The sequence below is a fragment of the Anser anser genome, assembly GCF_964211835.1.
Source record: "Anser anser genome assembly, chromosome: 27".
Lineage (NCBI taxonomy): Eukaryota > Metazoa > Chordata > Aves > Anseriformes > Anatidae > Anser > Anser anser.
In genome coordinates this window covers 5,807,592-5,860,395 of record NC_139748.1, presented here as the reverse complement: position 1 = coordinate 5,860,395, position 52,804 = coordinate 5,807,592, and the positions used below count along the sequence as shown (strand labels likewise).

The 52,804-nt window shown below is 64.9% G+C and overlaps 2 protein-coding genes and 1 long non-coding RNA gene across 6 annotated transcripts; 2 read left to right on the top strand and 1 right to left on the bottom strand.

The window, feature by feature from the left end:
• The first annotated feature begins 1,202 nt into the window (after positions 1–1,202).
• On the top strand, positions 1,203–34,856 carry KIF21B (kinesin family member 21B). 4 transcript variants are annotated; one of them, XM_083812544.1, is made up of 35 exons: positions 1,203–1,373; positions 12,082–12,304; positions 12,598–12,780; positions 13,486–13,635; positions 13,835–13,969; positions 14,322–14,489; positions 14,964–15,079; positions 15,595–15,790; positions 16,361–16,550; positions 16,634–16,697; positions 17,090–17,296; positions 17,554–17,632; positions 18,004–18,124; positions 18,417–18,608; positions 19,151–19,350; positions 19,535–19,642; positions 20,064–20,132; positions 20,506–20,735; positions 21,013–21,160; positions 21,233–21,427; positions 21,941–22,042; positions 22,141–22,306; positions 22,497–22,557; positions 22,821–22,878; positions 23,297–23,502; positions 23,881–23,955; positions 24,122–24,235; positions 24,832–24,870; positions 26,554–26,690; positions 26,947–27,127; positions 27,428–27,592; positions 28,019–28,136; positions 28,922–29,092; positions 29,568–29,767; positions 30,925–34,856. In XM_083812544.1, the coding sequence occupies exons 1-35, from the start codon at positions 1,336–1,338 to the stop codon at positions 30,977–30,979; spliced, it is 4,860 nt and encodes a 1,619-aa protein (XP_083668670.1). In that variant the 5' UTR covers positions 1,203–1,335; the 3' UTR covers positions 30,980–34,856. The 4 variants fall into 4 exon arrangements, with proteins under 4 accessions (XP_083668670.1, XP_083668672.1, XP_083668669.1 ...); XM_083812543.1 differs by lacking the exon at positions 1,203–1,373 and adding an exon at positions 2,020–2,643; XM_083812546.1 differs by lacking the exon at positions 24,832–24,870 and having other exon boundaries at positions 1,204–1,373.
• A 4,861-nt stretch (positions 34,857–39,717) lies between these two features.
• Positions 39,718–44,326, top strand: ELF3 (E74 like ETS transcription factor 3). The gene is made up of 9 exons (XM_083812903.1): positions 39,718–39,849; positions 40,463–40,631; positions 41,209–41,430; positions 41,647–41,733; positions 41,827–41,946; positions 42,126–42,215; positions 42,758–42,874; positions 43,030–43,225; positions 43,349–44,326. The coding sequence occupies exons 2-9, from the start codon at positions 40,469–40,471 to the stop codon at positions 43,467–43,469; spliced, it is 1,116 nt and encodes a 371-aa protein (XP_083669029.1). The 5' UTR covers positions 39,718–39,849; positions 40,463–40,468; the 3' UTR covers positions 43,470–44,326.
• A 3,542-nt stretch (positions 44,327–47,868) lies between these two features.
• LOC310887210 lies at positions 47,869–51,639 on the bottom strand. The gene is made up of 2 exons (XR_014575693.1): positions 51,515–51,639; positions 47,869–47,991 (listed from the first exon to the last, which is right to left on the bottom strand). It is a non-coding gene; the product is annotated as an uncharacterized lncRNA (long non-coding RNA).
• Positions 51,640–52,804: the final 1,165 nt, after the last annotated feature.

The window sequence follows — 52,804 nt, the reverse complement described above, 5'->3', positions numbered from 1 at the left end:
GGGGTGGGCTCTGTGGGGCAGTGCGTGGAGTCACCAGCCCTCCAGCCCCGGGGGGCTCTGGTGGGGGCACCCAGCTCCCTGCTGCCCTGCTCAGCGGGGTGACACCAAGGCTGGGGTGGCACCTGGCCCCGCACGGCCCCGGCACCCGCTTGGTACGGCCTGGTGCAGCCCTGTATGGCCCAGTACGCCCAGTGCAGCCCTGTATGGCCCAGTACAACCAGTGCAGCCCTGTATGGCCCAGTACAGCCCTGTATGGCCCAGTACAACCAGTGCAGCCCTGTATGGCGCAGTGTAGCCCTGCACAGCCTGGTACACCCAGTGCAGTCCTGTATGGCCCAGTACACCTTGTGAAGCCCCGCACGGTCCGGTGCAGCCCTATATGGCTTTGTACACCCAGCGCAGCCCTGCACAACCTGGTGCAGCCCTATATGGCCTGGTACAACCGGTGCAGTCCTGTATGGCCCGGTGCAGCCCTGCACAGCCCGGTGCACCCAATGCAGACCTATATGGCCCGGTTACACCCATTACACCCACTGCAGCCCTGTATGGCCCAGTTACACCCGGTGCAGCCCCATACGTCCCGGTTACACCCAGTACTCCCAGTGCACCCACTGCAGCCCTGTATGGCCCAGTTACACCCGGTGCACCCACTGCAGCCCTGTATGGCCCAGTTACACCCGGTGAAGCCCCATACGTCCCAGTTACACCCAGTACTCCCAGTGCACCCACTGCAGCTCTGTATGGTCCGGTTACACCCGGTGAAGCCCCATACATCCCAGTTACACCCAGTACTCCCAGTGCACCCACTGCAGCCCAGTATGGCCCGGTTACACCCAGTACACGCAGGACCGGGGCCGCCGGCCCGGCAGAGGGCAGCAGGGACGGACGGGGGGGGGGGGGGCGGGGGGGGGGCGCTGGGGTGGGTGCGCGTGGAAGCGGTGGGGGGGGGGGGGGGCTGCGCGTGTCCGACCGTGCGCGTGTGCGCGCCTGGCCGGGGGCGTGCCCCCGAAGCCCCGCCCCTCGTGACCACGCCCCAGACACGCCCCTCGAGGCCCCGCCCCCTCCGAACCACGCCCTCCCCGCAGCCCCCGCCCCTCCCGGCCCCGCTCGCTGCGGAGCCCCCCCCCCCCCCCTCCCCCCCCCCCACCGGCGGCACCGACCCCGGCGGCAGCGCCCGGACCGCCCCCGGCACCTGGGGCCGCCCGGCCCCGCCGCCCCCTTCCTCCTCCTCCTCCTCCTCCTCCTCCTCCTCCTCCTCCTCTTCTTCCTCCTCCTCCCCCCGCAGCCGCGGATGCTCTCGGGCAGCGGCGGCCGCGGTGCCCGGGCGGGGGGGGCATGGCGGCCCCGGACAGCTGCGTTAAGGTGGCCGTGAGGTGAGCGCCGGCCGGGGGGGGGCGGGGGTCCCGGGACGGGATGGGATGGGGGGGGGGGTACGGGGAAGGTGCATCCCCGGGGGGGGGCTCGGTGCAACCCCGGGGGGGGCTCGGTGCAACGCCCAGGGCGGCTCCGTGCACCCCCATGGGGGGCTCGGTGCATCCCGGGGGGGGACTCGGTGCACCCCCAAGGGGAGCTCGGTGCACCCCCAAGGGGGGCTCGGTACCCACCTCGGGCTTCCCCCCCTCAGTCTATTCCCCCTCTCCAGGGCAGCACGGGGGTCCCCCGAGCGGTGCGGTGCCGTGCCAGCCCCTCCCAGCCCCCCCACTCATCATTTTTGGGGCTGCCCCCCCCCCATCAGCTCCATCACTGCTCAGCTGCCCGGCCCCGCAGTGCGGGGGGACCCCCAGACCACCCCCCCCCCCCCCCGGCTCCTGGCAGGTTTGGGGTCGGGTTGTTTGACCCCCGGTGCTGTGTGTGGGGGGGGGACACACGGGGGGGTCCCTGCGATGTGCTGGGGGGGGGGCGATGCAGCATCTCCGTGTCCTTTGTGCTGTCTCCGGGCTGGGAACAATGCCCCTCACGGGTCCTGCACCTCCATAAAGGAGCTGCCAGCGGCACCTAATTCATGCCTGGCTGGGGGGGGGGCTCGGGGGGGGCCCGGGGCTGGGTTGCAGCCGGTGGAGCAGATCCCCAACCTCTCCTGCGGATCCGCAGGGGGACGGATGGAGCTCGGAGCCGAGCGGGGGGCTCTTTGTTAGCGCCGTACCCGGCTGGGTGTATTCCGAGCGCAGCCGCTGGGGTCCTGAGACCCGCGGCGTTTTCTTCGCTTCTCTCTCTCTCCCTGCCAGGAAAGGAGGAAGGAGCCCCCACGTCCACCCCCCCACCCCCGGCAGAAGGGGGTTAAGACCCCGCTGGAAGCCCACGGGTGAGGCAGGCAGGGCTGGTGCCCCCTTGTCCCAACCGGAGCTGCCACCCGGCGTGGGGCAGGGACCGGGCGCTCGGCTTCCTCCCGCTCGCCCCGTGGCTGCCCCGGGTCAGCCCGCGGCTTCCGCACTGTCACGGGTCAGGCCCTGGGTGCGCTGAGCTCCCCTGCAGGCTGCCGGAGCGGGGCGAGGGAAGGATCAGGCCCTCCCCGTCTGGCTGCTCCTGCCTCGGATCCCACCGCGGGGCTGCGGGAAGGGCGAGGGGGTAACCCAGCGGGTGCCGCGGCCCCATGCCCGTAACGGCTCGAGGTGGATGGGGTGCGGGTGGCAGTCTGCAGGGGAGGTGCGTTAGTGCTCGAAGGAAGATGCAGAGGCAGTGCCCTGGGCAGAGCACAAAAGATGCTGAGCGCAGCGTCAGTGGTGGAGGGGGAAATGGTGGGTGTGTGGCTGCGCGTGCCGCCGCCTGCGTGCGGGTGCACCAAGGCACCTGGTGGTGCTGCCCGCTTGGCGAGCTGTTGGTGGGGGTTTTCTGCCTTGTTCCACCCGCCAGGCTGAGAATTGGGGTCTGGCAGGCTGGGGGAGCAGCGGGGAGGTGACAGCAGCCCTCCTGTGTGGGTGCTCCCGCGGTGCCCGCGCAGGGCAGGTCAGGGGTGGCCGTGCCAGGGCACTGACCCGGGAGCCGAGCGATGCCGGCGGCTGCGGGTGGAGATTTCCTGCTGGCCGCACTCTTCCCGTCCTCCATCCTGCGTTTCTCTTGGGATGGAGCCTTGGAACAAAGGCCCGACTCAGGGCCGGTCCCTTTTCCCCAGGAGATGAGCGGGTGCTGTCAGGGATGGCGGCTGCGGAGCTGGTTGTGGGCAGGGCTGTTCCCAACCGAACCCTTCAGCCCCTGCCTGTGCTGCTGTCGGGTGCGCGGGGAGGGGATCAGGAGCAGGAGGTGATCAAAATACGCATCCTTCCCTCCACGGCGTCGTGGTGGGGCTGGGGCATCCATGGCGAGGATCGGGGTGGGGAGGGAAGGCGCCCATCCCTCTCCCCCCCCCCCAGCTCGGGGAAGGGTGCCGGTGTCCCCCCAGGTGCCACCGGTGGGCAGCGGGTGGCGGGGGCGATGCCGTGGGTCTGTGAACGGGCAGGACAAAGGAGGGTGGGAGCGAGGAGGCTGCGAGACAAAGCAGGCAGGTCGCAGCGCTGGGGGGGGGGGGAGATGCGTGGCTCCTGGGCACAGGAGGGCCGAGCCTCTCTCCCTGCTGCGTTTGTGCCCAAGCACAAACACGGGTCCTCTCCCACCCTGCGGGGTTTCTTTGTGTGACACCTTGCGGGGGAGCAGCCGGGCTGCGGGGTCCTCCCGGACCCCCACCCTCTGTGCAAAGCAGGTCCCAGCTCCCCCCCCCGGCTGTCTCGGGACAGGGCAGCTCTGGCAAGGATCGCAGAGGAGGTCGAACGCCTTTGGGGTGCGGCAGGATGGGAACAAAAGCCCCAGTTTTGTCCCTTTGTGATACCGTGCCAGCTATGCCCTTATTTTGGGTCTCTGCGTCCCTGCTGTTGGTGGGAGCGAGGGGGGACGTGGGGGGGCTTGGGAGGAAGGTGCTGGGAGCTGCTGGGCGGTGGGCACGGTCCCACAGATGTCGAGAGGTGCCGCAGCCACCAGGACCCATCTCTGGGGCCTCGCGGAGCCCCCAAGATTGGGAGGACCAAGAAGGGGGGGCCCTGGTTCTTCTGCTTGCCCTGCCCTGGCAGGAGGAGGCAGGGGAAATGCTGCAGTGTGTCACCATCGGCCTTAATGTATAAAAGAAATTTTCTCCCTTCCCCTCTGAGAGCCTCGGCGGCCCTGTTGGCACTGGGGCCGCGTGGAGCTGGGTGCCGAGGGGGGGGGGTTATTTAGGGCACGGGGGTGGTTTTTTTTGGGCTTCCTGTGCGCCACGAGCGAAATGGCTGATGCCTGCTGCAGCGCCGCCGCCAGCAGCGAGAAACGCAGGCCTGGGGGTGCTGCCGGCCCCGTGGCCAGCGTCTACCTGGGGCAGGGACCCACCCCGTGCTCCTGGGGGGCTGGCTGGCTCCTGCCCCACAGCCAGGGTCTGCCTTCCCCGGTGCCGAGCCCGCCGGGTCGCTTCGTGGGCCCGTCGGAGCTCGCCGGCTCTGGCGGACGGCGCCGGGGAAGGAAGCGAGGGGCTGAGCCGGGTGCCGTGCGCCGCAGCACCGCGTTCAGCTGCCGCCAGCCACCGCGGTGCTGAGCAGGGCGACCTCAAAACCTCGGGTGCTCGCTCAGCAACCCCGGGGAGGCAACAACCCCCCCGTTCCTTCTGCAGGTGACCTTCAGCGTGGTTGCTGCACAGCAGCTCGCTGCAGCTCCCCGCAGAGCATCTGGCCGGGCTCGGGGCCCCCCCTCTGTGTGGCACCGGGGCTGGTGGTGGGCTCCGGCAGCCGTGGCGAGCCGGGGGTGCTGCGGGGGGAGCAGGGCTCAGGGGCTGCTGGTGGGTGCTGGCGCCCGGCCCCGCTGCACGTGTGGTTTTGCTGTGTCAGGGAGGGCCGGTGGTGCGCGGCAACCCGGAGGCTGTGTGACTCCTTGGCTGGGGGGGGGAGGTCTGAGAAGCCGGGCTGGCTGCAGAAATGCTCCCCAAGAGCCCTTTCCAAGCACCCAGACATGGCGTTGGTCGGGGGGAAAGCAGCACCCCCCCCCCCCCGTGCCGGAGCTGCCTGCGGCACCCCAGCGCGCCCGGCCGGCTGCCGAGACTCAGGAAGCAGAGCTTGTGAAATTGGGGAAGGAAGTTGAGTCGGATTTCAAGTTTATTTAAACTCCGCAACCTCCAGTCCTCCGCTGCTCTCATAAATGCTCCCGCCGAGATGCTCCGTGCCCCTGCGCCGGCAGCCCGGGTGCTGGCTGGGTGCTGCCCTGGGAACTGCTCCCACCCCGTGCCCGGGAGGCAGGGCGGGATGCTCGGCATCACGCAGCCGTCGCGGCGTGCCCGGGGGGGGGGGCTCGGCTCGGTGCGACCACGGGGGGCAAAGCATCCTGCCGCCGTGCCTGGGGCTCCGCCGCTCGCTGGGGTGGTTTCCGCTCGCACGAAGCCTGCGGGACCGGGGACGGGCGCCGAGGAGGCGGTGTGGTTGCGTCCCTTTTGAACCAGAAGGGCAGGGGCTGTGGGGGCTGGCTCCTCCCGGGGCTGGTTTTGGGTCCAGGTGGGGAGGTGGCATCGGCCTGAGCTGTGTCACGGCAGTGGCACCTGAGGGCGGTGGCACCGCGATGGGTGGCACAGCCTGGTCCCCAGTGCTCGCTGCCCTCGTGGTGCTGCCGTGGCTCCGAGCCCTTTGGTACGGTCCCGGGGTTTTTTTTGGTTGAAGGTGTCCCTTAAGTGGTCCGTAAGGTCCCTTCCATCCCACGCCGCTCTGGGACGCCATGGGGCTGGCTGGTGTTAGGCTGGTTCTGCTCGTGGGGCTTTATGGCGGGGGGGGAGGGCAGTTTGGGCAGGGGGCGGGTGAGACAAACCCACCCCGCTGCCTGGGGATGTGCCTGGCTCCCAGGGTGACGGCGGGACAGCCCTTCCCGGTGTCATGGCACTGCCCAGCACCGGGACATCCCTTTTCCCCATCCCTTTTGGGGTGTTTCTCCCATCTGCAGGGACTGGGAGCCTCCTTAGCGAGTGGGGTCCAAGCTCCGAGACCTGTGTTGGGGCCGGGGGGGGCAGCATTTTGGGAAGCTGCTGCAGCCGCAGGGACCCTGAGCCATCTTCCCCCATCGTTTGCCTCCGTGCAGGGCATCCCCGTCCCGCTGCCGTGCGCGTTTCCATCCCCGCCCCGAGCGGGGTTCAGGTGGGGGGGGGGGGCCCATGCTTGGGGGGCAGCGCCGGGGCCAGGTGTGTGGGCGAGAGGGGGGTTTTTCCGTGCCTGGCCTCAATCAGGCGTGCGCCCGCTGGGTTTTACAGCGGAAATGTTCGAGAGGGGCTGGAAACGGCGGCGGCGCGAGGGGAGCGGGGCTGCGCACGGCGGCTCAGCGCGGGGACGTCGCAGCCCGCGGCTCCCAGGGGCTTTTGGTGCCTGCGCCCTATGGGATTTAAATGCTTGATGCCACGAGGCGCCAGGAACCGGGGGCTCTCGGTGCCTTTCCTGCACCTGGAGCGAAACTGGGGGGGGGGACAGGAGGTGAGGCTCTGACTGAGAGCGGTTTGCGGGAGGTGAAGCTCCAAACAAAGCTGTCAGGAACACGGCCCCGGCCCCGGGGAGGGAAGGCGATACCCCCACCGAGCCCGTGCTAATCGAGGGGCCTGCCCCGGCCCCCCCCGGTGTTGTGCTGTTCCTGCTGCGGGGGCTTGCCCTGGTGGTCCCAGGAGGATTTTTTTCCTGCTGGAGGCTGTCAAAACAGTCCCCAGCTGCTGGGTTAAACAGCCGGCGGGCTCGGGGAGTGCTGGATCGCGTGGAGAGCTGAGCTTGGCCCCGTAACCTGTGTAACCACCCCCCTGGGGGGGTTCCTGCCTGGCTGCACTTCGTGCCCAGGGCTTGGTGGGTGCCGGGGGGGTTGCTTGTTGCTCCGTCCCCCTCCCCAAGCTCAGGGTTTGTTTTCATGGTGCCACCAGCACCCTGGGTACAGCCCGGAGACCGGTGCCGACGTGTCCTGGGGCAGCGCTGTGCCAGCCCAGCCCTCCTGGGGGGGGGCGAAAGGTTTCATCGGTGTCCTCCTGCCCCCACCAACGGGGCCTTGCTGCAGTCGGGACCCCACGCCCATGGGGTGATGGGCGGTGTTGTGCCCATCACCCCGTGCTCGGGGCTATTTAGGGTGGGCTCTGGGTCTGCAACCCCTTCCCCTCCTAGCGGAGCCCCTGGGTGACCGAGGCATGTGCCACCTGCATGGGCGCAGCCGGCTTTTTGCTTGTGCTGGAGGGGAATGGGGCAGAGAAAATCCCCCAGGGGCACGAGGGCGGCCGTCCTCCCTCTGAGCAAGGACGCTCCCAGCCCGAGTTAGCAGCAGGGCATCCCCGGGGCTGTGGGGCTGCAGCCTCTGCTCATCCATATTTCATGCTGGACCTTCCCAGGAGGGATACAGGGGCGTAAGGAGCCTGTTGCCATCCCCAGCGTGGGCCCGGCTTTGCTCCTGGTGGTTTCGGTGGCTTCGCAGCGCGCCCGTGCCGTTCCCGTGTGCTTGGAGCGGACGGGGCCGCGCGGTGCCCTGCGCCTTGGTCGCTTCACGTGCGCTCCTTGCGCTGCCCACCCTAGGGTTTTGGGGCCCTGCACCCCTTCGTGTGTGACTGCCCTGGGTCTGCCATCCACAAACATCCTCGTGGCATCTCCCAGCCCTTCCCCCAGGCAGGTCCAGCGTGGAGCCTTTGGGAACCCCGGCTGCTTTGGGGATGGAGGAGGAGGAGCCCAGAGGCATTGCAAACTCGGTGCTCCCGCTGCCCTCCAGGCGATGCGCTGGGAAAAACGCGATCCCCTGCTCCCCCTGAGCCCTGCCTGCAGCCTTGGGCTGGGGTCTCCTGGGTGCCGGGTCCCCGTGCAGGCTGCGCGTCCCCTGGCCCTTGGTGGGTCTCGGTGTGGAGCAGATGGCGCGGCTCGGGGCCGGTGTGCTCCTGCCAGAGCTAATGAGCAACACACGGCGGCTGCCAAGGCCTGATTTAAAGGTTTCCCTAAGCCTGGGAAAGCCTGGAGCAGGAGGATTAGGAGGCCCGGAGGGCTCTGGGGTTGAAAGCAGCGGGGTTTGCCCCATAGGGACCTGGCAGGGAGCATTGCTGTGCCCTCGGTGCTCAGCCGGCACGGAGGCAGGCTGAGCCCAGCGCTCGCCCGTGTTGTGCTGGCTCCCGCTAGGAAATGCCCTGCTATATCTCTTAATCTAAGTGTTTTCCGACCAGACCTGGCAGTCCCAGGGGAGCCTTATTCAATTTTCTCTGATTGCGGAGCTGCTTCCCTGCCGCGGTAATTAAATGCTCAACTTTGTCTTGATTTGGGTCCGGAGCAACCTGTGTGCCGCCAGCCGGCTCTGGGCACCTGAGAGCCCTCTGGGGCCCCGTGCTGGGCTGGGGACTCGTCCTCTGGGGATGGGGGCAGGTCCCCGGGGGGAGCCTCGGGCAGCCCGAGGCTTTCTGTGCTGACCTGGGGATGTGGGAAAACTGGGGGGGGGGGTTGCTCTGATCTACTTGGGGGGCTGCTGGTGGGCACGGGCAGGCCGGACCTTGTGCCAGCACCGTTAGGTGTGTGGTGCATGGGGGCTCCCTGACCCCTAGGGTGTCTTTGGGGAAGGGCACAGCAGGATATTAGGGACGCTCTCTGCTCTCCTCCTGGCTGCCCTATGCTGCTGGGGGGGGATCACGGGGCAGCAGCAAAGCATGGAGGGCACCTTTGGGGTTAACGTGAGCAAAGTTTTTTTTTGGGGGGGGGGGGAGCAGAGGGTCTCCCGTGCAAGTCTGGGCTGCGCAGTGGATGCTCCTGTGGGTCTGATGCTGGGGAGGCCGGAGAGAGCCTGGGAGCGGGGATGGGAGCGATGTGGGCGCCGTGGGGAGCGGGGATGGGAGCCTGGGGACCGCAGGCACCGTGGGGAGCGGGGCCAGGCGCTGCCCGGGCTCGCCCGGCGCTGTCTGTGCAGGTACATCGGAGGCTGCTCGGCTGGCCCCGGGGCTGCCAGCTCCACCCTGCGCCAGCCCTCGCCGCCAGGGCTGCCTGCCAGATCCGCCTCGGAGAGGTGGGAGCTCCCCGCTGCACCGGGGCAATGCCCGGCAGCCTGCGGTCGTGTGGCTCTAACAGGCAGCGAGAGGCAGGGGCAGACAGAGCGATGGCCCCTGGGTGCCCAGCAGGCGCTGGGGGGGGCTGCCTGCACCCCCCAGTCTGAAGCAGCTGCCCTGGGCTGGGAAGTGGTGGCGAGTGGACGTGTGCTTGGCCTCACTGGGGAGTGCCAAGGGCTGGGACAGCCCCAGTTGGAAGTGGGTGATGCTGCGGGAGGGCTCTGGGGGAGGTCGGATCCCTTCCCGTTGCACCGAAGCCCACCCCGCTGGCTGCAAGGCTGGAGGTGCTGGGGGGGGGGGCTCCCCGCAGGGTCAGCTCCTGCCCCGGGACCGCAGGGAGTCCCGAGAGCTGCCCATGGGAGCCGGCAGCCTCGTGCTGCCCGCCCAGCGCTTGGCTCCCAGCCTGGCACCGAACAACCCGAGCTTTGTGCGTGCCGCGGGGCGCTCTGCGGCGCTCCCTGCCCCTCGGGGTGCGGGACCTGCTCCCCGCTTCTCTGCTTCCTCCCCAGATGCTCGGTCGCCCTGGCAGCCGAGCCATGGAGACGGGCGCTTTCACAGCCTGCCAGCCCGGCAGGAAAGGGGAGGAGAGAGCTCAGAGAGGCTCCCCTCCGCGCCGCCGCTGAGCCTTTGTGTCCCCTTGTGTCCCCTGCGCGGATGCGGGCTTTCCCTGGCATCGCGCCGCTCGTGCTGCGGGGTGTGCGTGCCGATGCCAGAGCAGGCAGGCTCCTGCCGTGCCGCCTGTCATCCCCTCGGCGAGTGCTGCTGGTTTGGGAAGGAGCTGGTTCGGGAATCTCCCCCCCTTGCCTGTGCCTTCCTCTGTCTGCTCATCCGTCTGCAACCATCCCTGCGCCTCGTGCCTCGGTTTATCAGCGTGGGCATGAGGGAGATGGGGCTGGTGGCGTCCTGGTGGCCCCAGGGCAGTTTGTGTCCTCCCCACGCTGGTGGCTTTGCACCAAAGCAGCCAGGGACAGCCAAGGGGACAGCCAAAAAGCTGGCGGAGCCTGCACCGGGATCAGCCGGGCTCTGCTCTCTGTGCTTGTCCCAGCCTCTCGGGGCAGGGCATCCTGGCACTTTCGGCTCTGTGCTGGGCACGGTGCTGGGCACAAGCTGCCTGGGCTGGTGGGGCTGTGTCCCACTGCTGGGATTGCAGGCGAGGGAGCAGCTCCATCAGCCTGTAGGGTGGGCCCTGCTGGCACCCCCCCAGTTCTGCTGGGCGGGCGGGACGCGGTGAGCATCCTTTTCAATAGGGCAGGGCCAAGGAGAGGCAGAGCGCACCCGGGCGGTGACCTCGTGCACCCCACAGTTGCTGCTCTGTGTTGTAGAGGAAAGAAACTGAGGCAGGGCAAGGCAAAAAGCTGCCGGCTCCCCCGGCAGCACCTGGTGGGGCTGAGAGTAGGGCCGAGGGGAGAGCCTGTGCCGGCTCTGCAGGTCCCTAGGGCTTGGGAGGAGAAGGTCTCGTGCCTCTACACCCAGTGCCTGGTGTGGCGATGCCCCCCCGGGAGGGCTGGGCTGGGCTGAGACCCCCCAAGGGGTAGAGAGCCAGGGCTGCCCAACGCCTGGGAGCAGGGACGGTGGCACTGGCCTGGGAAAACCTTCGTGGTGAGTCTTGGTGGCCACATAAATCTCCCGACGCCGGGTGGCCGGGCTGCTGGTGACAGCCGCGTCCCCCGTCCGTGTCTGCTGGCGCTCGTTGTGCTCATCCCTGCCCTCTGCTCCGCTCTTGTAATGGGGGGGGAGGCTGATATTTGCTGTCTGCAGCAGCTCCCCGGGGTGTACCCAAGTGGTACGATTAAAAAAAGAACGAAGGATTTTGCTGAAAGCCCTGCTCTGATTTTTCTTGGAGAGGGAAAAGTTTCCAGAAGTGCCCTGGTTCCAGTTTGTTCCTCTGCCCGGCCCCGGGGGACGCTGTCGCCGTGCACGCCTGGGGATGGGGAGCGCTTCATCTGGGTGAAAAAAAAGAAAAAAAAAAAAGTAATTAAAACTGGGGTTCATTTTCCTGGAGGAGGGTGGGCCCCTGGGAAGGCGACGGCAGCGAGTCTCGGGCTGAGCACATCAGAAGCTGCTTTCTATTGTGGCTGCTGAGCTAAATATACCCACGGACACATCGCGCTGTTCCCACGCGCCTGCTGCGCAGCCTCGCAGCCCACCCGCCTCCCACACCACGGGGGTTTTGCCCCCACCCAGCTCTCCCTCGCCTGCCCCCAGCCCTCCCGGTGAGCCCCCCGTCCCGCAAAGCCTCCGCTGCGGGCGCTGCGGGCTCGGGAGGAATTAATAGCCTCGTTGATGAAGCACCAAGGGAGAGGAGCTCTGCAGTCATTAGCTCTAATGAGAGCCGCTTGCCAGGGCGCTTGGCTCCGCGTTCCCTTCTTTCTCCGCAAGTCCCCGGGGACCTGGCAGCTTCCCGCAGCCGCCGCTTCCCCCGAAACGCGGAGCTGCTGCACCGCCCTGGCGCCTGTCGTGCAGCAGATCCGCGTCGGTGCGGTGCCTGCGGCGCACCCGAAGGGTTTGGGGCGGTTGGATGCAGCGGGTGGGGACGCGGCGGGTCGGTCGTGCCCGCTGCCGGAGCTGCCCTGGTCCCGTCTGCAGCCCGGGGCAGGCACCGGGCTGGGCGGAGGGTTGGTTCCAGTCGGTGGTTTTGGCGCTGGCACCGTCTCGTTGGGTTTTGCGCTTTGCATTTCATTTTGCACTTTTCATTTTTTCGCTTTTCTAAGTGCAGTTTGATCTCGCTGCCTTTTGAGCGGGTGCGCTCACGTTGCAGCTGGCTGTCCCTCGGCATGCCCATGCCCTGGTGCTCCAGGCTGCTTCGAGGAATTGATCGGTGTCTACCTGCAGCCCGGGGCTTGCTGCCTGGCTGGGGACATGGTGAATAAACTGGTGTGGGAGTGGGAGACTGGGCTTTATTCAGCTGTCGGTGCAAGGGAAGCTGTTGTGAGCTGTGCGCTCCGTACCGCGAGCGGTGGCACTGCTGTCACCTGCCTGGAGCAGCCACGGCTCCAGCGTGGGGCACGGTGGTGTCCCCAGGAGCAGGCAGCGAGGTGAGCCCCGAGGCTGTCCTCAGCCTCTTCCTCCTCCTGCAGGATCCGTCCCCAGCTGTCCAAAGAGAAGATCGAGGGATGTCACATCTGCACCTCCGTGACGCCCGGCGAGCCCCAGGTTCTGCTGGGGAAAGACAAAGCCTTCACCTACGACTTCGTCTTCGACCTGGACACGTGGCAGGAGCAGATCTACACGACGTGCGTGGGCAAGCTCATCGAAGGCTGCTTCGAGGGCTACAATGCCACCGTGCTGGCGTACGGCCAGGTACCTGCTTTGCCCTCTTCTTGGGCTCCGTCGTGGGCTTTGGGCTCTCTTGAGCCACTGGCGCCCGCAGAGGTTAGGGGAAGGCAAAGGTGTTAAAGGTCCTGGGCGCAGAGGGGACAGAGATGGCCCTGGGCTGGGTGGGAGCTGGGGCAGGGGCTGGGCTGGGGTGGGAGAAGGGGGAGACACAGCTGGGGCATGTGTGGGGTTCTGGGGCATTTGGGGAGCCCGGGGTGGTGTGGGCGCAGGGGGCATCGAGGACCCAAGCAGCCCCCCCCATCGCGGCCCCTTCGCAGACGGGCGCCGGGAAGACGTACACCATGGGGACGGGCTTCGACATGAACATCTCCGAGGACGAGCAGGGCATCATCCCGCGGGCCATCGGCCACCTCTTCAGCGGCATCGAGGAGCGCAAGCGGGCGGCACAGAGCCAAGGCGTGGCGGCACCCGAGTTCAAAGTCAGCGCCCAGTTCCTGGAGGTGGGTGACAGCAAGGCTGGGGCGGCGCCCTGGGGGGGACCCTTTGCCTTGTCCTGGGCTCTTGGAGCTGTGACGGCACGCAGGAGGCTCAAAGCACCCAGGTGCTGTTGGCCTCACGATGGCCACAAACTGGGGTGGCGTTTCCTTGGGAGCTCCCCCCAGGGATGGGAGCTCGTGCCTTGGTCCCCAGGAGATTTGGGGTGCTCTGGGCTCTCTCGCTCCTATTTGAGGTGTTTGACTGCTGTCAGCTCTGAGTCCTTGGGGCTGTCCCTGCTTGTCTGGCACTCCCCTGGCCTGCCGTGTCCCCTTCCACCCGGTGGAGTTGACCTCGGGACCCGTGGTGGGATTGGGGCTCTGCTGCTTGTGTGGCCGGGGCGCGCGTCCCCCTTCACCCCATCCCTTCTGGGCACGTGTACACCTAGATCCAAGCTTACCCATGCACCACCTCCTCTACGTGTTTGTGCATCCTTTGTGCATCCTCTCCTACACTTGTATGCACGCCAGCTCTCCTGGTCATCCTTCCCTGTGCGCACACGCTTGCATCTACGTGCCTGCACCCCCAGCTCTCCTGCGCAGCCCGTCCTAGCTCTGGGACTGCAGCAGCAGAAGGGCACAGGGCAGCACCTCCAGCCCCCCCCCGTGCCAGGCTCCAGCAGCCTCCTGCTCACCGTTACTCACCCCCCTGCCCGCTTTCACCCCGTTCAGCTCTACAACGAGGAGATCCTGGACCTGTTTGACAGCGCCCGCGACCCGGATGCGCGCCACCGCAAATCCAACATCAAAATCCACGAGGACGCCAGCGGGAGCATCTACACCACCGGCGTCACATCGCGGCTCATCAGCTCGCAGGACGAGGTGGGTTCGGCCCCCGGGGGGGCTGCAGAAGAGGGGTCGCAGCCAGGGATGCTCTACGTGGGGAGCAAGGCGAGGAGGGACGGAGCAGAGCAGCCCCAGGGTGGTGCAGGGGGAGGTCGGGGCTGCCGAGGGGTGCTGTCCTAAATCTCTAAAAGGCTGCTCCAAGGTTTCGTTTCCTCTCTGCCGTGCGTCGTTGCAGCTGATCCAGTGCCTGAAGCAGGGGGCTCTTTCCCGCACCACTGCCAGCACCCAGATGAACGTGCAGAGCTCCCGCTCCCATGCCATCTTCACCATCCACCTGTGCCAGATGAGGGTCTGCGCCCGCCCGGAGCTGGTGAGACACGGGGGGGCTGGGGAGCCTGTCCCCCCCCCCCCCCCCCCGCCTTAGCTCTGCGTGGGGGTTCCTGGAAAGAGGCAGGGGTTTGAAGTCTTGCAAAGAGAGCTGGGTTTTTGTTTTGCTTCTCTCCTGTTATTGCAATTATTAACATTTAACGGGAGATGAGCAGCCCCGTTCCGGGCAGGGTGACCCACAGCAAGTTGCTGTTGGGATCCTCTCCCCCGATCCTCGAGGGGCTGAGTGCTGAGGGTGGGTGCTCAGGGCTTTGCTGGTGGCTGAATGTGGCCGAGAGGGTTTCTGGCTGCTCGGGGGTCGTGGCGGTGACCCCTCTGCATGTGCCTGGCTGCAGGTGAACGGGGAGGTGAGCGGCCTCCTGGACGGAGCCCAGCCCACCACCGAGTACGAGACCCTCACGGCCAAGTTCCATTTCGTTGACCTGGCGGGCTCGGAGAGGCTGAAACGAACGGGTGCTACCGGCGAGAGGGCGAAGGAAGGCATCTCCATCAACTGCGGGCTGGTACGGCCCTGGACGGGCAAAGGGGCAGGGGGAGACGGGGGCTGTGGGGGGCCCTGGGACACCTTTAGGTTCTGCTTGGGGCTGCTCCGAGCTGCTGAGTTGCTGTTCTCTCTGCTGTGGGTTCTGCCACTTGGCCCTGGATTATCCGTGACCCTAAACAGCAGCGGTGAGGGCACGGCTTTACTGCTGAGGGCGTGGGGTGGGGGTCCAGCTGGGCACAAGGGTGAAAGCCCCCAAAAGCTCGAGGTCTGCTCATTTGAGCTTAAAACCCACGCCGAGGTTCAGCGCTGCTCCTCGCTGCACGTCGGAGGGAGGCGCGTCCCGGGGAGGGGGGCGAATGCTGAGCCTGGCCAGGGAAGCCTCCGGCTCTGGCACCCCACAGCACGCACCCAAGGCCCCAAACGCCGGCCGTGGGGCGCCTGTGTTCCCAGCAGGGGCTGAATTTGGGGCGGGGGCTTCCCTCTGTGTTGGCAGCTGGCCCTGGGGAACGTCATCAGCGCCCTGGGAGACCAGAGCAAGAAAGTGGTGCACGTGCCCTACCGGGACTCCAAGCTCACCCGCCTGCTGCAGGATTCTCTCGGGGGCAACAGGTATGGGGCTGTCCCTCTGCAAATGGGATGAGGGTCTGTGGGGCTTGGGGGAGGTATTTCGGGACTCAAAGACATTGTGGGTTGCCTGCTGTGGGGTGGGTGCCTCCTGGCAGGCAGAGCGAGACGCTGCCGGTGGGGACACCTCGGGTGCTTGTGAGCACCAAGTGCAAGGGGGCAGCTCTGGTGGAATGGGCTGGTCCCGGGTGGACCCGGGACACAGCAGGAGGCAGTGCCCAGCACGGGGCAGCCTTGGTTCCCCGCCTGCTCTGGGGGCACTGCTCCCTTTCCCCCTCCCTCAGTGAGCCCGGTGCCTGCTCTGGTTTTGCTCCGTGCTGCCTGATGGGACGGACGCATCCTGCTGGTGCTCTGACCCCAGGGGGAGCTGAACCCGGTTCATTCCTCGTTCACAAAACTCAGAGGGGCTGGGACGGGTGTCTGGAGGCACGTGGCCTCGGCAGCATCCCGTGTGCCAAATGGGGGAAACCTCCCCTGACCGCGACCCTCGCCTCCCCCAGCCAAACCATCATGATCGCCTGCGTCAGCCCCTCCGACCGCGACTTCATGGAGACCCTGAACACCCTCAAGTACGCCAACCGGGCTCGCAACATCAAGAACAAGGTGGTGGTGAACCAGGACAAGACCAGCCAGCAGATCAGCGCCCTGCGGGCTGAGATCGCCCGCCTGCAGATGGAGCTGATGGAGTACAAGGCGGTGAGCGCCCGAGCAAAGGCTGTGGGTTGGGATGGAGCCAGGAGCAGGGAGCCTCCTCGTGCTTGCATCGGGGTGATTTTAGCAAGCAAGACCCTCCTGCCCACTGTGTCCCCTCCCCGAGGATACCCCGGTTGTCTCCAGCCCTTTCCCCCAAGGACTGTGTCCCACCAGCCAGCCGAGCTCTGTTCTGCTGTGTCTTGGTGGCACTGGGGTGTTGGGGAAGTGGCATGGCACTGAGAAACCATGAGGCTGGTGCTTTGGCATCGCTGGTGATGACTGCCAAGCTGATGCCTGCCCAATGCTCCCCCGGTACAGGAGGTTGGACTGGCAGCTCGAGCCTGGGAGGCTCAGGAGACCGAGGGCTCAGCTCCTGCCCTGCCATGGGAGGACCTCGGGCAAGTCTCGTGGGGATGCCGAGGCAGAGCAAAGCCTTGGAGCATCTCTCACCCTCTGCCCGTTGGGTTCAGGCCTTCCTGGTCCTTAGGTTTTTCCCTTCCCCTGCGCTGGATGTGGGTGGGTGCCCGTGTCCCGGCGCACCCCGCGCTCAGGGGCTGCCCCCTGTCCCCGCAGGGCAAGCGGGTCATCGGGGAGGACGGCTCGGAGGGCTACAGCGACCTTTTCCGCGAGAACGCCATGCTGCAGAAGGAGAACAGCGCCCTGCGCATGCGGGTGAAGGCCATGCAGGAGGCCATCGATGCCATCAACAGCAGGGTCACCCACCTCATGAGCCAGGAGGCCAACCTCATGCTGGCCAAGGCAGGTGAGGCTGGGCGCCTCGGGGCTGGGTTGGGACCGCGCCACGGCTCTTCCCGTGACCCACCTGAGCCTCTGCTCCTCCTCCAGGGGACGGTAACGAAGCTATCGGCGCCCTCATCCAGAATTACATCCGGGAGATCGAAGAGCTGAGGTGAGCCAGGCACCGGGTCTCTCGGCTCACCCAGGTCCCCGGGCTGGTGGGTGCTGTTGCAGGGTCCGAGCCCGCTGCTCTCAGCTCCGTGCCCCCAGCATTGTTGGGATGGCTCCTAGACCCCAATGGGGCAACAGCTGAGACCAGTGGGGCTGCCTTGGTGCTGCTCTGGCCAGCATCGTCCTTTGTGTGGCTGTCGATGGATGGGGGAGATGCTGGTGGGGGTCCCCAGTGTTCCCCAGGGGCTGCTGGCCCCCAGACCCGGGTCCATCGGTGACCCCGGGGCGCTCCCTGTCTGCAGCATCCCAACCTTCTGGGTTGGCGTCCCAAACCCTGGGGACGGTGGGATGTCCCCCCCCCTTTGACCGCGTCCTGTCTCTGCCTTCCCCCAGGACCAAACTCCTGGAGAGCGAATCCATGAACGAGTCCTTGCGGCGCAGCCTCTCGCGCGTCTCTGCCCGGCCCCCCTACTCCGTGGGCTCATCCCCGGTGCCCGGCTTGGCTGCCCCCGCGGAGACGGAGGCGTCCGACGTCCTGCGCCGGGCCAAGCAGGACCTGGAGCGCCTCAAAAAGAAGGAGAGGAGGCAGCGGAGGAAAAGGTGAGGGCAGCTGCCGTGTGATGCTGGCGAGGCTGCCATCCCTCCTGGGGCTCCCCTATCCTTCCCAAAGCTACCCAGATAAAACCTGGGCACCTGGGTTCCCCCCCCCGGCACTGCCGCATCCTCGGTCTCCTTTTCACCCACCGTGGACACCTAGGGGCTGATTTTCCCAAAGGGAGGCAGGGGGGCGCCCCGTGGGACCCGTCCCGGTGTTGCCCCTTGCTGGGACCCAGCAGCCCCCCCTTGCTCTCCCCCAGCCCCGAGAAGGAGGCGTTCAAGAAGCGGCCGAAGCTGCAGGATAATGGGGAGGAGACGGACGAGAATGAGGGAGAAGAGGTGAGGGGGGCTTCGTGCTCGTGCCGAGGGGGGGTTGGTTATGGAGGGCTGTCGTAGCCCCCCGTGGGAGGGGGACTGAGCCCAGCCTGGCCTCGCAAGGAGGCTGGGGGGGTCGGGGACTTTGTATGGAGGTGGGTGAAGGAGATTTGGGGGATGCGGTGCTGCAGGGATGGATGGGGCACGGAGCTGCTCCTCGCCATGGGGTGGGGGGGTCCAGAAATGATGCTGCAGCCCCCTGGGAAGAGGCTGAGCCCCACAGCAGGGGCTGCGGCTGGTTTCTGCGGGGTGAGCTCAGGTTTGGAGGAGGGGGGAGAGCGCAGAGAGAAGGGCAGGGCCACGCTGCAAGCTGAGGTCAGGCACTCGTCTCTTAGGAGGAGGAGGAGGAACAGGACGAGAGCGGCTGCGAGGAAGAGGATGGGCGTGAGGATGAAGACGAGGACTCGGGCAGTGAAGAGAGCCTGGTGGACTCGGACTCGGATGCGGAGGAGAAGGGTAAAGCGCCGAGCTACGCGTGCAGCCCGGAGCAGGGGAGTGCATGTGCTGGTGTCTGCTGGCACTGAGCTCCGGTTCTGGGAAGGGGGAGTCCACGGGGACCCCCGGCCACCTCCTCTCTTGCTTGGAGAAGCCCCAGGGGTGCTACAAGGGGTATCAGAGGCTCGTAGGGGTGCTGCCACTCCCCAGCAACGTGCCCTAGTCCATCAGCTCCCCCTGCTCCTTCCTTGCTCTCTGGGGGTGATGCTGTCCCCATCCCTCCTGGCCTGACTGCTCCCCCCCCGGCCTCCAGCCGTGAATTTCCAGGCCGACCTGGCGGATCTGACCTGCGAGATCGAGATCAAGCAGAAGCTGATCGATGAGCTGGAGAACAGCCAGCGGCGCCTGCAGACCCTCAAGCACCAGTACGAGGAGAAGCTGATCCTGCTGCAGAACAAGATCCGGGACACGCAGCTGGAGCGGGACCGGGTCCTGCAGAACCTCAGTGAGAGCCGCCTCCCCCAGGGGCCCTATTCCTATGTGTTGGGTCCCTGTCCCCCCCCCTTTCTGAGTACCTGGCTCGGGGTCAGTGCATCCATGCAGCCGCTGGCTCCGGCACAGTTTCGCTGCCCCTGGGACCCCGAGGCCGTGCGTGTCTCGCCACGGGAGCTGGAGAGCTCCTGGCCCCACTGATGCTGGAGAGGATGGGGAAGCAAAGCCCCTTCTAGTCCCATACACCCCTTCCTGGGTGAGCCGAGGTGCTGCGGGGCACGTGGGGACCCCAAAACCTTGTGGTGTGGCTGGTGCTAGGCTCAGTGGGCTGGCACCAGCCAAGCAGGCTGCGCGTGGCTGAAGGCCCAGACTCACAGCTCCTCCCAGCCCAGCGCTTGTGGTGCAACCCACAGCCCTCATCCTGTGCTCAGCCCCCGATCCGTCACCCCCTCGGGTACCCCATACAGACCCCAGCCCCTGCGGGTTGAGAGAAGGCTCCGGCAAGGCAGGCAGGGCGCAGCGACCCCTTGCAAAACCCTCTCCGCGCTCCCCCAGGCACCATGGAGTGCTACACGGAGGAGAAAGCCAACAAGATCAAGGCCGACTACGAGAAGCGGCTGAAGGAGATGAACCGGGACCTGCAGAAGCTGCAGGCGGCCCAGAAGGAGCACGCTCGCCTGCTCAAGAACCAGTCCCGCTACGAGCGCGAGCTGAGGAAGCTGCAGGCCGAGGTGGCCGAGATGAAGAAGGCGAAGGTACCCGGGCACAGCGGGGCAGGGAGGGCGCCCCTCGGGACCAGCCTCGGGGAGGCTTCCGTGGGACCAGCCTGAATCCCTGCCCTGCTCGAGGCAGAAGGGATGGTTTTGGTCCCGGGGGGGGTCACCCTGGCTGCTGGGAGCGCTGGGTGCCCACGCCGTGCCGGCGTTTTTCCCTCCCCAGGTTGCGCTGATGAAGCAGATGCGGGAGGAGCAGCAGCGGAGGCGGCTGGCGGAGACCAAGAGGAACCGGGAGATCGCGCAGCTCAAGAAGGAGCAGCGGCGCCAGGAGGTGAGGAGCCGGCCCTTCTGCCTGTCCCGGTGCCGGGAGGGTGTTTGTGCTGCTCTGGTACCCCGAGATGCTCGTAAATATCAGCTGGTGATGCTCGGAGGTCCCTGCTGTCCCCATGGCCTCTTTAGGGGCTGCTAGCCCCCAGCAGGGCTCACCTGGAGGAATAACTCCCGGGGGCTTCCTGCATCTCCCGGTGCGATGGTTGGAGATGCTGTGAGCTCCCCACCACGCTCCGGGGGGGGATTGTGCCACCAAAACCAGCCCTGAGGCTGGAAACCTGCTCACTGATAGAATCAGGAGTGACCCTGCTCGTGCCAAAGCAACTGCTCGAGGTGATGGGGGGGGGTGTTGTGGCCGTCGCTGGGGGGTCCGGGCGGCTTTCCTTTCCCCATCAGGAGCCAAGTCTGTCTTTCTCGTGCAGTTCCAGATCCGGGCTCTGGAGTCTCAGAAGCGGCAGCAGGAAATCGTGCTGCGGAGGAAAACCCAGGAGGTGAGGGGGGCGGGGGGGGACGTCTCTGTGGGGGTCCGGGCCAAGCTGTGGCTCAGCGACACTGCATCACTCGGACGGTGCTGGCCGGGAGTGGGACCCCCAAAGGGTGGGAGGGGGTTTATAGCTGCGGGTGGCCTGGTGGGAGAGGGTTGCAGACGGCGGAGAAACCGAACTGCCCATCTCCTGGGGCAGCTGAGCTGAGAAAAAGGGCTGTGAGGGCGAAGGGACAAAGCTGCCTGCTGTCTGCAGGGCTGTGCGAATGGCTTCGGGGCTCCAGAGCTCTGCTCTTGGCCCTCTGGGGGAGCCGAGGGAGTTGGCGACAGGCTTGGGTTGGGGACGCCCGTCTGATACCCTCGTCCCCTCTTCTGGGCAGGTCTCGGCGCTGCGCCGCCTCGCCAAGCCCATGTCGGACCGGGTGGCGGGCAGGACGAGCCAGAAGCCGCCCATGCTGGACTCGGGCGCAGAGGTCTCGGCCAGCACCACCTCCTCCGAGCCCGAGTCCGGCGCCCGCTCCGTCTCCAGCATCGTGCGCCAGTGGAATCGGAAAATCAACAACTTTCTGGGAGACCCCTCACCCTCCGCCAACGGGGCTCGGCCGCCCAGGTCAGGGCAGGGGCTGTGTGGACGGGTGGCGAGGCGTCCCGGGGCTCCTGTGTCTGGTTTTAGGCTGGTGGCAGGGGCTGGAGGCTTTTTATTGTGTGTTTGGCTGGAGGCAAACCTCCAACGCGAGGCACGGGCTGTGTTAGTGAGAGCAGGGATGGGTGGTGGCGGAGCTGGGCGATCCAGAAGCGACGCAGCCAGAGCCTGGGCATCCTTTTGGGGGAAGCACAGCTTTCCAGACGCGGTGCAGCCACGTGCCTCTGGTCCCCTCGTGCTGCAGGAAGAAGTTCCCCAAGAAGGGGTCGAGCCAGACCTTCAGCAAGGCCGCCCGCCTCAAGTGGCAGTCCCTGGAGCGGCGCATCTTCGACATCGTGATGCAGAGGATGACCATCGTCAACCTGGAGGCCGACATGGAGCGGCTCATCAAGGTGAGGGTGGTGGGTTTAGGGACGGGGGAGTGGCCGTGCCAGCAGTGCCAAACTCCCTCTTTTTTCCCCCAGAAACGCGAGGAGCTGGCGCTGCTGCAGGAGGCGCTGCTGGGCAAGAGGGCGAAGCTGCAGGCGGAGAGCCCCAAGGAGCAGAAGGGGCTGCAGGAGCTGAACGAGGAGATCGAGGTGCTGGGGGCCAACATTGACTACATCAACGACAGCATTTCCGACTGCCAGGCTACCATCATGCAGATCGAGGAGACCAAGGTGGGCACGGAGAGAGTGGGAGCGTCCCCGGGAGGCGAGGGGGGAAGACCAGGCTGGGGAAGAAACCCGGGCATCCCAGAGCATCCTGCCCCAGGACATGGGAAAGCCGCAGCCTTCCCACGGGGCTGCCGGTTTCTGGTCTCCATGGGAGCCTGCAAACATTTGTGGGATGCTGGAAAATGCCTGGGAAGCCCAGCTTTTTTTTTCCCCGAGAAACCCCATGGGTTCCGGTGTCCGGTTTTGGCACCGGACACAACGGAGAGATGCGTGGCTCCTCGCCCCCTCTAGCGGCTGTAGCCTGGGCTGAGGCTCTGCGCTGTCCCCAGCCTGTCCCTGGCTGTGCCACACGGTCCCTGACTGTGGCATGAGCTAGGACCGGGTGGTGTTGGTGCAGGACCTGTGATGCCCGTGCCACCCGCGGTACCTGTGCCACCCATGGTGCCCACGCTGCCTGACCCTGCCCTGCTGCGATGCTCCCTGGTCCCATCCTGTTCCCCTCTCCTCCCCTTCCAGGAGGAGCTGGACTCCACGGACACCTCGGTGGTGATCAGCTCCTGCTCCCTGGCCGAAGCCCGGCTCCTGCTGGACAACTTCCTGAAGGCATCCATCGACAAGGTGCGGGCGCCGCGCCGCCTCCTTGGGGTCTCGTCCCCGCCTGGGGGCTCCTCCCAGGCAGCGTGATGCTGAGGTCGGCGTGGCTTTCCGTCCTCCAGGGGCTGCAGGTGGCACAGAAGGAGGCCCAGATCCGGCTGCTGGAGGGGCGCCTGAGGCAGACGGACGTGACCGGCTCCTCGCAGAACCACCTCATCCTGGACGCCCTGCGGGAGAAGGCCGAGTCGCACCCCGAGCTGCAGGCGCTGATCCACAACGTCCAGCAAGGTGGGCCTGAGCCCAGCGTCCCCCTTTAGGGTCAGGGTCCTCCCCATGGGGTGAGGCTGGGCCTCCGGTGCCAGGGAGCACCCGGAGGTGCCACCACTGGCATCAATGCGCCCCTGGGTGCCGTTCTGGTGGGACATGATGGGACGTGGCCCCCCTCACACCACTCATGTGCCTTCTCCCTTACACACAGAGAACGGCTACACCAGCACGGACGAGGAGGTCTCCGAATTCAGCCTGGCCTCGGATGGGAGGTGAGCACCCAGCCCTGTGGGATGGGATGTCCGGGACCTCTCACGGGTAGGTTTTGATGAAGAAGTCCCCACCTAAGCTTTCCTGTGGCCCTTAGCCCTTGGAGAGCGCAGACATCCCATAGACCCCAAGTGAAGATGGGGTTGTTCTTTGGAGAGAGGGAGCTGGGGAGTGGGGGGGACCTCAGGGGTTTTGGGGGGCTGCAGCAGCCTCTCCGAAAGGGGTTCGGCCCTGAAGATCCATCTCTGCCACCTTCTCCTCGCAGCTTCTCCCAGTCTTTCACCATGAAGGGCTCAGCAAGCCAGGATGACTTCAAGTTCAAGGTGAGTTGGCCTTTCTGTCACCAGCTGTTGGAGGAGGGATGGAGGGAGGCGTTGTTTATAGGGCCGTGGGGCTCGGCTTTGGGGTCTGCTCCGCTGCCTGGCCCTCGGGGAGCCAGCCTTGGGGTACGGCTGGGCTCTGGAGGGGGTCAGCTCTCGGCAAGGAGCCGTCCGGCTCTCCTGGTTCTGCGGTCCCCCAGGGTACTGGGGGAAACATCGAGCACAGCTGATGGCTTCCAGGTTGGGTGGGCACCAGGAGGATTCCCTGTGCTAGATCCTTTGTGGGATAAATTGGAGGGAAGCCCACTGCCCTGTGCAGGCTGTCAGATCTGTATGGAAAACTGGGCAGTCATCCTCCTGCGGCCGGTGGGGCGCGAGCTGCTGGCCCTGCGCCTCCCCTGAGCCCCGTGTCGTGCTCTAGGGAGAGCCCAAGCTCTCCGGGCAGATGAAGGCGGTGTCAGCTGAATGCCTGGGACCCACGCTGGACATCTCCACCAAGAACATCACCAAGTCCTTGGCGTCCCTCATGGAGATCAAGGAGGACGGGATCAGCTTCTCCATCCGAGACCCGTATTACAAGGAGAAGGTGTCGCGCACCGTCAGCCTGCCCACGCGAGGAAGCACTTTGTGAGCAGGGGGTGCTGGCTCTTGGGGCGGCGGGGGGCTCACGGAGGTTGGGGCCGGTGGGGGGGAAGCTGTGCCCTGTGGCAGCGCAACGAGGGCGAGCCAAAGCCTGCATCCATCCGGGCTTGCCCGCAGCAAGCAGCGGTGGGTCTCTCCAGAAGGACCCCCTCGTGCTGCCCTGGCTTCCCGTCCTTCATGGAGGCTTCTTGGGTTGCCAGAAGTGTCCGTGCCCACCGGATGACTCTGATGGGGTGGTGGGGACACCAGGGCAGCCCCCTTCCCCTTTTGCTCTGCCGGGGGAGGACGAGGGGCTCAGCATGGAGCAGCTCCCCCCGATGGGGAGGAGAGCAGGCACCTACCGTGCCGTTCCGCTTTCCCTAGCCCCAGACAATCTCGCGTCTCGGACACGTCGCCGCTCACACGGAGGAAATCCTACGACCGTGGGCAACCCGCCAGGTGAGCTCGGGAGCCAGGGACTGGGGCAGGGGGAGGCCGGGTGGCCCGGACAAACCAGGAGAAAAGCTCACCGGGTCCTGGGGTGCCGGTATGAGGAAGAGGAGTTTGGCAGGTGCTGGATGAGTAGTCCCCGAATCACGCGTCCCTCTAATCCTTCCTGCCTCAGGCCTCCAGACGTCGGCTTCACGCCCCCCTCGTCCCCCCCCACCCGCCCGCGCAATGACCGCAACGTCTTCTCTCGGCTCACGAGCAACCAGAGCCAGGGGTCGGCCTTGGACAAGTGAGTGCGGGTGTTACGGGGGGGGCTGCGCGGCACGGACCCGTGCCGTGACACCGGAGGCACCTACCGGGTCCCACGGCGGGGCGCGGGAGCGCAGCACCTGGGTGGGCTCCAGCCAGCCTCCTGCCACCGTTTTGTCCTCGGCTGCTCCTCTGCAGGAGGGAGGAGGTGCTGTGCCAGGGCCCTGAGGGATTTTTTTCCCCTCCAGGCTGGCCGCTTGCAGGAGCTCCCAGGCTGAACCTGGAGGCGCAGCGGTGCCGGGCACGGACTGGTGGCCGAGGCGGTGGAGCAGGATGGGGGGAGGCGGGCTGGGGGCTCGCAGGAAGCCCACAGGCTGGCACGGACCCACCGGTGCTGCCCACGTCTCGGAGTGCTGCCGGCAGCGCCGTGTCCTGACGGAGATCTGTCCGACCCTCACTGCCCTCCTGCTCCTCTGCCCTCTCCGTGTGTGCTTCTCTTTCTCCTTCTCTCCCCTCCTCCTCCTCTACGTCCTGCGCTGGCTTGGATGCAATAACAATCCTCCACCTCTGACTCCTCTGCTGCCTCTTCTAGTCTGGGTTTTCTCTCCCGTAATCCTGCTAATTTTCTGCCCCTAGGTCTGATGACAGCGATTCCTCTGTCTCGGAGGTGCTGAGGTATAGACAACTTTCTATTTATTACCCCTCCCTCCTCTCCTTCTCTCTTTCTCTCTCTCCTGAGGTCGCTCTCCCCTGTCCCTGCATGCTCTGCCTGCACCTCGCTGCTCTGCCCCGTCTCCCAGCCTGTGCGGGCTGTCCCCGTGCTGTCCCCGTGCTGTCCCCTCTCAGCACGGCGCCGTCCCCCGGGTTGGGACCTCCGATCCCGTCCTGCTCCGGCCTCACCACCGGACGCCGCCCGCGTAGCAGTGGCAGCATGCTCTGTGCCACCCGCGGCGGGCTGTCAGCATGATGCCCCCCGTGTCCCATCCCGTCCCCCGGCTCTCCAGCAGGACTGCGTGGTGCTGGGGAAGGGGGGCGAGCCCCGTCCTGCACGCTGCCGGCATGGTTTTTCTTGCAAGCGGCTTCCCGGGAAACGTCTCCCCATGCCTGGCCGTGCATCTCCAGCACCGGGCTCTGGGGCAGAGCTCTTAGCCCTGGGGGCAAGGGTGCTCCTGGGCTTGTCCCGGTGCCGCCTCCTGCCTGCTGGGGGGGTTTCCCAGCGCCAGGACCACCTTTCCCTCACCTTTTAGGAGTAGCAGCTCTCCAGCACCCTGCCCTGAGCACCCATAGGTGCTGGAGGGGTGACACCAGACACTTTGTCACCTTGGGTGCTTTGCAGCGAGGCAGCGAAGCCCCCTGATAACCTCTCGCCCTGGGGAGTTGGGGTTTCCACCCACTTTGTCACCTCGAGGCCGGCACAGACACCAGGGGTCAGGGGAGAGCTGTTTAATTAGAGCGTGGTTGCACCTGCTAATTGAGAAAGGAAGATCGTGCCTGTGTGATTTCCAAACCCCGATTAACGAGCCTGCAGCCATCCTGACTAATGCGAGCCTTCTGTGGCCCCGGGCCTGCCCTTCCCCAGCCTCGTGCCTCAGTTTCCCTGCCCGTAAGAAGAGATCAGCGCAGCTCGGGGCTGTGTTTTGGGATGGCAGAGGGGAGGAGCTGTTGGTCGCTGTGCAGGATAGGGCTGTAGCTGTGTAGGGTTGTTGGACCTCAGCGCCCCGAGCACCCCTGATGTGCTGTGTCCCCAGGGGGACGAGCCAGGTCGTGCGTGCCTGTGGGTGTCCCGTGGAGGGAGGTTTGGCAGGGACAGGTCCCCTCGGGCTCGGAGCCAGCAGTGGGTGCGTGCAGGGCTCCCACAGCCACTGCCACGGGGATGCTGGGCACAAAGGTTTTAAAACCTTGAGGTTTTAAAAGGAGCAGAGCCCTGGCAGCCTGTAAGGAAGCGGGGCGCTGGATATTAGCATCCTGAAACGTTTATTTATGGCAGAGCTTCAGGCTGGACAGGGTGCAGTTTGTCCCCTGTCTGCCCTGAGGGACGATGAGCTGGGTCTCCTGGTTCCTCAGCTCGCTGCTGGCTGGGCTCGAGAGGCTCAGCAGCGGAGCGGAGGCTGCCGGCCGCCCCCTCTCCCAGCCTGGGGCACCGGGACGGGGGCATCAGGCAGTGGGGAGATTTCCAGGGTTTCCATAAAGACATTTCCTCGGATGTGCTGAGTTCAGACAGGGGGCCCATCGCCCTGCCAGGCAGTGGAAGATGCTTGGGGTGAGGCAGCTCGTGCTGCCCCGTGCCCCTGGGACGTGTGGTGCCCCTTTGCACGCACACGCACCCCACCACGCTTCTCCTTTCTTTTCCCATGCAAGGGGCGTCATCAACCCGGTGGGAGGCACCAAGAACGCCCGGACGGCCCCGCTGCAATGCGTCTCCGTGGCAGAAGGACACACCAAGCCCGTGCTCTGCCTGGATGCCACCGATGAGCTGCTTTTCACGGGCTCCAAAGGTGCGTGAGGGGGCGAGGAGGATGCTGGCTTGTGAGCAGCTCGGCACGGGGGAGTGGGTGACGTGCTGGGCACTGCGGGGATGCTTCCTCCTGAGCCACTCTCCTGCCCTCAGCATCGAGCTTGTGCTGCCCAGGTTGGCTCCTTTGCCCTGGGGGGGGGGTCCGTGGGGGCTGTGCTCGGCAAGGGGAGTGGTCCGTGCCCCTTGGGAGACCCCCACCTGATGCCCAGCCCATGGGCACGTTCGTCCTCCCGCAGACCGGAGCTGCAAGATGTGGAACCTGGTGACGGGGCAGGAAATCGCCTCCCTCAAGGGACACCCGAACAACGTGGTGTCCATCAAGTACTGCAGCCACACGGGGCTGGTGTTCACCGTGTCCACCTCGTACATCAAGGTGTGGGACATCCGCGACTCGGCCCGCTGCATCCGCACCCTCACGTACGTAGCAGGCTGGGGGAGGATCCCAGGGGGGTCCCAAGGTACCGGAGGCATCTCTGGCTTGGCAGAAGCTGGTCCCGGGACCCCCTGGGGTCCCAGAGGTTGGGGTGCAAGGACAGAGGGGACCCTCTTGGAGGTGGGGCTGGTCCCATGGTGGCCAGACAGTCGATGATACCTGTAGGGCCTTTCCCAATGTGGGACCGTCTGTGGCATCCCAAACCCATCAGCCCCGTTGGGTTCCGCGGTGGGGCCCCGATATCTGCCTCTGGTCCCTGACTGTGCTTCATCCTCCACCCCTAGATCTTCTGGCCAGGTGATCTCTGGGGACGCGTGCGCCGGGACCACCACCCGCACTGTCACCAGCGTGCAGGGGGAGCACCAGATCAACCAGATCGCGCTCAACCCCACCGGCACCACGCTCTACGCCGCCACCGGTAACTCTGTCCGCATCTGGGAGCTGAGCAGGTGAGGGCAGGACGGCTCGCTGATGCCGAGGGGACGCTGTCTGCTCAGAGATACCCAAAAGGACCCCCCAGGGAAAGGGAAAGCCTCGTTAGCAGTGGAAGTTGCCTGGAATAAAGGCTTTCGGGACCCAAGGGGTGATGAGCAGCAAAGGGGCTACTTGGGGTGTGAGCGCAGGAGAAGGGGGGGAGATGTGGGGGATGAGCAGCAGCCCCCCAGGCTGTGCCGTTGCCCCCTTCCCAGGCGGACACCGGCTTGCTGAGCCCTTGCTGCATGCCCCAAGGCTCCCCTGGCATCGCTAGGAATTGGGGTGCCCTGCTCACAACCCCCCTCCCCAAAGGGACCTTCCCCTGCTTGGGGGTCTGTGCCTGGGAGGGGCTTTTGGGGGAGCTTTTTGGGAGATCTGACCCCAGGCCCTGGTCTCTGTAGGCTGCAGCCCGTCGGGAAGCTGAGCGGCCACATCGGGCCTGTGATGTGTCTCACGGTAAACCAGACGGCGAGCAACCACGACCTGGTGGTGACGGGCTCCAAGGATCACTACGTCAAGGTAGGCCCTGGCTGCGGGCTGAGCCGCTGGCACCTCGGGGAGCCCGGGTCTCGGCAACCTCCTGCTGCCTCCATGCCCAGATTTCTGTTTTCACCTCTGCGTGTGGCTTTCTGTGCACCTCCACGCCTCAGATCTTGCCTTTTGTCCGTGGTAGGGATGCAGCTTTGGGTGTGGGGGTTTGTCTGTCTCATCCCTCAGGCTCCGTGCCCGGTGCTGGCGCGTTACGGCTGACCCGGATCAGCAGCTTGCCCCGCTCTGCTCACTTCTCCTTCCTGCTGCAGACGCTTTGTGCCGGCTGATTTGCAGCTCCAGCACAGCAAAAGCTCACCCCTCCGTTTTATTTTTGGCTGGCTGTTAGCAGGTTGAGGTGGAGCTGGCACCAGGGGGATGGGGAGGGAGGCAGGGTCCTGCTCTTCTGACAGCTGCGAGCTCTTGGCTCGGCTCGTGGAGAGGTGTAAAAGCTCACCACGAGTGAAATCCTAGAATCGTTAGGGTTGGAAAAGCCCTCCGAGATCATCTGGTCCAACCACCCCCTTACCACCACTGTCACCCACTAAACCATGTCCCCAAGCACCACGTCCAACCTTTCATTGAACACCCCCAGGGACGGTGACTCCCCCACCTCCCTGGGCAACCCGTCCCAGCGCCTGACCGCTCTTTCTGAGCAGAAATGTCTCCTCATTTCCAACCTCAGAGGGCGATGGCCAAGTTCTCCAAGGCAGAGTGACCTCCATTTATTTCCGCACCCATCTGGGATCTCTTCCCCCGCTGTTTTTTTCCCCCAGGTGTTTGAGATTGCCGAGGGCATGGTGGGCAATATCGGCCCCACTCACAACTTCGAGCCCCCTCACTACGACGGCATCGAGTGCCTGGCCATCCAGGGGGACGTCCTCTTCAGTGGCTCCAGGGACAACGGCATAAAGAAATGGGACCTGGAGCAGCAGGAACTTATCCAGGTCTGAGCGGGAGAGCGTGTGGGGGGTTCTCAGGGTGATGTGGGGCAGAGCAGCAGTGCTGCGGGGGTGCTGGGGGACGGTTCAGGGACCTGGTGCTGGTGTCCTGTGCTGAACGCACCTGGAGGGCACCCCTGTTCCTGGCAGTGCCTGTTCCAGGTGGCTCTGTACCCCCATAAACACCTGTGTATGTGGATTGGCACCCAGCATTGCCAATTCCCCTCGGCACGCAGACTTTGCAGCATCGACTGTGCTGAGTCCCTGGGTGCTGGCTTCTACTCTGAAAACAGGATTGGTGCCCCTTGCTCAGGGGGCAAACCGAGCTCTGGGTCTTGGATCCAGCCCCTTGGCGTCCTAACTCCAGCTGATGGAGGTCAGCCCTGGGGTGGTGATGATCTGAGCCCCTCAAGCTGGGTGCACGAGGCTTTTTCGGGGCTGCAGATGATGCTGATCGTCATCTCTGTCCCCATACGTGCAGCAAATCCCCAACGCGCACAAAGACTGGGTCTGTGCCCTGGCCTTCATCCCCGGCCGCCCCATGGTGCTGAGCGCCTGCCGAGGAGGCGTGATCAAGGTCTGGAACGTGGATAACTTCACGCCGGTTGGGGAGATCAAGGGGCACGACAGCCCCATCAATGCCATCTGCACCAACTCCAAGCACATCTTCACCGCCTCCAGGTGAGCCGCAGGCTTTCTGCGCCCCGCAGCCCCCGGGAGGTGGGAGCCCCCCGGGTCGACCTGTCATCCCTGGGCCTGGGGGGGCTGCAGGGAGGGAGGGAAGGGGGGGGTCTCGCAGCTTTCCAGTCCCTGCACTCCTCATCTCGTCTTGCCCATCTTAGTCTGTCCCCTGCCCGCGTGCCGGCGATGCCCTGTGGGTTATCCCCCACGCAGGGACCCCTCTTCCCTGGGGCTGGGCACCCCCTGCTGCTCTCGGGGAGCAAATTGGCAGCAAGACTCTGATGTCCTCTTTTCGACCATGTCCCTTTTCTCCCTTCCTTTTTCTGTCTCTCTCTTCTCTCTCCTCCTCCCCACCTCCCATCTGTGCCACAGCGACTGCCGGGTAAAGTTATGGAATTACGTGCCTGGGCTCACCCCTTGCCTTCCACGACGCGTCCTTGCCATAAAGGGCCGTGCTACTAGTCTGCCTTGACCCTCCTGCTCTCTCTGACTCTCTCTTGCTCATGCACTCTTCTTCTGTCTTTTCCTTTCTCTCCATCTCTTTCTCCCTCTCTCTTTCTCGCTGTTGCTTGCTTTTGCTCCTCTCTCTCTTTCTCTCTCTCTGGTCTGAGCTGCTTCTTAACGGTATGAAACTCTTTTGCGTTTTTCCCCACTTGATAAATCTTTGCTAGGAGCGACTCGCCCCCTTGGTCCCCATCACGCCCCCGCGTTGTTTTGGTTTTTTGTTTTTCTTTTTTCTTTTTTCTCTCGCCCGGCGCCCACATCTGCTGTGGCAGCCACGGCCTGCCCGCACCCTTGCATGGAGACGGGGCCACCCCGAAGCAAACCCGTGCCCGGGGGAGACCCAGCTCAGCAGCTCCCTGCGGCATCACTTCGACCTAGTCGGAGCTCATCCGAGGGGCGCAGGGGTGGTCCCGCTGTCAGGGTCCCCGCTCCCCTTTGTCCCCAGTCCCTGCCCGCGGGGTGAGCTGGAGGCTGAGCCCCACTGGGTCTGCCTGCTCCCCAAACCAGCCCGGGCGTCCTCGCGCCGAGGGGAAGGAGCTTGGGGGAAGCCCTGGGGGCTGCATGCTGCCAGGGGCTGGGGGTGGAGGACGTCTCCTTGCAGTGCCGAGCCCCCTGCCCCTCTCACGCCGCCCCTCTCACCCCTTATTTCTCAGCGACCTGACAGTGAAGCTCTGGAGCGGGAGGAGGTTGCCCGCTGGGTCCAACTAGGGACTGCAAAGGACTGGAAGAAGGGACAGGAGGGCGACGGCCGGGTACCTCGCCCTTGCTATCGAGACCCCGTCATCGACAGAAGCTCAGCCCAGGGATGGGATTTGTTGTGCCTGGCCCGACGGGGTGGATGAGGCCCCACCTGGTACTTTGAGCACTGATTTTTTCCCGTGAAGAGGCAGCTCCGTGGAGCACCGGCAGCTCCACCTCCCCTTCTGCTGCGGTTTCTCGATGGTTTTCCAGTGACCAGGAAACTTCGTCTCCCTTCTTGCCCACCCTGCTGTACTGCCTGCTAGGACTCTGAGGGGCTGGAGTCCAGGCTGAGCTCCTTGACTCCTCCTCAAAGGAATTTGGAGACACCAAATTCCCTCCTGCCCCTGTGGCTTCCAGCAGCCTCCGCGTGGATGTGCTCCTTCGGTCCCTCTTGGCTCCAGGGCTGGTTCCTGCAGGAGTCTTTCTCCATTCCCCAGTCTCGAGGCTGTTTGGGGTTTGCTGGCCAGGACCGGAGCATGGCGGGGCTGCTTCTTCGGAGACGGTACTTGTGGGACGGCCTCCGTGCTGCGATGGGGTCTGCAGGAGGATTTCCAGGCAGCTCCATCATCCCCCAGCCTCAGCCTGTCCGACCTGGCTCGCCCTGAGCATCTCTGCTGTGCCACAGCCACGGGCGCACGGTGAACCCGGGCACATCTCCATCCATCGCACGACTTCCCAACCTGCTGCGTTTCCTCGTGGTGACCTCTGAAAATCTGAGCCAAAATCTCAGCAGACCCCCTGCTCCGCTCTGCAGCGGGGTAAGGACGGGCTGCTCAGCCCTGCTGTTGGCACCTCGGGTCTCAGCAGGCATTTCTGGTGCGTCCCTGAAGCATTTTAACCCCTCTCGAGCTCAGGACCCCAAGCAAGACCAGAAGTTCCTGGCTGAAGAAGCCAAGGCTGGGTTATTCTCTCTTATTTTGGTACAGCTGGGAGCTGGAGGCTCTCAACACCCTGCTCTCAGCCCCTTTTCCTGGGAAGGGATCAGCTCGGTTTTGCTCCGCGAGCCCTGGGGTGCTGGCCATGGGGCTCGGTGCCCCACAGAGGCTGGGTGAGGATGGAGCTGACCCTGCTGGGAGCAGGGCAAGGAAGGGGTCGGCTGTTGGGGCTGGCACAAATTCCCTGCTCGCTGCACACTTGAAGGACAATCCTGCGGGCGGATGATCTTGCATGGTTTGCTCCATCCAGGAGTGTGATCCTGAGGATTCAGCCTCTGCAGCTGCCCTCCTCCTCCCCTGGTTTAAGGGTCAGCAAGGCTCCGGTCCCACGCTGGAGCTTTGATTTCTCCCTCCCCTGGTCCCTTGGGTTGTCCCCTGCCCCATGTCAGGTTTTGTGGGATGGCCGAGGAGACCCTGGGAGCGGTGCCCTCTCCTCCCGTGTTCTCACCTCACTTTTGTCGCAGAAGAAGCAGCATTTGGACTCGGACTTAAGGATTTCCCTACGTGATCCCACCAGTGCTGAACTGGGATCTCGGAGGCCGGGGGCTCCAGGACCTGCCCCGTAAAGCACAGACCATTTTCCCTCTCCTTTCTGCAACCACAGCAACTCCTGGAGCAGCCCCGGGTCGTTTGCCACCAGCCCTCCTTAAAACCTCTCCAGGTGGAGCGTGGCAATTCCTCCACATCCCAAAGCACAGGAGCATCTCTACTGACTTGATGGGGATTATTTTTTTGTGTGTGGTTTTTTTTGGGGGAAAAAAAGCAACAAAACAATCCTGCTGGCATGCCTTGGTGCAGGGCACGATGCTGTGTCACCCTGCCCAGGACAGTGCCCGGGCACACCAAGAGGCACAAGGGCCCCACGGCCACCCGCGTAGCGCACAGAGGTACGGAGCTGGAGGCGGTGACGCCCTCTAAGCCTGTCTCGGAGAGGGTTTCCCTGCTTCTCGATACCTTTTTTGGGGGATGTGTGTGTCTGTGTGGCTGCAGCCGGGTGCACTGTGGGCGTCGGTGCCTGCGCCAAGGTCTGCCAGCGCCTGCCCTCAAACCTCGCGCTGCTGGAATCGGTGAAGGGGCGCCCTGTGGGGGCGATTTGGGGTCAGATCTGCCTCGCCTTTCTCTCCAGTTTCCCCCTCCACGTAGGCTGCAAAGTGCCTGCTTGGCTTCCCAGGGCTGAGGGGCCGATCCTGGCTGATGCTGAGCACCCATCTGCAGCCTGCAGGGGGCAGGGAGCTGGGGAGCGCGGCCCAGCAGCGAGGGGGCGGGGAGGGGGGGGTCTTTGAAGCAGGAGGTGACTGTGATCCCATAGTGTGTGTGTGTGTGTGTGTGCGCGTCTGTGTGTGTCGTAGTCCCTGCGTGGGTTGGTGCTGCCCACGCAGGGGAGTGATTTTTGGGGTGTTGATCTGGTTTAGCTACCTCACGGTGCAAGCTGGGTGCTGTTGTCATTGGGTTTCGTCTGGGGGATGGGGTGGGGTTGGGGGGAGGTTGAAGTTTGAATTTTTCTTCCTTCCGTCCTCGTCGTTATGATTTTGATGCTTGAGTTTGTCCCAAAGACGTGTGGCCTCACCTGCACCTCGCTGCGTTTCTGAGCCCCCTCCCTGGGCAGCTCAGCACCCCAACCCCCCCCCCCCCCCCCCCCAGCTCCCACCTCTGCTGATTTCCTGCTGAGATTTGGCTCCCGCTGCTGGAGGATGCTCACACCAGGGCTCTGCCTTGACCCCGTTACTTATGGGGTTGATGTGCAGCCTGGCAGAGGTCCCTCCTGCCCCTTTGGGGGATGGAGAGCAGCCTCTGCAGGGCTGAGCTCAGCCTGCATCCCTGCCCCTGTGCTTGCAGTTAGTCTCTGGGGGTGCAAAGCTCTCCCTGGGGTGATGGCACGCAGAGCACAACGTGGGCACGGGCTGCTACTCATCCCTGTTTCCCTGAGCCCGCCGTGCTCTGGGGGCAGGTGGGAGCCGCAGGGAAGCGCTGCTTTCAAAGCCTCTGCCCGGGGTGGAGGTGGTCTGCGAGAGAGGGGGAATCCCCTGCGTAGTGTTAATTTTATTTCTTCCATCCCCAAAATGTAGTTGAACCTAGATCCTGTCCCAGGCACTGAACGTAAACCGGGGCAGGGCCGGGACCCCCCAGTTATCCCCCCTTGGGGCTGGGGGGCTGCACAGGGCTCTGCCCCACTCCCTGCACCGTGGGGTTTGGGGGGCTCGTGGCTCCCAGCCATACCCCCAGGTTTGGGGGGCAGGTCCCCCAAACCCTAAAGCACAAGGTCCCACCCTGCCGGCGGCCTGGTGAGGGGAGGCTCTTGGCCTCTGGTCCTTCAGCTCCTTCAGTTGCTGCCTCTGCCCGCGGGCACCACGAGGGTTTGGGGCTGCACTTCCCCGATTTTACCACCTTGTCCACGTCCCAGAGGACGGTGCCTGCAGGCTCAGGCTGGGGCCGTGGTTTTGGATACACCGAGTGTGTAGGGTAAGGGCAGGAGTGCAGGTGAGGGGCGGAGGAAGCCGGACAGCCCTTTGCTCCTTTTGCACTGTGCTGGGCGCTCCCCTGGGGCTTTACGGGGGTCTCTGAGCCTTTTCCCCCGGCCCCTCCATCGCGGGGCCAGCTTGGAGCTGCCTTCACGCCACGCACCTCGTTTTGCTTCTCCCTCGGTGCCTTGGTTTGTGCCAAGCGTGCGCTGATCCCTGCCCCCCGGGGGGGTCCTGCCCTCGCTCGGGGAGCTGGGTGCTGCTGCTGGTCCTGGGCTCTGCGCCTCGCTCCTGGATCTCCTCCCTCCAGCACACAGGGGCCGGCTCCAGCTCCGGCCTGGAGCTGAGCTTTGCACAGCAGGGATGGAGGTGGCGCAGGAGTCCCAAAGGGCCATGCCCCCAAACCACTGTGAGCCCACCCGGGGAGCCCAGACCCCATCTCCCTCCCCAGCACCCACAGCTCTTATGGCACAAACGGGGGGGGGGGGGGGTTTGGGGCGCTGCGTCTCAGCCCGGCCAGCTGCAAGGAGCTGAAGCACCAGGGCTTGGGGCTCCTCCCCAGCACCTCCCAGCTTTTAGGGTCCCAGCCCTGGTCCTGCAGAGCCACCGCCTGCCCCCAGAGTGTCCTCCCAGTGCCCCCCTTTCCCCGTCCCACACTGGGATGGGGTCCAGGTACGATCCCACGGAGCACGTGTCACTCGCCTTGTCGCTGCTGCTTTGCTCCATCCTGCAGGCACCATGCCCCCCCCCGAGCCCCCTTCTCCCTTTGTGGGGAGCAGGGAAGGGGTCCCCCCAGCCCCAACCCCCCCGTGCTGCTCCAGCTGTAAGCAGGAGGGAGCCCAGCACAGCACTGACACCCCCCTCCCAGGCCTTGTTCCTAGAAAACCCATTGCCCTGCGCCTTCCTCCTGCCCTGGGGGCTCGTCCCCGTCTCCCCCTGGGACAGCTCTGCCCTGGGACCTGCGCCAGGAGGGGGACAGCCCTGGCTCCCAGCCCTGCGCCTGCTCCATCGCCCCTTCCCGCTGCACAAGTCACAAGCAGCAGGTGCCTTTTCTTGCTCGGAGCTGTTCTACAGAGGCCAGCTCTAGTGAAGGCTTCTTTTATTTTTCTTTTTTTCTCTCTGCTGGGTTGTGCAGCCCAGCCCTGCGGTCTGGGTTTGTCGGAGGACAAGGCGTGTGTATATATTTTATACCTCGATGTGTTCCTGTAAATAGTGTAAGTTATTTCGGTCTCACGATGTACATGTTTGTTTTTTTTTTTTTTTTTCCAGTGGATGTGATCGTTCCTTGCCTTTTTGTCTTCACGAATAAAGTGTACTGAAATGACCGGGCGAAGCCTCCCAGGGGACGAGCAGAGCTGGGAGCTGACTGGGCTGATGGACGCAGGGCACACGGGGTGCAGGGGTGCTGCTGGGGCCCTTCTGGTCCTGCCCAGCTGCGGGAAGGCGACCTGCGTCCTCAGGGGCACTGAGTGCTCAGGGGGACAGCGCGGGTGCCGTGGGGCTCCCTGGGTTCTCCCCCAGGACCTGAAGGTGGAGGAAGCACAGCCCTGGCCGGGCTGGCTCTGCCCCTGGTGAGGAGGAGGAGGAGGGTGGGAGCACCTCGTTGTCCTGCTGCAGGGTCCCCAGGCAGGCAGGACAAGGTGTCACCAAGCGCCATCACACAGGGATGTCCCCATGGCTATGGGCTCTGCTGTAGGGCAGTGCCTTGGGTGCCTCCAGCCTGTGATGGTCCCCGTGGTCCTGCCCCGTCCCATGCTCTGGGGGACCTGGGGGACAGGGGGATGTCCTGGGGACAAAGCTCTGGAGGGACAAGAAGCTTTGCAGGAGGATCTAGCATGAAATTCGCCAAAGGAAAAGGCCATTGGGTGCTGCACCCGGGGGGGGGGGGGGGGCGATGTTGGACGCAGGCACAGCTCAGCAGGAGGGACCTGGGGGTGCTCAGCACCAGCCAGCAGCGCGCCCTGGCAGGTGTGCACAATGTAAAGGGGATGTTAAGGGGATTATTATTTACTACAAAGCTGGTAGAAGCTGGAAGGTGTGTCCTGGGAGGAGAGGCTTGGTGTGCTGGGGGGGTCTGGGCTGGAGGCCCTCGGTGCTCTCCTCCCCAGGACCGATGCTGGCACCGAGCTGCACGGGGGGGGTTCAGACGTGACACTAGGAAAAAATTCTTTACGGTGAGGGTGGTGAGGTGCTGGAGCAGGCTTCCCAGCACGGTGGTTGATGTCCTGTGCCTGGCGGCACTGATAATCTGCTTCAGCTTCTCTTAGCCCCGCAGTGCGCAGGGGGACTTGGTGAGCTCTGCGCATCCCTTCCACCTCACCTACCCCAACCCCAAGCCTCTGAGGACACCGGGCAGCCGCGGCAGGACCCCTGTGACCCAGCCTGGCTGTCGAGGGCCCCCTCCCCGAGCCCGGTGTCCCCAGGAGCGGGTGGCTTTGGGGACAGCCGGCAGGTGGCAGCCCCGGCTGCGGGACCGCGGGGAGCGGCGGCGCTGCTGGGGCCGGGGTCAGCGGGGTCCTCCCCTGGTCCCGGGGGCTGAGGGGGCTGGGGAGGGGGCTGCAGGCAAAGGGGGGGTTGGGGGGTGAATTTGGGGGACCCTTCTGGGGGGTCAGGGGTTGCTCTGGGAGGTGGGAAGGAGAAGTGACTGCAGGGAGGGGATGGAGATGGATTGTGTCCCTGGAGCTGGGATCGTGTCCCCAAAACGGAATCCTGTCCCCAAACTGGGATCATGTCCTCAAATTGGGATTGTGTCCCTAAACTGGGATCCTGTCCCCAAGCTGTGCCCGTGTCCCTTAGGGCATGGGGACAAAGGCAAGGCCTGGGGGTGGCACAGGGCAGGAGGTGACCCCAGCACCAGCCCGCGGTGCCCGTGGAGGTGACGGATGGTGGCACCAAGCTGCACCCCCACAGCCCATTGGGCAGCCAACCCCCCTCAGAGCAGGGAGAGGGGGCTGTGAGCTGCACCCCGAAATCTGCAGGGCAGCACCTCAGCCCCAGCAGCCTCCACTTTCTCTTTCCCAGTGGCACTGGTTAGACTGGTCGGATGGAGCAGCTGTGTGCTGGGAGATGCTGGTGCTGGGCTGTGCCTGCACCCACCAACCCGGGAGCAATCCCTCCTGGCACCCATCCTGCACCCACCCTGCCTGGGGCACCCCGTGGGAGGTGGGGTCCCTCCCTGCCATGGGTGGCCCGACACAGATCTCGTCCCGAGAGCGGTGCCAGCTCTGGGGGGGGCTGCACTGGGGGGGGGGGGGGGGGGTGTGACATTACAGCTACCCTGGAATTGGGGGGCTGAGGCGGTGCTGAGCGCTTTCCACGAGGCCTGAAGCAGCGTGGGGGACGGGGGGGGCAGCGGGCTGGGGGCACAGGGTGCTGCTCTGGTCCTGGCTGGGTCTCAGGAGGGTGCCCAGAGCTGCTCAAGCCCCGTGGCCTGCATACACCCGTGCTGCTGCTGCCAGGGTGATGGGATCTGCGGGGCCACAGCTGGGAGGGTACCGTGGGTCTGGGTTCTCCCCCCAGCAGGGCTGGTGGCACCAGTGGCACCCCCCCCCTCCTGCCTGGTGTCCCACCCGCTTGCTGCACCGGCTGCACCTCTCCAACCAGCGGCATCACCCGGGCTGACTGCAGCACCTGGCTCTGTGGGGAGCCCCGGGGAGGAGGATGCTCAGCCCGGTCCCCCCCAAACCGCCCCCATCTGTGCAGAGCTCCCGGGGGCTCCCGGTGCTCCGTGCCTGCCCCTTCTCCCCCCGGCTCGGGGCACCGCAGACCCGCCGTGACCCCGCTCCAGGGGCTGCTGCCTTTTGAGAGTGGGTGGAAAAAGCTCCCCCAGGGGCAGGTTTCTAACCACAGCGCTGGAACCCAGCCTGGCAGCGGGATCCCCGGGCACTGCGGGGTCACAGCACGCAGGGTTTCAGGCTCTGCGTGTGCCCAGCACCGGCGTATCGCCCAGTGGTCCCGGCTTATCAAAGGATGGAGCCGGCAGGGGCTGCTCCCCGGCGTGGGGACGTCCCCGCACGCTGCAGGATGCTGTGCCCGGGAAACAAAAGGGCCTGGCAGCACCCAGCACTCATGACGGTGCCATGCAGGAATGAAGCTGGGGCAGGTGATCAGCTCGCACAGCCCGGTGCCTCCCGGAGCGCAGGCTGGCCCCCGGGGCCACAGCACGGCCCCGCAGCGCGGGGTGACGTGACCGCAGGGATGGGGCCGAGGCACAGCATCCACGTCGGATGCACCGGTCGGTCGGCACCAAGCCACACCAGCTGGTTTGGTGCCAAGCACTGGTGTGAAGTGACCAGGACCTAGAGGTGATGCTGGGGTCGGCTGTGGTCACCCAGTGCCGGGGGGATTGCTCCAGCCCCTGGATGTGGCTGGCTCAGCAAAGCGGCAGCGCTGGGTAAATGGGTGCTGGGCTCTTGGCCTGGATGGGTCCAGGTCTCCCTCTGCTAGCACAGAGCTTAAAAACCAGCACGAACAGACCCAGACAGGGTACCAAATCCTGCCCAAAAGCCAGAGAGGGGCAGTGGAAAACAATTCCCCAGACGCATTCCCCCAGCCCTGCTTTACCCCTTGGCGTGTGGCCCTGCGTGCATACGTGTGTGCCCGTGCAGTGGTGCTTGTGAAATGGCCGGGGATGGTCTGGCACAGCTCTGCAGCCTGCCCCAGCCACCCCTAGGCAAAAAAATGTCCCATCGCAACACGGCGAGCAGCGACGCTTGGGCACCTGCCCTGCCTCTGCTCCGTCCCTGCACGGACAGATGCTCACAGCTCTGCCACGCGTGGTCCTGGGGACAGTGCCCGCAGGGTGGGTGACCCGGGCAGGGCTCCGAATGCAGCTGGGGACCCCTGCAAGAGCCCCCCTGCCACGAGCACCACGCTGCCCCTTGGAGCAGGGCTCGGTGAAGGGAAATCCGCATCGCCGGGGGGCACCCGGGGCAGCCTTCCCGGCCACTTTCCCCCTGAAAGAGCCCCCGGGATGGATGCGCAGCCCCTGGGGCTGCTCCGGCCCTCCTGGGCATGTTTTCTTGGCAGTGGGAGCCGAGCGAACCTGCTGCTGCGAGCAAACAACCACGAGCCGGGCAAACGGCGGCGAAGAAAACACCCCGCGAGGCCGGCGCGGGTGAAACTCTGGGCACCGGCAGGGCAAGGGCTCTGACAATGATTAAACTGGCCAACCCAGATTTCCCGGCAAGGCAGCGCTGGGCTGGGACCCGGTGGTTCATATTATGCAAATCACCTGGATCTGGGAGCATGAACGTTTCAGCCTGGAATTCCCCTCGGGCCTCCAGATCGCGTTACGCCGCCCGTGCTATAAAAGAGGAGACGTGGGCAGGATCTGCCCATCGGCACAGCCTGGCCGGGCCCGCAGCCGTGGTTAGCGGCCGGGCAGGGCTCCCCTCGCCTCCCCCCTGGATTAGCTGCCGCCCCGCGAGTGCCATCGCAGAAGGTACCAAAGCTTTTTCCTTCGGGACCTGCTCCCCGACGGCGACGTCCCCCCAGCTTTGCTCCCTTCCCTCTGCATCTTCGCTCCCGCCGGGGATGTGCTCGGTTGGTCCTCGCTCGCCGCGCGCCCGCTGCCCCAGCGCAGCCACCGGCCCTTTTGGGGGGCCAGAGAGGGGCCCCCCTCCACCCCCTGGGCTTTGCCCAGCGACCAGCAAGATTTGGCTTTTCTACCACGGGCTGCCAAGTCACCGGGATGTGCTTTTTGGAGCTGCTGGCGGCCCTGCCCGTGGGCAGGGGGCAGGGGATGCGCCCACCCGCGGGGCTGGGGGCGCGTTTGGTGGCCGAGGGTCCCGCAGGGGCCGTGCCGCGCCGTGCTGTGGGACCGACAGCCCCCTTGCTGCGAGAGGGGCTGGCAGGGCTGGGGAAGGGGCTGCCACCTTGTCCCCTGCCCTGGGGTGGCAGGGATTCAGGCCACCGGGCGGGCGTTTCGGCAAAGGTGACCCGAGAGGCGGCAGCAGACGGAGGCAGGGAGAGCTCAGCCTCACCCAGCCCGGTCCCGGGGCTCCCGCGGGTGCTGCGGGTTGAGGGCCGGGGCTCACTGTGGTCTCTCGGCACAGAGCTTGATGGCAGGATCTTGCGAGATCAGCAACATTTTGTCCAAGTACAACAGCACCATGTACCAGCAGGAAGAGTCGCAGCTGGCCCTGGATGTGCTGGGACACCCTGGGGACGACGGCAGCCTGGGGCTGAGCTTCCCCCCGAGCCTGCCCCCCGTAGACACCACAGGTGGGTGGGGGCGAAGTGGTGGTGGGCTGCAGGGGGGAGCCCCCATGCAGGGGAGAAGTGAGGCAGTGCAGCTGCCTTGGAAGAGCACCCACGGTCCCATGGGGGCAGGTCGATGGTTTGCACCATGCCTCAGTTTCCCCAGGGGGGTGATGGCTGGGAGGCTGCCGGAGGATGCGCCGGGTGGCACAAGGTGCCAGGCCCATAATCCGAACCCTATAACCCCAGCTCCATAATCCAAACCCCATAACCCCAGCCCCATAATCCAAACCCCATAATCTGAACCCCATAATCCGAACACCATAACCCCAGCCCCATAATCCAAACCCCATAATCTGAACCCCATAATCCGAACACCATAACCCCAGCCCCATAATCCAAACTCCATAACCCCATCCCCATAATCCGAACCCCATAACCCCAGCCCTATAACCTCAGGCTCATAATCCCAGCCCTATAACCCCAGCCCCATAACCCCAGCCCCGTAACACAGCTCAGGACCCGCTGTGCCCCACGGGACCAGCCCACGTACCCAGCCGCTCGCTGCCCAGCCCTGAGCCCCGCTCTCCGTCCCTTGCAGAAACGCCAGAGTGGTTCAGTGAGCTCCCATACTTCTGGACCAAGGTGCAGGTGCTGGAGTGGATCAGCTACCATGTGGAAAAGAACAAATACGACGCCAGCATCATCGACTTCTCCTGCTGCAACATGGACGGCCACACGCTCTGCCACTGCAGCCGGGACCAGATGCGCCACATCTTCGGGCCCCTGGGGGACGAGCTCTACGACCGCCTGCATGAGATCAGTGAGTGTCCCGAGGTCCCCTTTGTCCCCAGGCCTGGCAGCTCCGAGAGCAAGGCTGAGACCCCCCCCCTCCACCAGCCCAGGACCCCCGGAGCTGCTCAGGGTGGCGCAGGGGCACGGAGCGGTGTGCGGGGAGGGCTGGGCTCAGCTCCTGGCAGGCGCCGTTCCCCACCGTGCCGAAATAGGGTCACTAATCGCAGTCCCCTCACCCCTGCAGCCTCTGACGAGCTGACTTGGATCATTGACTTGCTGGAAAAAGAGGATGCGAATTCCCAAGAGACCTTCCTGGACACCGGCCACCTGGGTACGAGAGGGGCCTCGGCCACGGCTACCCCCCAGGGGCCGCATGCGGGCGCGGGCAGGGCTAACCCCTTCTCCCCTTCTCTGCCCCTTCCAGAGCTGGCAAACCCCTGTGCCAAGGATTCCCTGGAGGACCTGAAGCCCACAAACCCTTTCCTCTTCACAGACATCACCTGCTCGCCCGACGCCATGTCCCCAGGCAGCTCCGATGTCTCAGGTCAGTGGTTTCACCCGGCTGAGAGCTCCCACGGGGCTAGGAGAGCAGCGGGAACCACGGGCGGGTTTGGGGCCGGTACCTGGCTGACCCCGGGGGCCTGGTGGGGGGAAAAACAATGGGAAACGCCTCCGGGCGCAAATCGCTCGAGGTCTGAGCCCCGTCCCTTTGCCCCCCCCCAGGGCCTGCCATGTCCCACAGCCCCAACTCCCAGGACTCCGGTGGAAGCGACCTCGACCTCGACCCCGTGGAAGCGAAACTCTTCCCTGACGGTGAGCTGCGGGCATCCCCCCGGGGCCGGGAGGGCAGAGCTTGTGCCAGCCATTTAGGGACAAGCCCTGAACACCCATCTGCACTGTGGGATTTTTTTTTTTTTTTTTTTTTGCGTGCCCTGGGCGCTATTCTCCCCATTGAGCTGCAGACGGGTAGGAAGGGGCAGGCGATGGCAGCGGGGTGAGGGCTGCAGCCGGAGGTGCTGGGCGCTGGAAGCGTCGAGCCCAGCTGGCGGCGGGACTGGGGACACTGGGGGTGCAGGGAGGCAGCGGGGTTTGGGGAAGGAGCGGCGTGCTGCCCTAAGAACGGAGGCTCCCCTGTGTCGAGGGGGGGGGATGATGTGGGAGGGAAGGGGCAGACGCCGCTCTCCAGGGGATGGTTCCCTGGTGCCTGGGCTTGAAAAGAGGGCACAGCCCCTGACACCCCCAGCCAGCTCTCCCCTGCTCCCGAGGGAGACGTCTCTGTGCCCGGGGAGGGGGGCTGCACGCCGGCAGGCCCCGCAGGTGGGATAACACATCCATCCCCTTGTCGGTGCGCGCAGACGGCTTTGCTGGGAGCAAGAAAGGGGACGGCAAACACGGCAAGAGGAAACGGGGACGGCCCCGAAAGCTCAGCAAGGAGAACAGAGACTGCCTGGAGGGCCGGAAGAGCAAGCACTGTACGTAAACCTCCGGCCTCCCAGGGGGAATGCCTGCCCCAGCCTGGTCCTTGGGGGGGGGGGAATTTGGGGAAGGACCGTGTCCGCTGGCAGGAGGCTGGGCAGAGCCGCGGGCAGGAGTTTCCGTGCCCTGACGGCTCGATCTCCCCTTGCAGCCCCGAGAGGCACCCACCTGTGGGAGTTCATCCGGGACATCCTGATCCACCCGGAGCTGAACGAGGGGCTGATGAAGTGGGAGGACCGGCGGGAGGGCGTCTTCAAGTTCCTGCGCTCCGAGGCGGTGGCCCAGCTCTGGGGCCAGAAGAAGAAGAACAGCAGCATGACCTACGAGAAGCTGAGCCGGGCCATGCGGTGAGTGCCCCCCCCCGGCCCCGACGGGGGTCCTGCTCCCCCCCAGGACTCAGCCTTGGCCCCCGCACCCAGCGGGGCTGCACCCAGAGCCCTGACCCCAACACTTATCCCCCCCCCCCCCAGGTATTACTACAAACGTGAAATCCTGGAGAGGGTCGATGGGCGCCGGCTGGTGTACAAGTTTGGGAAGAACTCCAGCGGCTGGAAGGAGGAGGAGGTGCTCAACAGGAACAAGGAGCTGTAGGAGCCCCGGACACGGGGGCCCGTGGAGCCCCCCCGGGCCAGTCCCGAGCCTGGCTCCTGGCAGGAAAATTTGGCAGCTGCTGCCCCACGCAGCCTGTGAAACTCCAACACGCTCGCGTGTGCTGGCGACCGCTGGCACCGAGGTGTTTAAAGCTAATATTTTGGCTCCAGTAGGTTATTGTAAACCATTATTTCCCTCGCTGGATTTGTACCTCCGACTCGGAGAGGCGGCGACTTTGGCTGTTTGAAAGCCTGGACAGGAGAAAAGGGGGAAAAAAAAAAAAAAAAAGTCTGAGGTGGCACCGAGTGGGTGTCCTGCTGTCACCCAGCGCCTCGTCGCCGATCGGACGGGAGCCACCCCACCGCTGCTCGTGCCGTGAAGGCGCCGCTGTCCTGGCTGCCCTCCGTGGGGCGAGCGGGGCCCCTCTGCAGCAGCGGCAGCGCCTGCCAGGAGACGACGGGAGCAATGCAGAGAGCTCCTCCTGACCCCGCAGAGCCCGCAGAGGGGACGCTCGGGGCACCAGGTCCTGTCCGTGTCACCAGCCCAGCTGCCTGTACCTAGGAACAGGCCGTTTCCCCCAAGGGTGGCTTCTAATTTATGTAAAAAAAAAAAAAAATGCGGCACGGAGTGAATGTACAGATTTATTTTTTCACGAGGAATATGTTCCCGCGTGGCAGCGTGCTCCCTGTCCTTGTGCAGGCGGTGATGCTCAGCTGGCCTGAGGCCACGTCCCGGGAGCACAGACTGGCTCTGTGCCCCGCAGCAGGAGGGGGATGCCAGCCCACCGGGGGTGACTGGATTCCTCCTTTTGAGCTCGGGAGCATAAAAGGAATAAATTGTTTGTCTGGGTTTTTGTAGCTCCGTCTCCTTGTCCTTGCTTTTCCTCGAGGCATAACGGGGGCCGGATGCATGTTGCATGCGATGTCCCCTTGCTGATCCCCTTCTGCCGCCATCCCTCTTGCTTGCCGTGGCCTGGACTCACTAGCCCACTGATCCTGACTCGCTGGCCACCATGGCACGGGGTGGCAGGATCCTCCTGGGCTCTGTCTGTCCCCATGCTGACAGCGAGAGCTGGAGGCCGTGTCCCCAAGCCAGCGGGGCAGGGGCACCTTACACCAGCTCCTCGGCCTCGTTCCCTTCTGAGGACCCACCCCAGAAATTTAGCCCCGGCGTTCGCCTTTGCAGGACGGCTTTTATGGAGTGCAGAGCTCAGTCAGCTGCAGGGTGGTGGGAGGCAAAATCCTGGCTCCACAGGCCCCCCGTGCACCGGTCACTGGTAAAAGGTCCCTCAGCATCCTCCATAATTAGGTCCCCAGCCAGGCTGGTGGTTGAGGCAGGCAGAAAGCACGGCAATTTTATCTTATTTTATTCTTTTAAGGCTTGCTCGTCTTCCAGTCTGGCTATCTGGGGGGCTTTGCAAGGGGACCAAATCTTCAGGAGCGGGCTTGGCAGCGGGGAGCCCACACGTGCGCAGTGCCAACACCAAACTTCCCCTGCAGCCCCGGCCGTGGGGAGGCAGGGAGGGGGCCCAGGGGCTCTGGGGGAGTCCCCAACCCCCGGGCTGTGCCTGTGGGGCAGCCAGAAGGGAGCACGGTGGGCTGGAAGCCGGGCATCTCGGGATGTTTCCACTACGAGCTTGGCAAAGAGCGGTCCATGCCTCGCTCCCCGTGGGTATGCTTCGTGGCAAAGCTTTCTGAAGCCCGCTGGGCACCACAGGGCTCGTTGCCACCTTGCTGGTGTACAGGACCCTCCTGAACGAGGGCATGCAGAGGATGGGGGTGCCCAGCTCCTGTTCACGCTCCGGGTTTTACCTGGGAACCCTACGCCAAGCTTGGAGCTTGACCAGGTTTGGGATGCCCAGGCAGAAGCAGCGCCGCAACCTGCGGAAAGGTTACGGGGTAGGGAGGCTGTAGGGATGGGGCCAGCCCAGCAGCAGGGGTGAGGGTAGGTTTTGGGATGCTTTAGGTGGTAAGGCTGCCCTGCAAAGCCTCAGAGAAGCCTTTTTGGCAGGGGGACAAAGCTTTTGTTCCCTGCCTGCCCTCCTTCCTGCCAGAGGTGCGGCTCAGTTAAAAATCGCCCGACACTTGCAAGAGCGCGGCCCTTTTCTCTTCCAACCCCCTGATGGCCATAGCCCTGGCACCCCAATTCTCTGCCTGCAGCCCTCCAAGGACCCCCCAGTGTCCTCCTGGAGATGTGGCAGGGGCCCAGAGCTCCAGCAGGAGGCTGTGCTGAGGGCAGGAGGGGCCCTTGGGCCAGGTCCAACCTCTTCTGAGGGTTGGTCAGCCACTGCTTACAGGGGGATTTGCCTTGCTGAGACACCTGGCTCCTGCTGATGTGCCGTGCCATGCCATGTTGTGCTGTGCCATGCCATGCCATGCCATGTTGTGCCATGCCGTGCCATTTTTTGCCGTGCCATGCCATGCTGTGCTGTGCCACACCATGCTGTTCCATGCTACACCTTGCTATACCATGCTGTGCTGTGCCATGTAGTGCCATGCCGTGCCATGCTGTGCCATGCCGTGCCATGCCATACCGTGCCACGTGCACCCTTGTGGTCCAGCAAGGCACCTCACACGGGGGAACCTGAACTCACAAAAAAATCCTGAGGATGACACCACCCTAGGCCAGCCCTCCATCCCTTCCCTGCACCTGCGCTGCTCCCGGCTGAGATGTGGCCATCAGGCCTCCCCGGCGGTGCGCGGAGAGGTCCCGGCCCCTGGGTGTGAGCTGCGAGCCAGCCCCGGGTCTGGGCTGCAGCCAGAGCCCTGTCACACTCCTTGCGTAACCTCCCCTGTGAACAGGTTTTCCCGGCTGGAGTCTGCTGGCTCCGGCGAGCGGAGGGTGCTGCAGCCCATCCCTGACCTCCCGGGGCTGCTGCAAGCAGCGGGGACCGTGCCGAGATGCTCGGGGTGCCCACTCAAGCACCGCGCTCGGGAAGGGACCGGGCTGGTGCCCGCAGAGGGGCCAGGTCAGGCAGGAGTTGTCCTTGCCGCTGGCTGCCATCCCTCGCTCAGGGTTTGGGGCTGTGGGCGAGGTGTTTGCTCTCCGTCAATAGATAACCCCAGCAGGCTGGCAGGGAGCGCGCAGCACTTTGTCACGCAGCCTGCTGCCCTGCCAAGCGCGCCGTGTTTGCACAAGCAGTTTCATTTCTTCCCCGCTGCGGTTTGGGTTACCTAACGAGCCCGGGACAATGTTTAACCAGCTCTGGCAGCAGCAGGAACCCCATTGCCTCGCCGTGCCCCCGGCGTCCCCACTGCTGCCACCGCTGGCCAGGAGGCTCAGGGTGGAGGCCGGGGGTCTATGTCCTCCCCCCTGGCTGCACCTTCCCCGTGCCAGAGCAGGGAACGAGGACGTGGAGGCAGGGGAGTGCGGGTAGGGGCTGGGGACCAGGTCCTGCAGCCTCCCGTGAGGCTGGTGTGAGCAGAAGAGGCGGGGGGGGCCGGGAGCAGGGTGTGCAAAGCCACACACACGCGCGTGCACACACACTCACGGTGACCTCCCCGGTGACCTCCACACCTGCGCTGAGCCAACCCCGCGGAGCCTCCCGGCGCCCTGGCACCAAAAAGAGATGATTTATTTGTTTTCTTAATCTCCCTGGAGGTGCCCAGATCCCGTGGCTGTGGCGAGCCCTGGCAGAAAATGGAGAGGAAGCTTTGCCACCTCACCGACACTGAGGGCTGCCCGGGGACCCTGCCCACCAGGTGGTCCCGAGCTGAACATGGTTCTGGCACCCGTTTTCCACGGAAATACCTTAATCACCCTTCATGTTCATGCATTAAAATGGGTTTTCTGTGCCCTGAGAGCTCCCCAGAGGGGCGCAGGGGCCAGTGCTGACCCCAAATCCCAGCTGGGGAAAAGGAGGGCGGTTAGCCCTGGCCAGCTCTTGCCTGGCCTGGTGTCCCCAAAGCAGGCCGCTGTGGCTGAAAGGTGGCAAGCGCAGGGGCAGAGGAATGGGGAGAGGGCAGAGGTTTCGTCCCACATCCCGTGCACCGGCCCATGAAGCGGCCCCGAGAGCAGTAGCACGACCTGATTTTCCAGCCCAGCCGGACCGTGGCCATCTGCAGAACGGATCAGGGCCGGGGGGAACGTGGTGGGGACAGGGACAGCCTGTGGGAGGCTGGGACAGACCCCTGGGGACCTTAACCCTGCCTCCCGCTGCCCCTCCACCACGCTCCCCGCAGCCTTCACTTGCTTTCATCCTCTCTCACCTTCCTGGCCCTTGCTCAGCACATGGGGAGGAGAGGATTGAAACCATGCTGGGAGCAACGGGGGGGCTGTGGGGTCCCGTCTGCCTTCCCACTGCAACGTGCCAGGGAGCCCCCAGTAGTGCAGGGACGGAGACTGGCCCAGGTCCATGGCCCAGGGTGGCACCTGGCCCAAAAGGCTGGCCCCAAATGTCTTCTTTCTGCAGGGAAAGCATTTATTTGGTGGGACGTTTCATTGGTGGGATGTTTCTTTGGTGTGTTTCTCCCTGGGGTCCTGGTCCGGGAGAACTCAGCCCTTCAGACCCTGGGAACAAAGCCTGCAGAAAGAAAAAAGGTGCGTAAATCACTGGGCTTGGTCCTGCTGGAAACACGCAGGGGAAAAAACCTTGGAAACCCGTGAGAGACATTTATTGCAGCTGGACCTGTCCAGCTGTGATAAGAAACACTCTTCCTGCTGGATTTCACCCAGCGCTGCCCTCCCCAGTCCCCGACCAGCCCCGGGCTTGCTTCATTCAACCCAGGCAAAAACCTCCCAGCTTCCAGGACGGGTCGTACCTGGAGGAGCTGTGCACAGTTTGGCACGGGCAGAACCAGGCTCCGGAGCACCCAGACTTCCCCGAGAAAATTGCCAGAGGGCAAAAGCATGTCGCAGTTTGGGCTGCCCAGCTGCCTGGGGGGCTCTTCTGGCAGTGGGCTGGGTGAAAAGCTCAGCTGGCATAAACATGCGTGGAGAAGTATGGGGGGAGCAAAGGGGTGTGGGGCTGTGTTGCGGTCCTGGGAGGGGTCTCATGGGTGCAGCTTTAGGGGCTGTGCTGGGGGCAGGAGGGGGAACACAGTGTAAGGACATCGAATAGTTATATATATATTTTTTTTAATAGAAAAAAAACCACTTGCTTAGGGTGACACGGAGGGAAAAGATATTTATTGCCCAGGGGATGTGGGTTCTGTAGGGGCTGGGGGGACGTGCTGCGGGGGGCTGTGCCATGGCAGGAGCGAACCCAGCCCGGTATTGGGATTGAGCTGGCAGCTTGGGGCTGGGCAGGTCCCCGGGGCTGCGTCCCTCTGCCCGGGGCTGCCACCGTCACCGGGGTGCCCGCACAACGCTCCCCCCCTGCCTCGCAGCCCGACGCTTCCTCCTGCTAACCGCCTCCAGCAGCGGCTGCCCCGGGGGTGTCTGGCTCACCCAGGAGAGCTGCCCGCTGATGGTAACTGGTCTGTTAAAACCCTGGGCTGTTTGGTTGTTAAACAAGAGGGCGGCTGTTCCCGCTGTCGGAACGGGGAAGCCGCAGCGGTGGCTGCCTGGAACCAGAGGCAGCCGGCTCGTCTCCGTCAGCCCGTGCCCACCTTCCCCCTTTATTTTTTTGCTGTGCCCCGCGCTGCTGCCAAGCTGCTCCATCCCACCCGTCCCTTGCCCCCAGCCCAAGCTCCTGGGGGTCTGTCCTGTGCTCTGTCCTGTGCCCTGCTCGCTGCTCCACGGCTCAGCCGTGCCGCATACGAGTGGCTCCGGCTGGCCACAGGGCCTGGACCATGCTCCTCGGGCACAGACGTGGGACGTGCTTCCACCCAGGACTGGCAAAGCTGCACCCCTGCACCCTCCCCAGCTCCCTTCCCTGCTCAGACACGTCTCCTCCTGCAGAAAATGCCGTGTCCCAGAGTCCCCAGGCGGGGACGGATGCTCAGCCCTTAGCTTGGCGGCCCCATTGGTGGCCCTTTTTGGGTCGATGTCCCCTATTTTCCTGCCTTCCCCTCCCTCCACCACTGCCACCAAAAACCTCAGTTCTGTTCCATTGTGTAGCAAAACAAGATTTTCACCGCATTCTTGTTTCCCGGCCAGCTCTACCCTTTGTTATCCACCAAGCACCGAGCGGAGCCTGGCGTGGCACCAGCCCGCATGCGGGGTCACCGGGCAGCCCAGGGACCCGCGGCCCCGGCCGGGCTCTGGCACCAGGCTGGCACACACAAAAGCCTTGTCCCAGGGCTGCTGCAGCTCGATTCCCATCTCACGTGCATTTCACTTCGACACGATGAGCGCCTGCTGAGGTTTCCTGCTTTCTCCCACACCTCCAGCTCTTCTCCCCCTTTCCTGCTGAGCCGACTGCGCCCAAGCAACACCGAAAGGCTCAAGTCCTCCAGGGGCTCGGACGGGGACACTTGCAGCCTCTTCAGCTGTGGGTTTTGGGGGATGGAGCTGCGGTAACTCGTGGGCTGCAGCTCCCAGCCCCTATTTTCCTTCCTCCACCTTGCACAGATTAATATCATGGAGAGGTCCCCACTAACCCTGATCTCCTCCACTTGTTGCTCATCTCCCTACCCTGGCCTCATGCTCACCCTCTAAGCTTTCAGGTGAGAACCCAGGTAGCAAATTAAGGTTTTTGAGCCCACCAAACCATTTTGGCTGTGTCCTGGGCCCCCGTTCAGCAAGGCGCTGGTCATTGAGCCCCTCTTCTCCCAACCTGGCCTTGCCTTTCTGCTGTCCCCGCTCCCTGCGCCCCGACCACGTGCAGTTAGAGGGGAAGGAGGAGGGGAACGAGATGTTGGAGAGGGAGAGAAGATGGGAGTGGGGGGCAGAAGATGACTGGGGGGGCAGAAGCTGGCTGCCCCAGTGCAATGCCATATTCTTGGGTGCCTACAGAAGCCAAGCAGGGGATGATTTGCTGAGCGTTTTGTCTTGGCCACCGTGCCTGGAAGAAGAGCGCAATATCTCTCTGGGAGACCCCAAAACTGATCTGGGGAGCTCTGGACTCCAGCACCAGCTCCTCACCACCAGCCAGATGTGGCTTGGGGGCAGCTGGTGGCCAGCGATGGTGCAAGGGTCCCCAGGGTGGACGTGGAAACTGTCAGCTGCAGCGGGCCAGGGCAGTCAGGACAGGTGATGGAAGGGGATGTCACCCACCACCCCCCCATGGCTGCTTCTGGGAGGGCTCAGGGGGCTGCAGAAGGATGGCAGACGTACAATGAAGTGCCCAGTGGGGTGTCCTATTTGCCTGCTGGCCCCCAAGTCAGTGGCTGGGCCACCAACATGAGAAATTCCCAGCTCCAGTGTGTCCGTGCCTCGGGGTCGGGGCCGGCGGTGCCCTGCCAAGTGCGGCACACCTCAAGCTCCTGGCGTGCGCCGGCAGCAGCCGAGCCCCAAGGCAAAGGTCTGCTGGGATGGGGGTGGCAGAGCTCCCTCGGCCTCCAAAGGCTGGGGTGACGCAGGGTGATGGCTGAGACGAGCTGTGGGTTCAGTCCCGGTCATCCCAACACCAAACCTCTACGGCGCCCCTTCACTTTGAGCTTGCTTGTGGGGGCAAATCCCCTTGCAGAGGTTTTCCCCCTCCGGGGAATTTGGGTCCCCAAGGTGGCAGGGCACACAACGGGGCAGGGTGACCCCTCCTGCCAGCATGTTCGGGTGGCCGTGGTGCTTTCTTGTGCCCAGTCCCAGCAGGGATGTACCCAGCTGGCCCCGGTGCCGTCACGGTGGGGTCACGGTGGTGGCAACCCCGGTGGGATCTGCGGGCTCCCCAGGCAGCGGGCGCTCCTCTGGTTTCTGCTTTCAGGACTGTAGGCGAGCAAGTCCAGACCTGAGCCTGTTTTCGGGCAAAGGGTGGGTCCTACAAGAGGATCTCATCGCTCCAGGGCTTTCTGAAACCAGACGGGTTTCAGAGCACACGTTGAGGGAGCCACCTCAGCCCTGGCCACCAGACACGACGCAGCTTCAGGGCCAGCAGGCTGGAGGTGGCACTGGCCCAAGCCTTGGGGACGTGCTGCTGAGCTTGCAGGGGAGATGAGGGTTTGGGGGCTAGGACCTGCAGGATGAGACCCTGGAGCTGCGCTGCCCCAGGTGGGCTCTGCACTCACCTGTGCCATGCCCCTCCAGGGCACCCTGCACCCACACCAAGGACAAAATCTGTGCTGGAGGCTCCGAGCGCTGGTCCACGAGCAGCATGGCACAGCAAAAAGGTGCAGCACGGCCAGAGCCTGGCAGATCTTCACCAGCTTCCAGGGGGCAGAGCTGCTGGGTGTCCCAATTCCCTTCTGTATAGATCCCCAGTGTACCCAGTGGACACCAGACCTCGCCCCGCTGGGCACCAGGCTCCTGCTGGGTCCTTCCCCAGGTGCTGCCCTCGTCAAAGGGAGCAGGGTCAGAGCGGGCATGGGGTCCACTGGGATGGACAGAAGGTGTCTGGTCCTGAGTCAGCCTCTGCTGGTGGCCGGGATGGTCAGGATAGGGTCTGCAGGGGTGGACAGGCACTGACTTTGCAGCCCTTCACCCTCCCCACCCCAACAGGGTGCTGGGTGCTGAGTGAAAGGGGGGGTTTCCCATGGGAGACCCCACTCCTGGGCCACCCCAGGCTCTGGGGATGTGGCTCAGTTTGGGACACAGCAGGAGAAGAGACGGGCTCATGGAGAGGGGTTGTCTGTGTGCTCCCCTCTCCTTGAGCACCCTCCAAGCTCTCCAGGGGGCTCCCGGGTGCCGGGACCCCTTCCCAAGCTGTCCCCGGGGCTCCCCGCAGCGGCCTCAGCCCCGAGGGAGCGGAGAGCCCAAGGGTCGCTCCAAGCCCAGCCGTTGCCTGCCGGCGCTGGGACCCATCCCTCTCGCATCCTCCCTTCCCAGAAGTGACGGTGGCAGGCGGCCAGCCCCACCTGCCCGACAGGTAGAGCAGGGGTGGGGGCAGGCTGCTGGCACCCGACGGGCTCTGCCCTGCCCCATCCCGCCCTGCCAGGCACTGCCCCAGCACCGGGACACGAGGAGTAGGGCCCCCAAACAGCACTGCCACCCCAAAAGGCAGGGGGGGGAAGCCTGGGGGCTGCGGGGTGCGGATCCCTTGCACCTGTGGGTGTTACCCACGGCGTGTTGCACGGCTATAGGTGCACATGTATGGGTAGGGGTGCACGCAGGGACGTGCACGGGGTGTTGTGCTGCTGAACATTTCCAAACACAGATGCTCGGCAGGTGCACATGCAGCACGGAGCAGGTACACAAACGTGGAGCAAGATGCAAGCATGCACAGACACACTTGCATAGTTGCACGCTGCATTACGCGTGCATGGTGGTGTGCAGAGGGAGCCTTGTTTGGGGGGGCAGGGGGCACCCCAGCAGCCTGAAGGCTGCTGAAGCCACACGGTGGCATGGGGGTCCCCTGGGAC

Bases quoted from the DNA above. Each gene is read 5' to 3' on its own strand.
- KIF21B (XM_083812543.1), top strand. From the start codon at position 2,591: ATGCCCGTAACGGCTCGAGGTGGATGGGGTGCGGGTGGCAGTCTGCAG. The intron at 22,043-22,140 runs GTGCGGGCGCCG...TCCGTCCTCCAG, and splicing joins TGAAGGCATCCATCGACAAG to GGGCTGCAGGTGGCACAGAA. The intron at 26,691-26,946 runs GTGCGTGAGGGG...GTCCTCCCGCAG, and splicing joins GCTTTTCACGGGCTCCAAAG to ACCGGAGCTGCAAGATGTGG.
- ELF3 (XM_083812903.1), top strand. From the start codon at position 40,469: ATGGCAGGATCTTGCGAGATCAGCAACATTTTGTCCAAGTACAACAGC. The intron at 41,431-41,646 runs GTGAGTGTCCCG...TCACCCCTGCAG, and splicing joins CGACCGCCTGCATGAGATCA to CCTCTGACGAGCTGACTTGG. The intron at 42,875-43,029 runs GTACGTAAACCT...CTCCCCTTGCAG, and splicing joins GGGCCGGAAGAGCAAGCACT to CCCCGAGAGGCACCCACCTG.